The following is a 72,089-nucleotide window of genomic DNA, read 5'->3' on the forward strand; positions in this document are numbered from 1 at the left end:
TACCATAAAAAGCATTTAATCAATTAACATGATATAGAATTATAAATGGATTATCCAGTTTTTTAGATGGGAAAATACATTTATTTTCTATTATAATTTGAGGTATTGGAATGTCTCTTAACAGAATATGATTATTTTATTTGCTTCAAAAAGTTAATGTCCTCAACTTCCAGATGGTGATTGTCCATCCTACGCTTTTGCATAGCCACCCAGAGCTGGAGGTGAGAGTAAGAAGGTTACAAAGCAAAGAAACCTTTTAGTCTGAGACCTAGGGAGGGCAGCAAGAAAGGGATTGTTTTACATTAAAACAATGTAAAGTACAATGCATGAAGACAGAAAACAGAAATAAAGGATTAGAAACAGAGACTCACAAGAAAGATGATGATTCGGTTGATAGAGCTGGGATATACTCCTAGATGCAAAGGAAACCTGCAAGTCAGAGTATGGTGGGATACACCAAGCAAGTCCTTGGTCAGGAAAGGATTTGTAAGGGGAATGGTTGAGTTGACAATAGCTCTCTGATTGCTGTTGGGTTGATATTACCTTCCTACCTTCCCACCTTCCCTCCTTCCTCTCTTTCCTTCCTCCCTCCATCCCTCCTCTCCCTTCCAGCCCTCCCTTCTCCTTCCTTCTTTCTTACCTTTGTTTTTCTTCTTTTCTTTAGAGACAAATTAGAACTTACACACTCCTCTTTTTCTTGGTAACTGGACTTTCCATTTTCATCCTGCTACCACCATTACTTTTCATGCATACAGAGGGCTGGACTTACAAGGAAGGATTATATTTTGCATTCATTTCCTTAAGTACCATTGGTTTTGGTGACTATGTAATAGGTAAGTCAACTGATATTAATCTTAGAATTGTATTAACACTCACAGCCACAGAATCAATAGGATTTGAAGTAAACATATAACCAGAAAGATAGCATTTATCATATAGTAGTTAGGGTAGAGGACAAAAAAATTTTTTTAACTTCCATCACCTGACAATACACAAAAGAATCCAAAATAATTCCTTTCCAACAAGCTATTTGACCCACAGAACTCAATTCAATCTAATATAAAATAGCTGGAGTAAGTGAAACTTGAACTAGTTGATTTTTTTCTGTCAGTCAACTAGTCACTCAACCAACCTAGCAATCAGTATTTCTTGAGCCTTTCTTACTATAAGAAAGTCTTAAGTGATGTGTGCTGGGGAATCAACCATGGCTAAAACTTGGCCCTGTCTCTAAGGAGCACACATTGAAGTGGGGAAGATTTAGACATATAAATAGATAATTATAATCCAGGCCACAAAAAGCCATAATTGAGTTAAATATACATAGTGTTATGATGGCTCCAAGGAAGAAGAAAATGTTCTTGACCATGAGGATCTACTAAGGCTTACCAGATGCATCAGGTATGGCTAAATGTGAGTCTTCAAAAAGAGGTATAAATTTAGCAATCAGGGAGTGAAAAATAACTAATACTTCAGGAAGAATACTTATAAAACTTTTCAGCTCTAATGTTTACCCATATCTAATTAAGTTACCAAAAAGGACATGTGTAGACATATGGGGGTTTGTTTTTTAATCACGAGGTCACAGAAATGGAATAATCTGTATTAGTCCCTTTATTTAGAAAGGTAATACTGAAAAGAGAACATGGTATATGTGGTATATATGCTATTGGGTTGGCAATAAAGGCAATCACACTGAAGAATGCCTTGTGCTAGCCCTCCACCAATGCCAATATTTCGGCAAAATTTGGAATGGTGGGGAGTGGGAGAATTATTTGGCTGAATGATCTTTTTTGAGGGGTTGGCACATCTGAATTCCAATCCATCCTGTAAGTCCACGCTGTCATTTAAGGAATGAATAATTTTACTTTGTGTTTACAATTCCCCACAATCTCTGGCAGGTCTGCTTTGTCCATACACACCCAGCTCAGGTATGGAAGCTGCCACATCTCTTCTGCTTATTTATGAAGAACTCATTCCTCTCTAAAATTTAGCTAATCAAGGTTTCTTGCATCCATTGCTTTTTTCTGGGACCACTAAAAATGATTTTCATTTTGTCTGTTTTCTCTTTTGCTTTCTTTTACTATGGAATAGAAAACCTTTTTATCCTCTTATTATCTAGCTAGAACTGGATGTTTTATTATAAATTTGGAGGAATTTTATTTATGTTTTATTATAAATTTGGAGGAACCTGGTTAAGGAACTCCAATTAACATGTCATTTGAAACTGAAAAACAAAGCCTTTTCAACTTTCATCTCAGTGAAATTATGCTGTCTTTCATAAAGTTAAGCTTGCTAAGATATGCCACAGACTGACATTTTATTCTCCTTCCCCTTGTCCTAAAATAATTTTAAATGCAGTTAAAATGTGTAATTTTGCTCAACAGCCATATTTTATCCTGTGCTCCTTGGCAATCTTTATTGAAGGACATGCTCTCTTTATTAGCAAAACCCAGAATGCCAGCAAAGTTCATATGATTATTTACATTTTGAAATAAAGTATTAGTTTCAAGGATATTTGAGGCAAAAAAATAGCATAGAGATTGGGGGAATAGGGCTAATGTTTATTGAGGCTCAATAAAGTGTGAGATGGTTGTTGGGATTGTGCATATTCTTTGTGTTTCTAATTATTAGTTCAAATTGATTTTTACAAAAGTTATAAAATATCTGGCATGTTTGTAGCCATACAGAATGAACCAATGGCAGAGAAGGAATATATATTTGTGGATGATCACATTACTTTTTAAACAAAATTTGAGTTTCTTCTAAAAGTTTTTTTTTATTAGTTTCTGCTTTATAACAAAGTGAATCAGTCATACATATACATCTGTTCCCACATCCCTTCCCTCATGCATCTCCCTCCCTCTCACCCTCCCCATCCCACCCCTCCAGGTGGTCACAAAGCACCAACCTGATCTCCCTGTGCTCTGCGGCTGCTTCCCACTATCTATCTACCTTACGTTTGGTAGTGTACATATGTCTATGCCTCTCTTTTGCTTTGTCACAGCTTACCCTTCCCCCTCGCCATATCCTCAAGTCCATTCTCAAGTAGGTCTGTGTCTTTATTCCTGTTTTACCCCTAGGTTCTTCATGACATTTTTTTTAAATTCCATATATATGTGTTAGCATACGGTATTTGTCTTTCTCTTTCTGACTTACTTCACTCTGTATGACAGACTCTAGGTCTATCCACCTCATTACAAATAGCTCAGTTTTGTTTCTTTTTATGGCTGAGTAATATTCCATTGTATATATGTGCCACATCTTCTTTATCCATTCATCCGATGATGGACACTTAGGTTGTTTCCAGCTCCGGGCTATTGTGAATAGAGCTGCAATGAACATTTTGGCACATGTCTCTTTTTGAATTATGGTTTTCTCAGGGTATATGCCCAGTAGTGGGATTGCTGGGTCATATGGTAGTTCTATTTTTAGTTTTTTAAGGAACCTCCATACTGTTCTCCATAGTGGCTGTACCAATTCACATTCCCACCAGCAGTGCAAGAGTGTTCCCTTTTCTCCCCACCCTCTCCAGCATTTATTGTTTCTAGATTTCTTGATGATGGCCATTCTGACTGGTGTGAGATGATATCTCATTGTAGTTTTGATTTGCATTTCTCTAATGATTAATGATGTTGAGCATTCTTTCATGTGTTTGTTGGCAGTCTGTATATCTTCTTTGGAGAAATGCCTATTTAAGTCTTCTGCCCATTTTTGGATTAGGTTGTTTGTTTTTTTGCTATTGAGCTGCATGAGCTGTTTATAAATTTTGGAGATTAATCCTTTGTCAGTTGCTTCATTTGCAAATATTTTCTCCCATTGTGAGGGTTGTCTTTTGGTCTTGTTTATGATTTCCTTTGCTGTGCAAAAGCTTTGAAGTTTCATTAGGTCCCATTTGTTTATCTTTGTTTTTATTTCCATTTCTCTAGGAGGTGGGTCCAAAAGGATCTTGCTGTGATTTATGTCATAGAGTGTTCTGCCTATGTTTTCCTCTAAGAGTTTGATAGTGTCTGGCCTTACATTTAGGTCTTTAATCCATTTTGAGCTTATTTTTGTGTATGGTGTTAGGGAATGATCTAATCTCATACTTTTACATGTCCCTGTCCAGTTTTCCCAGCACCACTTATTGAAGAGGCTGTCCTTTCTCCACTGTACATTCCTGCCTCCTTTATCAAAGATAAGGTGACCATATGTCCGTGGGTTTATCTCTGGGCTTTCTATCCTGTTCCATTGATCTATATTTCTGTTTTTGTGCCAGTACCACACTGTCTTGATTACTGTAGCTTTGTAGTATAGTCTGAAGTCAGGGAGCCTGATTCCTCCAGCTCTGTTTTTCGTTCTCAAGATTGCTTTGGCTATGCGGGGTCTTTTGTTTTTCCAAAGAAATTTTGAAATTTTTTGTTCTAGTTCTGTGAAAAATGCCAGTGGTAGTTTGATAGGGATTGCACTGAATCTGTAGATTGCTTTAGGTAGTAGAGTCATTTTCACAATATTGATTCTTCCAATCAGGAGCATGGTATATCTCTCCATCTATTTGTATCATCTTTAATTTCTTTCATCAGTGTCTTATAATTTTCTGCATACAGGTCTTTTGTCTCCTTAGGTAGGTTTATTCCTAGATATTTTATTCTTTTTGTTGCAAAGGTAAATGGGAGTTTTTCATGATTTCATTTTCAGAATTTTCATCATTAGTGTACAGGAATGCCAGAGATTTCTGTGCATTAATTTTGTATCCTGCTACTTTACCAAATTCATTGATTAGCTCTAGTAGTTTTCTGGTAGCATCTTTAGGATCCTCTATGTATAGTATCATGTCATCTGAAAACAGTGACAGCTTTACTTCTTCTTTTCCAATTTGGATTCCTTTTATTTCCTTTTCTTCTCTGATTGATGTGGCTAAAACTTCCAAAACTATGTTGAATAATAGTGGTGAGAGTGGGCAACCTTGTCTTGTTCCTGATCTTAGTGGAAATGGTTTCAGTTTTTCACCATTGAGGACAATGTTGGCTGTGGGTTTGTCATATATGGTCTTTATTATGTTGAGGAAAGTTCCCTCTATACCTACTTTCTGCAGGGTTTTTATCATAAATGGGTGTTGAATTTTGTCGAAAGCTTTCTCTGCATCTATTGAGATGATCATATGGTTTTTCTCCTTCAACTTGTTAATATGGTGTATCACATTGATTGATTTGCGTATATTGAAGAATCCTTGCATTCCTGGAATAAACCCCACTTGATCATGGTGTATGATCCTTTTAATGTGCTGTTGGATTCTGTTTGCTAGTATTTTGTTGAGGATTTTTGCATCTATGTTCATCAGTGATATTGGCCTGTAGTTTTCTTTGTGACATCCTTGCCTGGTTTTGGTATCAAGGTGATGGTGGCCTCATAGAATGAGTTTGGGAGTGTTCCTTCCTCTGAAATTGTTTGGAAGAGTTTGAGAAGGATGGGTGTTAGCTCTTCTCTAAATGTTTGATAGAATTCGCCTGTGAAGTCATCTGGTCCTGGGCTTTTGTTTGTCGGAAGATTTTTAATCACAGTTTCAATTTCAGTGCTTGTGATTGGTCTGTTCATATTTTCTATTTCTTCCTGATTCAGTCTTGGCAGGTTGTGCCTTTCTAAGAATTTGTCCATTTCTTCCAGGTTGTCCATTTTATTGGCATAGAGTTGCTTGTAGTAATCTCTCATGATCTTTTGTATTTCTGCAATGTCAGTTGTTACTTCTCCTTTTTCATTTCCAATTCTATTGAGTCTTCTCCCTTTTTTTGTTGATGAGTTTGGCTAATGGTTTGTCAATTTTGTTTATCTTCTCAAAGAACCAGCTTTTAGTTTTACTGATCTTTGCTATCGTTTCCTTCATTTCTTTTTCATTTAGTTCTGATCTGATCTTTATGATTTCTTTCCTTCTGCTAGCTTTGGGGGTTTTTTGTTCTTCTTTCTCTAATTGCTTTAGGTGCAGGGTCAGGTTGTTTACTCGAGATGTTTCCTGTTTCTTAAGGTGGGATTGTATTGCTATAAACTTCCCCCTCAGAACTGCTTTTGCTGCATCCCATAGGTTTTGGGTCGTCGTGTCTCCATTGTCATTTGTTTCTAGGTATTTTTTAATTTCCTCTTTGATTTCTTCAGTGATCACTTCGTTATTGAGTAGTGTATTGTTTAGCTTCCATGTGCTTGTATTTTTTACAGATCTTTTCCTGTAATTGATGTCTAGTCTCATAGATTGTGGTCGGAAAAGATACTTGATACCATTTCAATTTTCTTAAATTTACCAAGGCTTGATTTGTGACCCAAGATATGATCTATCCTGGAGAATGTTCCATGAGCACTTGAGAAAAATGTGTATTCTGTTGTTTTTGGATGGAATGTCCTATAAATATCAATTAAGTCCATCTTGTTTAATGTATCATTTAAAGCTTGTGTTTCCTTATTTATTTTCATTTTGGATGATCTGTCCATTAGTGAAAGTGGGGTGTTAAAGTCCCCTACTATGAGTGTGTTACTGTCGATTTCTCCTTTTATGGCTGTTAGTATTTGCCTTATGTATTGAGGTGCTCCTATGTTGGGTGCATAAATATTTACAATTGTTATATCTTCTTCTTGGATCGATCCCTTGATCATTATGTAGTGTCCTTCTTTGTCTCTTCTAATAGTCTTTATTTTACTAAAAGTATTTTTTAAATCTTATGTTTATTTTAAGAAATTTCCAACAGCCATGAAAGAAAAGAAATGATCAAATTAACATATGTCCCAAAGTTTTATGGCACATCTGTATTCTAATCCATCCTGTGAGGTGTTCAGAATTCAGCTCAATATATTTGCGTAGATACTTTTCAAACCATACATAGAAGTAGAGCTTTTTTACCTTCATGTAATAGATATGTTACAAAAATATTTAATGTAAATTAAAATGTGTAACTATAATTCCATATTCTTATTGAATATGATATTCATTTCAGAAGTGCTACTTTTTAGTTTCCATTCTAATCACTGGTCTTTAATAACCAGTGATTAGAATTTAAAAGTCAACTTTTTATGGGTTTACACTAATGTGATATAGTTTACAAGGAGAAGAGAAGATCAGAAGCAAAAGTCATCTTCCAATAATTTAAATTCGATTTACTTTGTTTCCTTTAGGTATAAATCCTTCTTAGAATTATTCACTAATTTACATGGAAATAATAATACTTTGGTGTACATTTGGTCTTACTTGGATTGCTCTTCTGTTTGATTTATCTTCAAAAAAATTGGAAAAAACTAAAATAAAGCTTACTTGCAATATGTTATGTCAAACAGAAAGAAAGTCGCCTGGGTAAAGTTCTTGGTATTTCTGGCCTTCTTTGCATGAATAACCAAAAAGAGTATCTCAAACTTTTTTTTTTTTTGAAATAGTGGGACAAAGTGATGCAAAAGAGAATAAACATTTTTTTTCAGTAACCTGCCATATGGGTGACATCCACAGTGAAGTTTTGTAATTCATATTTTATTTTGAATTATATTAAATAACTAATTGAAAATACAAAATCTTAACTGTCCATATTGAACCTTTCATTTTCAAAGGCTTCCATAATGTAACATTTGATATATACAAAATGACTTATGCAATCATGTAACTTAAAAAGTGTAATAAATTCCCATGAATCCACCATACAACTTGTGAAGTAGAATTAATGACAATACAATTGAAGCTACCTGTGTGAAACTCCCCAATACCATCCTGCTGGCTCCCCAGAGGCAACAATTATTTCAACCCATGTTAGTTCATAGTTACCAAGTTATTTTTTAAAGTAGTCACTCAATTTAGGCTCACACCAGAAGTGCATTTGAGTTTTCATTATTAATGAATAATAATTCATTATTAATAATTATTATAATTATAAAAATAATTCATTGTTCCATATTTTCACTTTAATTTGATATTGTCAGATTTAAATTTTTTACCCATATAATGCATATAGAATGCGATCCTGTAGTTTTGATTTGCTTATTCATAATTACTACAGAGGGTGAGTACTTTGTATTTCTGGCCATTGTTGTTTTTTCTTTTGTGAATTGCCTCTTCATGAATTTAGCTCACTTTTTCTACTGGGTTGTTTGTCTTCTAATTAGTAATTTGTAGGAGTTATTTTCTTTTTAATAAATTCTGAATACTAATCTATTTTCAGTTATATTTATTGTAGATATATTCAGTTTGTGATTCATCTTTCCACTCTTTATGGTATATTTTGATAACCAGAAGCTCTTAATTATAATGTAGTTTATCTTTTCTTTTATAATCACTGTTTTTCCCATCTTGTTTGAAGATATTTTCTGATTAATGTATTTAATCATATTAGTTGAGAACCTAACCAATGTAAATGACTGCCCTAAGCACTGTGAAGAATATGAAATAAATAAATATATGTTTTAATGATAATTAAATATCATCTAAGGTACAGAATAATGAATGCCTGTTGTGTGCCATTCACTGTGGTAAATATTTTGAATAACTAAAACATATTGAGAGTTTATATGCAAAATGTTTTGCATTCATCATTTTATCTAACCCTAATAAAAACCTTAGACATGGGTAAGTAATACCATTTTACAGATGAAGCAATAGATCTATGAGAATTTACCAAAGTCACTCAGCAAGTAAGATGCTGAACGTTGAAGTCATCTTTCATATATTGTAAGAAAAACATAAAATAATCCAAATTTAGCATTTACATTTTGAAGACTTGTTAAGTACAGAGCATTGATTTATGTCTTCTGATGTTCACACATTACTTATATAGATAAATGAGTACCATAATTAGGGTCAAAATACTTTGAGATCAAAGAGAGAAAAGACTAGGTTATGACTGAAAAGAATCAGAACCAGCATCCACAAGAAGGTAGCAGTGACCTGAGGCTGGATGGTCAAAGACTCTAGCAGGTGGAGCAGGCTGGGAAGGTTGGAGTAAAGGCACAGGACTTGACAGTGCCCAGAAAATGGCAAACTGAAAAGAGACTAGTAGGGCAAGAGATGAAGTTGAGGACACAAGGAATTTTGATGTCTACAGAATGGAGCTGCATTGTGGGTGGAAGGAAGATACATGTGGGACTTAAGAGTGTGGATGGGTAAGACTGAACTGAAAGAGATTAGGAGAGAAGAGAAACTCTGAAGGTTTTGTGATGCTCAGAGTCTGTTAATCACAAGGACAAAGTTTCTCGGTGTTGGCCAATGGATGGATGTGGTAATAATGGGGAGCAGGAACTCATCATTTAGACAGGATCAAAATGTCTACTCAGGTATGAAAGTCTTAAAAGATGAATGAGTCACTGCCCAGTATTGTGCTAGAGAAGAAGCCAAGGCCTTAATTTTCTGGTATAACTGCTTGAGTGAGGGATCTGGCCAGAAAAGATTTACCATGGTTTTGGGGCTTCTCCTCCTTGGGTAGGGGGCAGCTTTGGCATGGTATCATAAATACTTTAGGAAGTCCTCACACAGTCTGTGAAGATTGGGAGTAGTGGCTGTCTTGTCTAACGCGCAGATACCAACACAAAGAGTCAAGGAAAGTAAAAAAAAACAAAAAAAACAAAAACAGGGAAATATTTCCCAAACAAAATTACAAGATCAATATCCAGAAACTGACTCTAATGAAATGAAGATACATGATTTACCTGACAAAGAATTCAAAATAACTATTACAAAGATGTTCTACAAGATCAGGAGAACAAATCAACAAAGTGAAAGCTTCATCAGAAACAGAAATATAAACAAGTACCAAACAGAAATAATGGAACTCAATAGAATAACAGAAATGAAAAATTCACTAGAGGAGTTCAAAACAGACTAAAACAAGCAGAATTAAGGATCAGAAAATTTGAAGACCACTCATTGGAACTTATCCAGTCAAGGAACAAAAAGAAAAAGGAATGAAAAATACTGTAGAAAGCTTAAGGAGAATATGGGACACTACCAAGCAGATCAATATATACACGATGGGAGTTTTGGAGACAGAAGAGAGAAAAAGAGGCAGAAATCTTAATCAAAGAAATAATGGCTGAAAACTTCCTAAGACTGGAGAAGGAAATGGACATCCAGATCCATGAAGCCGAAAAGAATCTATATACAATGAAATCAAAGAAATCCACACCTAGACACATTATAAAAGAATTGTCAAAATTCAAAGACAAAAAATTCTTTTTTTTTTGAGGCAATTATTTAATAAAGACATTGCCACTGACGTACATCTTAGAAATGTGTGAAAGAAATTGATGAATGCTGTTTGGAAGGATGGGCAAGAGAGATTCAAGAACAGGACTCTATATAAAGAAAAGTGTATTCCAATTTATTCTATTCTTTTGAATTTAGAAAAAGTCATCCTTAATAGGTACATTATCATTTTTTGTGTGTGTAATGAGAATGCCTAAGACCTACCCTTAAAGAGAGAATTTTAGAAGCAGCAAGAGAAAAGCAACTTGTCACATACAAGGGAGCCCCCATGAGATCATCAGCAGATTTCTCCACAGAAACATTACAGGCCAGAAGGGAGTGAGATGATATATTCAAAGTGCTGAAAGAGAACTGTCAATCAAGAATACTATACCAGGGCAAAGCTGTCCTTCAAGAATGAAAGAGAGAAAAAATCTTTCCCAGACAAACAAAAGCTGAGGGAGTTCATCCACACTAGATCTGCTTCAACTCAATAACAGTTTAAAAACACCCTATTTTTAAAAATGGGCAAAGGACTTGAATAGATATTTCTCCAAAGAAGAAATACAAATTGCCAACAGGTATATGAAATGATGCCCAAAATTACTAAACACAAATCAAAAATCCACAATGAGATACCACCTCACACCTGTTAGGATGGTTATTATAAAAAAATAATAATGTTAGCAAGGACGTGGAGAAATTGGAACCTCTCTACACTATTGGTGGGAAAGTGAAATATTGTAGCCTCTATAAAAAATAGTATAAAGTTTCCTCAAAAAATTGAAAATATAAACACCATATGATTCAGCAATTCTACTTCCGGATATTTATCCATAAGAATTGAAATCAGGATCTCAAAGAAATATTTTTACTCCAAAGTTCACTGCAGCATTATTCACAGCAGCCAAGCTTTGGAAATAACCTAAATGTCAATGATGGATGAATAGATAAAGAAAATGTGATATGTATAATAGAATATTTTTCAGCCTTAAAAAAGAAGGAAATTCTGCCATATGTAACAACATGGACAAACCTTGAGGACATCATGCTAAGTGAAATAAGCCAGTTACAGGAGGACAAATACTACATGATTCCACTTATATGAGATATCTAAAGTAGTCAAAGACATGGAAGCAGAGTAGAATGGTGGTTGCCCGAGGCTGGAGGGAACCCATTGAGTTGCTATTCAATGGGTATGTAAAGTTTCAGTTATACAACACGATTAAATTCTAGAGATCTGCTGGACAACATTGTGCCTTTTGTTAACAATACTGTATTTCACACTTAAACTTCTGTTGAGAGTAGGTCTCTTATTACGTATTTTTACCACTATAAAAGATATTCCTCATAGGTTTTTATTGATAGTATATAATTTAATCCCAACAGAGTAATACAGTGATTCCCTAACTAAACTAGATATATCATTAGATGCATTTATTTGGGAACCAGAAACTACATAAAGCAGCAAAGTATAGTTAAAAATCAAGCAAAGTGGGCTTCCCTGGTGGCACAGTGGTTGAGAGTCCACCTGCCGATGCAGGGGACACGGGTTCGTGCCCCGGTCCAGGAAGATCCCACATGCCACAGAGCGGCTAGGTCTGTGAGCCATGGCCGCTGAGCCTGCGCGTCCGGAGCCTGTGCTCCGCGACAGGAGAGGCCACAGCAGTGACAGGCCCGTGCACCACACACACACACAAAAAAAAATCAAGCAAACTTTCCAGAATTAAAAAATGGAATAATTAAAATGCAGAATAAATGAAAGCCAGCAAGGTTGAAGGAGACAATATCAATAAATAAAAATCAGTTGTATTTCTATACACCAGCAATGAAAAATCTCAAAATGAAATTAAGAAAACAATTCCCTTTACAAATGCAGCAACAAGAATAAAATACTTAGGGCTAAATTTAACCAAGAAAGTTCAAGATTTGCACACTGAAAGCTACGAAACATTTTTGAAAAAAGGAGACCTAAATAAGATTTATGTTTATATATTGGAAGACAATGTTGTAAAATAAGAATATTCTTTTAAGAGTATTTTAAGAGCACTCTTACAGATTCAATGTATGAGTTTTCCTATGAAAATTTCAACTGCTTTTTTTTTTTTTTGCAAAAATTAACCAGCTAATTGTAAATTTTATGTGGAAATTCAAGGAACTCAGCAGTAAAAACAATCTTGAAAAAGACAGAGTTTAAGGACTCACACTTCCTGGATTAAAAAATTACAAAGCTACAGCAATAAAAACAGTGTGGTACTCACACAAGGATAGATACATGGACCAACAGAATAGAAGTGAGAGTGGAGAAATAAGTTGACCATAGATGTATGGGTTTATTTTTTTTAAGTTTTTTTTTTTTTTTTTTTTTGGTGGTACACGGGCCTCTCACCGCTGTGGCCTCTCCCATTGTGGAGCCAGGCTCCGGACGCGCAGGCCCAGCGGCCATGGCTCACGGGCCCAGCCGCTCCGCGGCATGTGGGATCTTCCGGGACCGGGGCACGAACCCGTGTCCCCTGCATCGGCAGGCAGACTCTCAACCACTGCGCCACCAGGGAAGCCCCTATTTTTTTTAAGTTTTAATACACTTTTTTTTTAAACAAGTTTTAGGTTTACAGAAAAATTGGGCAGAGAATACAGAGTACAGAGGGTTTCCAGATACCTCCTATCTCACTGCACAGTTTTCCCTATTATTAACATCTTGCATTAGTGTGGTACAATTGTTATGACTGAGGAATCTATATTGATATTTATTATTAACTAAAGTCCATGGTGTACAATAGGGTTCATTCTTTGTGTTGGACACTCTGTGGTGGCCAATTTTAAGTGATATGATACTTTCTATATATCCTAAACATTTTACTTTATTATTTTTATAGTCTAATACCAAAGACGATTTCCAAGTTAGTATAAAACGATTTAGGATATCTAAAGTATATATTCCAAAGTGGTGACTTTGAAAAACTATGACCACCAAATTAAGTTTGCAAACAAAAATTTTGAGCAGTTTCTAGTGAATTATCTCGCTCACACCCAGGCAGATTCCTTAATTAATATACAAAGTCAAACTCTTTCAATTGGTTTTATAACTTCTTCACCTCTTTCAATAAACAGGCAAAAATTAATGTTCTACATGTGTTTCTTCTGACATAAGATCTAATAAATTATAATGCCTAGAAACATTAATTCATTTGAAATTGCTCATTAACTATAAATATTTCAGAATATTTTACACAATTTACTGTAGCTTCTAGCTTGGTTTCTGTATTAGAGTTCTCCAGAGAAACAGAATACATATAGAGAATATATATATATGTATATGTATATCTATATCTATATATATATATATAAAGAGGTTGTTATTATTATAAGGAATTGGCTTACATGACTATGGAGCCTGACAAGTCCCATGATCTGCTGTCTGCAAGCTGGAGACCTAGAAGAGCCAGCGGTATAGTTCCAGTCTGAGTCAGAAGGTCTGAGAAACTGGAGAGCCAATGTCCCAGTTCAAAAACAGTCAGAGAGAGAATAAACTCTTCCTCACCCTGCCTTTTGTTCTATTCGGGTCTCCAACACATTGGATGAGGTCCACCCACATTGGGGAAAGCAGTCTGCTTTACTCAATCTACCCATTCAAATGTTAATTTCATTCAGAAACTCCCTTACAGATACACTTAGAATAATGCTTAGCTAGGAAACATTGATATCTGGGTATCCCATGTCCTAGCCAAGCTGACACAATTACCCATCACAGTTTCCAACCAAAAATGACCTATTAAAAGGTCAGTTCATTTCTATAAACTCTTAACATTTCAATGAAGTTGTATAGAAGCCTCTATTAGCCATTTATGGGAATGTATTCATGTACTTTATGAGGTAAATATAATTATTATCCTCATTTTACTGACATGGAAATTAAGGGTAAATAGCTTGCCCAGCTAGTAGATGATAGGATTGTGGTTCAAACTCCAATCTATTTAACATAAGCGACACCACCCTTAACCAGATCACCCTAACTGTAGTATGGAAGGCACATTTGAGGAGTTGTCTACTAGAGGCAGGAACACAATTACAAGACCGTGACAGTGTGCATGAAGATCTTGGAATTATTCTAGTGTTTTTATGAAGGAGAATCAAAAAGACTAGGTGGCACTTTCTCTCTCTCTCTCTCTCTCTCTCTCTCTCTCTCTTTGGTGGGAGAGGTTGGGGTGGTATGAATAAAGAAAGCAAGGAGTCAAGGATGACTGAGGTTTCCAGCTTGGGTATCTTCCACCCCAACTACCCACACTATCATGTATGATTCTCACTAAATAATAACGATAACAGCAGATGGCATTTGCACAGGATAGGAGACATAAAGGGTTTTGAAGTAAGTGTCTTTTATTGGTTCGCAGAAACTATATAGAGTGCCACTGAGAAGTGGACAGTCTTGGTCCTAAAAGATCTTCCTTTCTCTCCCAAGCTGGTAGACAGATAACTGGCACTTGACAGACTGCTATCATCAACATACTGAGTTGATGAGTTTGTAACAGAGGAAAGTACGGGAGGGATCAGCGTAAGAAGTACTTCCCTGCTTTATGATCTCTGTGCATATGGCTAGGAACGGGAGGAGAGGAAACACTGAGCCTACTGACATTTACCAGTTCTACAATGAATTCTGATTGAAAAATTTATTGACTTTCTCTCTTTTGAGATGTTCATTAATTGTTACCACCTTAATAGAACAAAAAAAAAGTCCTTCTCTTTCTAAAAGAAGCATAACCTCCTTATTGGGAGTATAAAATCACTGAGAGACACTGATGTAAGCTAAGTCCCTTTAGCCAAGTACAAGAACCTCACACTGGCCAAGATGCTCTGGATAAAGTTCATTACTTAATCAACCAGTTTACCAAAGCAAACACCTCCCTCTAGTTTCTTATCTTCAACCACACCTTTAGCTTTTGAGTATTTTGACTTATCAGTGAAGGCCTGCCAATACCTTAGAGAAAGTACTAGAAGGGGAGGCTGAGTTTGGGAAGAGCATCCTTAAATCAAGGTTTAGGACTTTCTTGGCTAAATGTTCCAATGCATTTTAAATTCAGCTGTAGAATTGTATAGCTGTGCATCTAGGGCATTTAAAAGGGCAATAGAGACATGGGCCTCTTCTACCTTTGGAGGCTCTTAATTTATTAAAAATTTTTAAATATCAAAATAGTTATAATACTTGAAGATTAACATGTCTACACTTAATAACAATACTTTTAATACAGAAATACAGTAAAACATAATTATTCTATTTAGAAGATAATTACATTTGCAAAAGTTATATATTCATAATACATGATGGGGTTAGACTGTCATTTAATGGGATACAAGCAGGAAAATGTAGGATGAAAGTCATTGTCTTTCAATGTGTTCAGTGTATCCCATTTGGAGACCGACATTTGAGACCCTTCACAAATGTGGACCTCAAATAAATGGTCTGGGGCTTCCCTGGTGGCGCAGTGGTTGGGAGTCCGCCTGCCGATGCAGGGGATGCGGGTTCGTGCCCTGGTCCGGGAAGATCCCACATGCCGTGGAGTGGCTGGGCCCGTGAGCCACCGCCGCTGAGCCTGCGCGTCCGGAGCCTGTGCTCCGCAACGGGAGAGGCCACAGCAGTGAGAGGCCCGCGTACCACAAAAAAAAATTTAAAAATAAAAAATAAAAATGGTCTGAGATCCCCATTAGGATAGAGCTGGGCTCAACTCACTTGACCCAAGAATGTACTTCACAAGTAGACCTCAGACTTAGTTGGCAAGTGATGATATTATTTCTGAGACACTCCTGTCCCCTCCCATCAATTATCCTCCTAAGAAACATTTTTTAATGGCATATTTTCAGTGTTTATGACTTAGGAAGTTGTATAACTCAGCTCCTTGTGGGAATGCCTCAGAGAGCTTTATTTTTCACAGGAATTTCTTTTGATTCCATAACACAGTCCCAGCTGCAGAACCTCTGCAACAGTGTCAACTGGGTTCTGTAGTCACACAGATGTGGGGACAAGTTCTGCTTCACCATGACTAGTTAAGTGACCTTGAGAAATTGCCAACCTCTCTGAGCCTGTATCTCAACTGTAAAATGGGAATAATAATAGTCCTTATTTCGTAGGGTGGTCTGAAATGAAATGACTTGTTGCAAGTAAAGCACACTGCCTAACATCTAACCGGTACTCAAGAAATGTTAGCCACAGGTACTGTTATTCTTTTCCCAAGTAACAGAGCTCTATGTAGAAGACACGAAAAACATTCAAATCAGACTCTTTTTTCCACTACTTTTTGATATTTTAAATATTTCAGATGTTTTACTTATTTTTTAAATTTTATTTAATATTTTATATCCATTATCACTTTGTGACTGTAAATGTATCTCCAAAATTAATTAATTAATTAATTAACTAATTAATTAAACTTATTTTAAAGAGGGTTAGAGACACTGATGAAATATGTAATGTTGGTACTTCTAGTGTAGTACCAAACCCGGGCTCCAGATGTCAGTATGAACTCAACTGATTGAGGCAGTTGAACCATCTCAAATAAGATGGTTACGTGCTACTCTACTCTTATGCATTAAATAGCACTGCAGATATACAATAACCATTCTTCAATTTTAGAAATGTAATAAACAGATCAGCTTCTTTGAATTCAGAAGACATTGTATTACAAAACTAGTAATGAAAAATATGCATCAAGTGCATGAATCTGGAAGTACCATTACAAGAAATTTGGACACATTTAACCAAAATATGAAAAGAGGGTTATATTTAACACTTGCTTTTGGAAAAAACAATTATTATTTACATGATTGTGGGATGTAGTCTATGGGTCTTCAAAAATTATTCAAGATAATCAGTGGCCACATCTAACATTTTCTACATTCTACTCTTGTGCAGTACACATTTAGGGCCATTCCACTAGAAAGGTAAATCAGGTAAGACATTGTTTCATGCCTATGAAAACCAAGTAAAAGTAAATCAGTTTATAAAGCGATGCAGATTTATTATGGGTGTTGCTACAGAAGCCTCAAAAAGTTTGCTCTTAGGGCCTCCCTGGTGGCGCAGTGGTTAAGAGTCCGCCTGCCGATGCAGGGGATACGAGTTCGTGCCCCGGTCTGGGAGGATCCCATATGCCGCGGAGCGGCTGGGCCCGTGAGCCATGGCCGCTGGGCCTGCGCATCCGGAGCCTGTGCTCCGCAACGGGAGAGGCCACAACAGTGAGAGGCCCGCATACCGCAAAAAGAAAAAAAAAAAAAAAAAAAAAAAAAAAAAAAAAAAGTTTGCTCTTAGAGGGCACTATTACCCATTTTATTCATTCAATAAATATTTATTGAGTACCTACTATGTTTCAAGCAACTTTTTAGATGTTGGGAACAGAGCTGTGAACAAAGCAAACAAAATCCTTGCCCTCATGGGGTTTTAAGTTCAGGAAAGAAAGAAAGATGGGCAATAAATGTAATAAATAAACAACAAAGTGAAATAGTATATTAAAAAATAATAATTTCTACAGATCAAAAAAAAAAGGGAACCATTTAAAATGTAGTGGTTAATGTGGGCCACACTGTAAAAGTGATGTGTAAGCAAAAACTTAAAGAGAGTGGGGGAGCAAGCCAGAGGTATATCTGGGGGAAGAACACACCAGGCAGAGGCACTGCCAAAGGCAAAAGCTCCAGGGAACCTCCATATTGTTCTCCATAGTGGCTGTATCAATTTACATTCCCACCAACAGTGCAAGAGGGTTCCCTTTTCTCCACACCCTCTCCAGCATTTGTTGTTTGTAGATTTTTTGATGATGGTCATTCTGACCAGTGTGAGGTGATATCTCATTGTGGTTTTGATTTGCATTTCTCTAATGGTTAGTGATGTTGAGCATCCTTTCATGTGTTTGTTGGCAATCTGTATATCTTCTTTGGAGAAATGTCTATTTAGGTCTTCTGCCCATTTTTGGATTGGGCTGTTTGTTTTTTTTGATATTGAGATGCATGAGGTTCCTTAAAAAACTAAAAATAGAACTACCATAGAACCCAGCAATTCCACTACTGGGCATATACCCTGAGAAAACTATAATTCAAAAAGAGCCATGTACCACAGTGTTCATTGCAGCACTATTTACAATAGCCAGGACATGGAAGCAACGTAAGTGTCCATCAACAGATGAATGGATAAAGAAGATGTGGCACATATATACAATGGAATATTACTCAGCCATAAAAAGAAACGAAATTGAGTTATTTGTAGTGACTTGGATGGACCTAGAGACTGTCATACAGAGTGAAGTAAGTCAGAAAGAGAAATACCATATGCTAACACACATATATGGAATATAAGAAAAAAAAAAAGTCATGAAGAACCTAGGGGTAAGACGGGAATAAAGACACAGACCTACTAGAGAATGGACTTGAGAGTATGGGGAGGGGGAAGGGTAAGCTGTGACAAAGTGAGAGAGTGGCATGGACATATATACACTACCAAACGTAAAATAGATAGCTAGTGGGAAGCAGCCACATAGCACAGGGAGATCAGCTCGGTGCTTTGTGACCACCTGGATGGGTGGGATAGGGAGGGAGGGAGGGAGGGTGGCAAGAGGGAGGAGATATGGGAACATATGTATATGTGTAACTGATTCACTTTGTTATAAAGCAGAAACTAACATACCATTGTAAAGCAATTATACTCCAGTAAAGATGTAAAAAAAAAAAAAAGAAAAAAAAAGAGCAAGCAAATAAACACAACCTATTTAAAGGTTAAAAAAAAAAAAAAGAATCAAAAAAGCAATTACTTCAGGCCCCTGCCCTGCCCCTCCCAGATTTAGCTAAACCCTTTGACCTTTACATTTATGAGAGAAGTGAAATCACTTTTGGGGTATTAGCTCAAAAACTGGGACCCCTTACTCAGTTGGTTGCTTATTTCTCTAAACAATTAGATCAAATCACTAAGGAATGGCCTCCTTGCCTACAGGCAGTAGCAGCTACTACAACCCTAAAGGAAGCTGAAAAGTTAATGTTTGGTCAGCCAGTCCCTATATGGACTTCACACCAGGTTCAGGTTTTAGTAAGTTTTAAGGGAACAGAATGGCTATCCCCTGGAATCAAGCCATTCCCCTGATTCAAGTTCAAGCTATGCTTTTAGATAACCCAGTGGCTACCAAAAAAACCTGTCATATACTAAATCCTGCCACAGTGCTACCTACAGAAATGGGGTCCCTGGTGCATGATGGTACAGAAACCATAGACATGAGCTATTCCAGTCACCTTGACAAGGGAAGTGAGCTTCTCCTTAATGCCAAAGAGGAATGGATCACAGGCAGAAGCAGTTTTAACAGAGAGGGGGAAAGGCTGGCGGGATACACAGCAACCTCCCAGACCCAAGTCTTAGAAGCAAGAAGCCTACCTCCAGGGATTTCTGCCCAAAGGGCAAAGATGATAGCCTTCACCTGAGCCTCAGAGCTCAGGACAGGGAAGCTCTTAAGTGTTTATACACACTCCCAGTAGGCATATGCCATCCTACATGCACATGGGGCTATTTGGAAGAAAAGAGGTATGCTTATTGCAGAGAATAAACAGATGAAACATGGTTTAAGCATACTGAAGCTCTTAGAAGCAGTACAGCTTCAAAAACAGGTGGCAGTGATTCATTGTAGGAGACACCAAAAGGCGGGTGAAGAGATAAAAAAGGGAAAAACAAGGTGGCTGCAACTGCCAAAAGAACGGCCCTAGAACCAGTAAAATAACTTGGCCACTACCCCTCATAACTCGAAGGCCAGATCCATCCAATTATTCCCCAATCCACACAAGGAAGAATTAGATAAAACCCAAAAATGGGGCTTCAACAGAGATCTAGGAGGCCATGTGTGGCTAGTTAATGAACATGGGCAATACTTCTTTCCCCAACTGCAGCTTGTCAAGCCATCAGGGCGGCTCATCAAGGAACTCATTATGGGAGGGAAGCCTTAAGTAATTGGTTAGTTGAGGTCATGGTAACTCCTGGCATGAAAAGTATAATCAGTCAGATAGTTGAGACCTGTGCCATCTGCACGGTGAACAGCCCCAGCTCCAGATCCCCCCCGCCCAGAGACCCTAGATTAGGCCCATTCAGACCAGAGGGACATATCCCGGGGAAGACTGGCAGACTGATTTCACATGCCGAGAGTACGGGCAACTTCAGTTATCTCTCGGTGCTGGTAGACACATGTTCTGAGTGGATAGAAGCATTCCCTGCTACAACTGAAATGGCAGCTGAAGTGGCTAAGGCATTATTAAGGGAAATACCCCTCAGTTTGGGGCTTCCAGGATCCCTACAAAGCGGTAATGGTCCAGCATTTGTGTCTCAAGTGAAAAGGGGATAGTGAGTGCCCTGGGCTAAAATGGACCTTGCACTCAGCCTGGAGGCCCCCAGTCATCAGGGGAAAGTAGAGAGATCAAATCAGACCTTGAAACAGGCCTTAGCCAAGCAATGTCAGGAGATTCAAGGAAGTTGGATTAAGCTGCTTCCCACTGCCCTGCTCCACACGCAGTTAGCCCCAAGGGATAAGTTTAGTGCATTTGACTCATGTATGGTAGACTCATTCCCCAGTCCCGAGAGGAGGGACACTTTAACCCCCTTGAAATAGAACAACTCAAGTATGCCCTCCAGATAGGAGCAACCACGAAAGCCCTCACGAATATGGTAACCAGGTGCTGCCTGCACCCACCAACCTGGCCCTGCACCCATTCCGGTCAGGAGACTGGGTGAACCTAAAAACCTGGAAAACCGGCAGCCGGCAAAATCAGCTCACTCCTACACAAATGGACCCCACTTGCTGATCCCAACCGCCTGTTCTGCCCTGAAGCTGGAGGGGTCAGTCCAGGGGTACATCACACTCGAGTGAAGAGGCCTCAGAGCTCCAACCTCCAGAAAGACAACCTGGGGCATTGGACCCCCCGACTTCTGGTGTGAACCTCTCTCTCTCACCTGAAGCTTCTCTTTCGAAAAACAAAAGTGTGACCAGTGATATTCAGGCCAGGGCAGTGAGCCTCGACAGCAGGGCACACTTGTGCCTTCAGGCAAAAGAACTAGATACTTTCATGTTTAGGAAAAATTTGACTTGTGACCATTATTCTCTTGCTAGTATATGGGCCAAGCACCTGAAATTTTCTGGTATCCTTTGTCTCCAAAAGGTTAACAAATGCTGGTCGCTCAGGGATAGAACAGTTTGGACTGAGGCCAGGAGACAATCACACACATCTAAAGGCGGCTGGGGAGAAGTTCTGCTCCTCCACCAGGGGTTATGACGATACCCAAACTCAGCAGGAAGCATTAAAGAAGATGAACCCGCGCCCCTCAGCGCCCTCAAGAATGAGGAGGACAAAAGGCAGAGGAGGGATTTGTAACTGACAAAGCCCATTAACAATTCCCAGGAAATAAAGATAGAATCTGGGAAATAAAGTCTAACCTTTTTTTTTTTTCCTTTTCCTTGGTGCCTCTTCTAGTTTCCTTCACTCATGGGGTGCTGTGTGCGGAGGTCTGGCACCCGGCCCTTCAGACCAGTGTTCTTGGTGTGAACCCGCTGTGACACCTCAGCTCGGCGGGCCACGTACACAAGCACTGCGCCCAGCACTGCGAACTGCAGCGTGAGCAGTGCAGCTGCGCATGTCCCGTGTTAACTCCTCCCCCTCCGCATGCGGATGAGACCCCTATGAAGCATCCCCGCCCACAGCCAGGAAGAGCGCGTGCTCTAGGGCGGGAGCTGATACTTCTCCATTCTCTGATCCAAGAATAAAACTTTCCTTTGCTCCTGAACTGAACTGCCCAAAGAGGAATGCTGGGCTGGGCATCACTAAACAGTCACAGATCTGTAAATATAGGTAGGTCTGGGGACTCCTACCCACCACTGCTCTCCATTTTGAGAGGCTGAATATACAGACAATGGCCAGACCACATATGACAACAGAACTCTGACCCACAACCTCTGCAGCAAGCAGCCCAGAGTGGTCAGGCTTTGACCAATGACTGCTAACTTCCCTAGTTTTTTATTTATTTTATTTATTTTAGTTTTGCTACGTACAGGCTTTTCTCTAGTTGCGGCGAGCGGGGGCTTCTCTTTGTTGCGGTGCACGGGCTTCTCATTGCGGTGGCTTCTCTTGTTGCGGAGCACGGGTTCTAGGCGCACGGGCTTCAGTAGTTGTGGCTTGCGGGCTCTAGAGCACAGGCTCAGTAGTTGTGGTGCATGGGCTTAGTTACTCTGCGGCATGTGGGATCTTCCCGGGCCAGGGCTCGAACCCGTGTCCCCTGCACTGGCAGGCAGATTCTTAGCCACTGCACCAGCAGGGAAGCCCCTTTCCCTAGTTTTCCTCCCTGCTTTCATCTCAGGACCAATCAAAGTAAGCCAAACATGTTCCGCCAAAGCTATCACATGAGATGCCTTGCTTCTATTGTAGGCACCTCGCATGCCCACAGTCTTCAATCAGAGCACACCTGAAGTCTTCACCTCTTCACTGTAAAACTTCTCCATTTCCCTTGCCTGCCTTTGAGTTTCTGCCAAACACAAGTAATGGTGGATGAGGCCCTTGCTCTAGTAAACTCTGAATAAACAACTCTTGTTTGTTCTCAGTAGAATGGTGTTCATTTATTTCCACAATTCTTATTGGTTAGGCAAAAGATTCATTTTATTAGTAGAAACAAACAAGTGTGTTTAGATACCAGGCATTCTGGCCTTATATGCAGCCATTTAGGGAGCTGTCTGGGAACCACAGCTGCTTAGTACCTGGAGATGTTGTGGAAAGTTGCAGCCCCTTCTGAAGATGGGGTCGAGGGATAGGAGAGGGAAGCTCTGGTAGAAGGGGAGACCCCCTATTCCCTGTCATCTTAGTATAAGTTCCCAGGGTCACTGTTGGACAAATTTGCTTGTTGTACCATAGTTGCATTCTTGTTATAATGAAGTAGGCAGCCGGAAAAATAGGGCTTTATAAACATTTCTGAAACCAGAAGACAGAAATTTGTCGCTTCTGCTCCCTCTATACCTTACCTGTAAATACCTCCCAAAGCAAAAAGGAGAGGGCTGCAGGGCTCCTTCGTGGTGCATCACCTGATCCTAGGAATCTGCTTGGGCAAAGAGGCCTCCCCGTTGGGATTCTGGTCAGACTTGACAGGTGTGTTTCAGTCCACTCGGCTGCTACAACAAAATATCACAGACTGAGTGGCTTATAAACATCAGAAATTTATTTCTCACATTTCTGGAGGCTGGAAGGCTGAGCTCAGGGTGGCAGCATGGCCAGGTGAGGGCCCTCTTCCTGGTTCATAGCTGGCACCTTCTCGCTGTGTCCTCACAAGGTCGAAGTGTTCCCGACCTTTTCGAGCTGGTCCCTAACAAGGGTTCTCCTGACTTGAGCCATAGAATAAGACCGAATTTTATTCAGAAACAAAGGAAAGCTCTATTCTTGGATCAAAGAATGGAGAGGCGCCAGATCGCTTTAGAGCACACACCCAGAGAGCCCGTGGGCAGGGCTGCTTTATAGGGAGCTCATCAGCGGGGAGGGGGAAAGGATGCGGTTCTGGCGGGGTCCGTGCAGCTGCACTGCTCAGGCTCCAGCCTGAAGTGCTGGGCGCAGCGTCTCTGCACAGGGCCTTCCGAGCCGAGGTGTCAGTGCAGCCATTTCATACTAGGAACTCTGGTCTGAAGGGCCAGGTGCAAGGCCTCTGCATGCAGCACCCTATAGGCAAGTGAAACTAGACTAAGCACAAAAGCAGTGGTTTGACCTTATCATCTAGATTCCATCTTATTTTTCCCAGGGATCCCAGTGGGCTTTGCCTGTGACAGAAGGGGCTGGGGTTCTCTATGAGTTCTCTTTTACAAGAGCACTTGTAAACGAATTGCCCAAACCAATCACATCCCAAAGGCCTCCCCTACTAATAACATCACCTTTGGGGGTTTGAAGTTCACCATATGAAACTGGGGGAGGGCACAAACATTCAGACCACAGCACCATGATTATAAAAGTCATCTTTGAGGGAGGTTATTAAACAAGGCCAACAATTATGGTTGTGCATCTGCACCAAGCCCAGAATAGGAGTAGGCAAAATGCAGGCCAAGAAACCCAAATAAAATTCTACTGGGCTCTGAAGTTTAGAAGGCCAAGGAGTGTTTGGGATGCTCACTGCCTCTTTCAGCATCAGTGATTCCTTTGGGGCAGCAGAGGTGGACTGAACCCGAGCCTAAGTTCTCCTCTGGGCCAAAGGAACCCAGATGCCAGTAGTGGGGCTTCTGAGACCTGTATCAGAACCAGCCTTGCAGGCAGCACAGGAGTCCTTGGGGATTTTCTTTAAGCAATTTTGAAATGTGGTTTCCAATCATTCTCTGAGTTTTTGACTCAGAGGATTTGGAGACGCTGGGCCCTAGGGACTAGATGAATAGCCCTAGTCTCTAAAGATGGTCCTAGTCCCAGGACCTCTTGTCCAATGTCTTTCGGGTGGCTTTCTCTTCCTCTTAGGATGATTTCTAAATGTTTTCTATCCCTAAACTTGCACTGGCACTTCTATCTTTCAAGAATTTTTATAGGTCCAACCCTGATCTTCACATTAAGTGTTTTTATGTCTCTGACTCACAGAGGCACTGGTAGATGTCCTGGAAAATATGGCCCATAGCCAGAAACTCATTTTCCGAGAGTTTCTGTGTTCTTTGCAGAGCAGGCTGTCTGCAAGCAGCTACACTCTCACTATGGTTACCAGCGGGGAGAGGGAAGGGAGGAGGAACCAGGTATGGGTAAGGGATTAGGAGGTACGAATTATTATGTATAAACTAAATAAGCTACAAGGATATATTTTACAACACAGGGAATAGAGCCAATATTTTATAATAGCTATAAATGGAATATAACCTTTAAAATTGTGAATCACTATGTTGTACACCTGAAACTTATATAATACTGTACATCAACTGTACCTCAAAACAAAACAAAGCCTAATGCTGCTCTTTCCTCCACAGACTAAAGACTGGGATCTAGGGCTTCCCTGGTGGCGCAGTGGTTGAGAGTCCGCCTGCCGATGCAGGGGACACGGGTTCGTGCCCCGGTCCGGGAAGATCCCACATGCCGCGGAGCGGCTGGGCCTGTGAGCCATGGCCGCTGAGCCTGCGCGTCCGGAGCCTGTGCTCCGCAGCGGGAGAGGCCACAACAGTGAGAGGCCCGTGTACCGCAAAAAAAAAAAAAAAAAAAAAAAGACTGCGATCTAAGGGATGGTGGTGGCATTTCTCAAAATTATGTGGAAGGATCCACCCACAAATTTTTTGCTTCTCATCTCCATCACCCTGGCTGTACTGGATGCAGATTTTATTACCCAAGGGAGAAACTCTTCCTCTAGAAGACACCTACTTCCCTTAATGTCTTCATTTCTTCCTCTACCTTCTCCTACCATTTTTTAGCCAATTCAAGCATTTTTCCCTTTTTCATGCAGTGCCTGCCATCTATGTATGTTTATATCGATATCTATATTCATATCTATGTCTTTATAGAGATAATTCATACTTTGGTTTTTAAAAAAGGTCATAATAAGCAATATTTTATAATGTCAAAGGCTAAATTTCTTTGATTTCCATAAAAGGATATTGTTATAATATACGGATAATACCTTTGAAAAAAACAAATCTCTCAAGCCATTGTTTTGGGTTAATGTACTTTTGGTTTGATAGGGCTAAAAATGCATAAAATATTAAGAAGCACTGGATTGATAATTAGAAATAATGTATACAAGAATCAGAACCCAATGAAATTAGCTCTATATACATGGACATTTTGTACATCCACACTTCTTTTATTGAAATACATGGTAGAAAAAAAAGGGAAACACAGCTTTCAGAATAAGCTTCTACTGTATACAAATGCCAGCATGAAACCAAACAGGGGATGAGAGACTGGTGTGGGGAAGGATAAGTGAAGTTGAGATTTGCATTATATTTTAAAATTATTTTTTAATGACAATACAAAATTAAAATAAATAAATTTCAATATGGAAATGGAACTCACACAAGAGATTTATGGAGAAACACCTGATTGTTCCTCTTTTCCTCCTTCCTATTCTGACACTTTTAAAAGGGCTCTGTGGAAACTCTCTGCAGTTCAGATGGAGGAAACCTACTAAAAGTATTGCTATACAGAGCTTGACTCCTTTTCTTCTTCAGCTTCTGTTTAAGATGTGTATTTAGTTAGCTTTGATTCCATTTCTTGAAAAAAGCTGGCTATCGAATTAAATAGAAGAGCAAACCAGGCAAGACCATGGAGATTCCAAATTAATAATAAGATTGAGTAAGTGATGTCCTGATTGTCTTTCATAGGATTTGAAACTAAAGACAGGAAGCAAATAACATGCAAATAATTAAATGGTGACTTTTCCCCATAACATATTCTTTCATTCATTAATACCTAGAAAAATGCCTCCTTTTAGAATCTGATCCTGAGAACAAATTAGAAATTAAAATAAAGCATATCTAAAATTATCCCTGCTTTTAAGGAAAGAATATAATTTAAATTATAAATATTCAGATTCTATTCACTTTTAGAGCACATCTGGAGGTTGAAAAATTCTCTTCCCCTTTGAATATTATCCTTTTTTAATATCACAGTAAGTATAATATTTTGCAATGAGGTAATATTTATCATTGCTACAGCTAGGAAACCTTTAAAACAAGAGAAGAAAAAGATAAATATATAACACAAAATCATTTAAGATGGGATTCAGATTTTGTTAACAAAATACAATGTGTTTCATTGTATCAGGTCTCTATTTCTATGTTTAAAATTCTATGAATTCATTACCTTTGTCTTTAGAAATCTTGAGAGAACTCTTTGCAGAAGGAAAAGAAAATCAAATCATCCTAATACTGTAAAACTATAACTTTTACACTTCCTTCAGGTCTTGTCATTTATATTTCATGACTGTAGTCTACTTGTATAAGGAAGTGTAGCTGAAAGTGCATGAACTTTGAAGTCAAAGAGAAGTAACCGGAGACAAATAACACAATAAATATGTTGTGATTTATCACAAGAATACAATTTAACTGTGCTTATTAGAGCATGAAATAACAAGAAATATTTAAAATTATCAGACACGAAATGATTTGATATTTATCTATAATTTAATAAATTAGCCAACTTTTATGAAGCATAATGATCAGAGAATAAATTGAGTAAGTATAACTGGAGGGCTACACTCACTTTGGATTTAAGATGACACTTGGTTAACTGTCTCTGATGCAGCTTCTTCCAAACACTGCCTCTCAAAACACGTGTGCACACACACACATACACACACACACCAATAAAAGCAAAATCCTAAGCTGAGATTCTATTGACACAATCTGAGTGTGTATTTTACTAACTAAAAAGCAAAGTACGGACCTTCTGTTTTAGTATGTAAAAAAACACAAGAGATGGTCATACCCACACTAACACAGAGAAAAAACTGGATACACCACAAAATCATAGTTTTATCACAAAACAAAGAGAGTGGAGGACATGAAAAAGGATCCTAAATGAACTAAATTTTAGAAAGTGACAAGTCCTTCCTAGGAGAGACAATGTTCATGGCTGCTTGCTTACCTAGAGAATGATACCCACTGTGGGTATCCCAAGTGCAAGCGAGGTTGTCCACTGAAGTCTGGAGGCGGGGCAGGGCAACTGAATGAATCTGCCTACCACACACTGGGTCTTCACTGTGTGAAGGCAGCAGCTGGCAAAGGGGAGAAGCTGGGGGCTGGAGAGCAAAGAGAATACCCAGGAACCCAAATAGCTATAACCAGGCTGTAAACTAGAGATCTCCCATGATTGTTGAGATCCTCACTGGTACTCAGCTCCCAAACCTTGCTGAAGGGTATATCTGACCTCAAAATAGTCCAAGCCAGTGATGGACCGAATCTAACTAAAGCTGCAACAAAGCCGAGACCCAGATCATCTAAAGAGTCAATAGCTTCACCCCACCCCTGACACTACCAGCCCATACTAGTAGCCTGGAAAACTCAAACTATTTCATATCCAGTTGTTTCAATACTAGCTCAAATAAGCAGAGTTTTAGCCATTTAGAGCCTGCCTGCTTTGCACATCCTATGAAATTGTGTCTAACATCTGGGAGCCATAGATAAGATAAACACTATAGCTGTAAAAGACTCCAAGCCACTGCTGCTCTTTGGAGCTCTGTGACCCAGAGACTCCCTGTCAGGTTGCTGAGTGATACTACCTAGACCCATAAGCCCCTCTGATTGTCCTCTGCCTCCCAAAGTTCCCCAACCCTCCTCTCCTTCTGGTAGTTTCCCCCATGCTATAACCTCTGGATGGCCTCATGCTATGAGGGATTTACCCCACATGCAAACCTGTCCAAGTGTAACCCAAATAAAGCTCGTGCATGCTATTGCAACCTCATGGTTGTATCCTTTTCCTTGATCAGCTCGGAGATCTCCTGAACTCACTACGGGAATTGACTGTAAAGGATCATAAGGGTACTTTTGAGGTGGTGGCATGTAATAAAGTCTGAGTTGATTTTTGGTATTTGACTGCTGACAGTTTCCAAGCCTCATCCCTCCTTCTTTCCTTCATTTGGGCAAACAAGCTCACACACTCCCTCAGTGACTGTGAGAAATTCAACCACGCAAGCTCTGGTTCAAACATGGGAGCTCTCATGCCTTTCCCACACTCTAATCACATAAAAGGCAAAGCCAGTCACTGCTCTTGCTCTCTCAAGAAATTTTCAGACCTGCTTGAAAGTCACCCTGCTCTGCTCAGAAAGCCTCATTATGTGAGTAATAAATCTCTTTTTACCACTACTACACAAAACTCTACATACCATACTACACCACTACTACACACATACATTCTTGGTGTGTGTGTGTGTGTGTGTGTGTGTTTGTGTATGTGACCATCTCAACATCCAAACCAATTTTGGTTGCAAGGTCTATCCTGCCTCTGTAGAATGATCACAACATGGACATATTCTGTTTTCTCAGTGCTTTCCCTGAGGCATGTTAATCAAATCTCATCAAACTGAATACTTATAATCTGTGTATTTCACTCTAAGTAAATCTCAGTTTCAAAAGAGAGCATATTTTAAAAATCCCATTTATGGTATTGGCAGTCAAGGATATTTGGACAAGTTATCCTTGCAGAAAACAGATAAGTATATGTGATTACATGTTTGAAAATTATGTTAAAGTCATCAGAAAACATAAATGCTTGGGAAAATACGAGACCACATTATAAGCACAAGAGTACCTAAGCCACTTTTTCCTTAAAGGCATTTTCCTATTCTAAAACACTAGGGCATTGGCTTTGGTAGCCTCCTGTGGTGCGGTGAAAGCAACATAAATCAGTCTCCAATATGAAACACCCCTCACATTAAGCTGGGATCCCAATGGGCTATAACTTTGGGGAATATTTGAATCAGAAATAGTCTCACCAGGCATTCAAAGAAATTTTAGAAAGCATGGCTAGGTGTAAATAAACAGGAGAAAAATTATAATATGATCTTAGTAGTTTCTGTTATCATGTTAACTGAATTCTATGCCTTTTAAAAAATGTTCACCTACTTGACATCATTAGTATATATTATTTTGTATCCTTTAATGTAGCTTTATATTAACAGGCTTCCCCTAAGTCATTAAAAGCTCTTCATAAATTGAAATGTCACGCTTTCTAAAATTTCTTCAGTGAGCACTGGAAATGTTTATTTCTTTAAAAATATTTTCATTTTAAATTATCATTCTTTTTACTAATAAGAGAATGTAATTTTTAAAGAGATGAGTAGGGAGTTCATAATATAAGATGAAATTTTCTGTTGTAAAATTAGAAGCAGATTTCTATGAGAAGGCCAAGGAAGTACTATCTCTACTCTGGGAATCCAGAAAAATGTAACAGAGACTCTTCTGAGTGATATTTAAAAATAGTTCTTAGATTTTTAGGTATGTATCCTCAAAATATGTTTATTTATATAAAATTATCAATCTATACATTAAATATTAATTATTTAATTATTAGTCCTATTTAGACTAAAAATAAATATAATAGGGGCACTTTCATTTCTGGATAGGATGCAGTGGTTTGTGATGGAACAATGTTCCAGCTGAGAACAACAAGAAAAGTCAGATTAATTAAAAGCAAAATAAAACACAATCATGTTTAAAGGCACTAGAGAGCTACTAAAGCAATCAAGACTAGAAGGCTAATATTCCAGATAGGAGAGATAGGCAGAAAGTCTGAAACTGCTTTTCCCCTTGGGTTTTTTTTTTTTTTTTTTTCAGAGTCGGGGCATAGGCAAAAGTCTGTTGATCTGGGCTAAGCAGAAGAGCACTATAAGGAACAGAGAAAGTGGCAGAGCTTCTGGTAGTCCTTCCGGGTTGTACTGACACATTGGAGATCTGCAGGATTTCAAACCTATAGCTTGTTTTCTCCTCCAATACATTGCCAAATTCTGAAGACACATGAGGTTGAAGGCTAAAAAAGATAAGCTAAAAACCTTTTAAAAAGCAGAGCAGAGTTTCCAGTAGATTCAAGTGCAAGAAAACAAAGAATTGACTTCAAGAACAAACCAGGAGAGTGGTTTTGTGAACATACCAGGCTTTCATCATTTGAAGTTTGTAAAGAACTATGATTTAGGAACAGGAAGAACCAAAGGGAAACTAAGGCTTTACCAAATCTGCAATCTAGTCTCAAATCATATCATGCCCTGACCGGATTAGGTGTTCAGTTACCCTCTGTACTCCTGTATCTCTATTTGCCTAGCAGAGGAAAGAGTAAAACCTCTCTGGATGAAGATAACATTACCTGAAGCATCTATAATTTTTAAAATATACAATATCCAGCATGCAACCCAAAATTATCAGGTATGTCAAGAGCCAGAACTATGTGACCAAAAATCAAAAGGAAGAAAAAGACTATAAAATAGACCCACAGGTGTTCCAGATATGGAAATAAGTAAATAAGAACTTTAAAATAACTATGAATATTATGTTTTTTTTTTTTTTTTTTTGTGGTACGCGGGCCTCTCACTGTTGTGGCCTCTCCCGTTGCGGAGCGCAGGCTCCGGACGCGCAGGCTCAGCGGCCATGGCTCACAGGCCCAGCCGCTCCGCGGCATGTGGGATCCTCCCAGACCGGGGCACGAACCCGCGTCCCCTGCATCGGCAGGCGGACTCTCAACCACTGCGCCACCAGGGAAGCCCTATTATGTTTTAAAAAATATAATATGGAAAAAGAGATGAAAAGATGAAGGCTTTCACCAGAGAACTGGAATTTACAAAACAAAGCGGGGGGGATTAAATGGACATTTTATAATTTAAGAAATATGATATTAACATTAAAAACTCATTAAATGAATCTGGAAGCACATTACATACAGCAGAAGTTACAATTAGTAAACTAGAAGACAGGTTAATAGAAAATGTCCTAAGTGAAGTCAGAGAAAAAACATGGAAAATACAGAAAGTCATTAGAACATGCGAAACCCAGTGAGGAAGTCTGACATTAGAAGTAGGAGAGAGGAAACAAGGAATAATCTGTATTAGAAGAGAGAGTAGCTGAAAATTTTTCAAACACATGAAAGATTTCAGTTCCTCACTTCAATAATTTCTGTGGTCTCCAAGCAGAATCAATACAAAGCAAACCACACTGAAGTAGGTAATAGTTAAATTGCTGAAAACCAAAGACAAAGATAAAAGTTTAAAAGCAGGTGGAGTGGGGATTGGGGGGAATGCAAGGGGTAGGCTCCTTACCTCAAAGGATCAACAATGAAACTAACAGCTGACTTGTCATCAGAAATGAAGGAAGCCAGAGACAATGGAATGGCATCTTTAAAATACTGTAAGAAAATAGCTTCCAATTTAGAATTCTATACCCTCAATAATTTAGGAATTATTTTAACTTGATTCACAAGTGTTTATGAAAAAAAAAACCTAATGTCTATGATTCTATCCCTCTCCTTTCTCCATCTTTATTTTAGGGAGGAATTTGAAACACATTTGGAAAAGTTATATATAAGGTATGGGATATAGGGTTCAACACTTAAATCTAGTGTTTTGATTGCATATGCCTTTTGCTTACCATGTGTGATCAAGCAGAGATATTTAGTTTAAGAGGAATTACTCTGTATCTTATTCCCATAGTCAGTGATCACTGTGGGGTGAGGAGAGAGGGAGGTGATGGTGTTGGGTTTATTTATACAGTGAGTTTTTATTTAAAAGGGCTTGAACTTTATCTTATCTCCCAAAGAAATCTGTTAACATTTCTATTTGATTATTTATTTATTTATTTACTTATTTATTTTGCGGTATGCGGGCCTCTCACTGTTGCAGTCTCTCCCGTTGAGGAGCACAGGCTCCGGATGCACAGGCTCAGCGGTCATGGCTCATGGGCCCAGCCGCTCCGTGGCATGTGGGATCTTCCCGGACTGGGGCACGAACACGTGTCCCCTGCATCGGCAGACGGACTCTCAACCACTGCGCCACCAGGGAAGCCCTGATTCTTTATTTTATATCCTGTTTCAATCTGTTGCTCTGATAGTGAATCTTATTTCAGGATTATTAAGACTCACCTACTGTATAGTCTCCAAAACCAATAGCACTTATGGTGTTGAATGAATAATAAATTCCTTCAATATAACTCCAATTCTCTAATGACATGAAAATAAATGGTGGTAATACCAGAAAAAAAAGTGATACAATTATGACGAAAAATAAGTTCTTCCAGAGGTAAACATTTTTCTAAAATATATTAGAATATATTAGAAAAAGAGATATAATATTAGCAGTTATATCATAAACGAGCAACATTAAAAAATACTATTTGTTTGCTCCACTAGTTCAGTGTTCTTATCTACTTCTTCATTGCTCAAAGGCTTGAAGCCCTATAAAGGGATCCTTCTTATGAATAATCCTGCCCCTGGGAGTATGTCCAGGCTCTACAGCTCTACCTCCTGTTGTCCTTTGTCCTGCCATCTTCAGTTTTCTCTCCTGTTCATTCTTTCCTATTATCTGCATCTAGACCTTGATTTAAGATTAATTTCCATGTGACACTTTACCCCCAATGCCTTCTAAGATTACCCTTACCAAGATATCAGGCTACAGTTCCTCATTGTTTTGGGCTCTGCCCACATATCCCAGGCTTAGCTTGGACTCCCGATATGGACACAGCCCCAAACCTTCTGGCCTGCTTACATAATAAGGTAAGTTAGATAACTGCTACTGGAAGATCAGAGCACTACTTGGCCTCGAAAAAATACCATTTACTGTATAGAGAGCCCCACAGAACAAAATCAAGACATATTTATATTTATAAAAATAGTTTCAAACAAAATTAAGACATTCATCTTTTAATTTAATTTATTTATCAATTTCTTTTTATCATATAATTCAAGTCTCTACTCATTTATTATAAAGTCATCATTTATCATTTATCCAGCATCATTTGCCCTTACTACTGGCCAGCACTATATGAGATATAAAGCAAAGGGAAAAGACGTATTTTATGCCTGCATCAAGCTTTGATAAGTAAATAAACATTTAGAAAATCTGTTTATTATTTATATATGTAAGTATTATTTACTTATATTTACATATAATTTACTTCACAACACCAGGGACTGTGAATTCTAAGTACCACAATATCAGAGCTGAATTTTTAAAAATGCTATTGCATAAGGACATTTATATTTTGATGGTAATTTGTTGTAGTGGTCACATTAGAGCCTGGAATGTACAGTATTTTCTTTTGTGGCAGCAGAATATTCTAATCTAACCTTGTACATTACCCTGAATACTGAAAAGGGGGACACATGAGGAACCTGACTTTGGAATCAATCAATATTGGAGGGGGCCTGACTTGGAATCCCCCAAAAAACCCTCCTGGATGAGATTGAGAAAAATTAAAAGAAAAGGGCAGTGACAGACATTTGGTATACTTTTTGTGAATTTTATTTTCTGTGGAATCAAGGAAAAATTGTGTTAAAGCATTCATTTCTCTGTGAGCGTAATGAGAATATTCTGATTTTATTAAACAAAATCACATTCAGACAGAAGCTGAGCATTTAAAATGGTTGGGAATGTCTGGGCTCTCTATTCTATTTTGTTGATCTATGTGTCTGTTTTTGTGCCAGTACCATACTGTTTTGATGACTGTAGCTTTGTACTATAGTCTGAAGTCTGGGAGTGTGATTCCTCCAACTCTGTTCTTCTTTCTCAAAATTGTTTTGGCTATTTGGGGTCTTTTGTGTTTCCATACAAGTTTAAAGATTATTCATTCTAGTTCTGTGAAAAATGCCATTGGTATTTTGATAGAGATTGCACTGAGTCTGTAGATTTCCTTGGGTAGTATGGCCATTTTAATAATACTAATTCTGCCAATCCAAGAACATGGTAAATCTTTCCATCTGTTTGTGTTGTCTTCAATTTCTTTCATCAGTGTCTTACAGTTTTCGGAGTACAGGCCTTTTACCTCCTTAGATAGGTTTATTCCTAGGTATTTTACTCTTTTTGATGTGATGGTAAATGGGATTCTTTCCTTAATTTCTCTTTCTGACAGTTTGTTGTTAGTGTATAGAAATGCAACGGATTTCTGTATATTAATTTTGTATCCTGCAACTTTACCAGATTCATTGATGAGCTCTAGTAGTTTTCTGGTAGCATCTTTAGGATTTTCTATGTATAGTATCATGTCATCTGCAAGCAGTGACAGTTTTACTTCTCCCTTTCCAATTTGGATTCTTTTTATTTCTTTTTGTTTTCTGATTGCTGTGGCTAGAGCTTCCAGTACTATGTTGAATAAGAGTGGCAAGAGTGGGGCATCTTTGTCTTGTTCCTGATCTTAGATGAAATGCTTTCAGCTTTTCACCGTTGAGTATGATGTTAGCTGTGGGTTTGTCATAGATGCTTTATAATGTTAAACTATGTTGCCTTTATGCCTAATTTCTGGAGAGTGTTTTTTATCATAAATGGGTGTTGAATTTTGTCAAAAGCTTCTCCTGTATCTACTAAGATAATCATATGGGTTTATTCTTTAACTTCTTAATGTGGTATATCACATTGAATGATTTTCAGATATCAAAAAATGTTTGCATCCCTGGGATAAATCCCACTTGATCATGGTATAAGATCGTTTTAATATATTGTTTGATTTGGTTTGCTAATATTTTATTAAGGATTTTTGCATCTATATTCATCACTGATATTGGCCTGTAATTTTCTTTTTTTGTGGTATCTTTGTCTGGTTTTGGCATCAGGGTGATGCAGGGTGAAAAGAGAACACAGAAATAGACCCCCACACACTTATGGCCAATTAATCTATGACAAAGGAGACAAGAATATACAATGAAGAAAAGACAGTCTCTTCAATAAGTGGTTCTGGGAAAACTGGACAGCTACAGGTAAAAGAGTGAAATCAGATCATTCTCCAACAGCATTTACAAAAATAAATTCAAAATGGATTATAGAAGAAAGCTCCTAGAGGAAAACATAAGTGGAACACTCTTTGACATAAATCATAACTATATTTTTTGGATCTGTTTTGTAAAGCAAAGGAAATAAAAGCAAAAATAAATAGGACATAATTAAACTCAAAAAATTTGTACAGCAAAGGAAACCATCAACAAAATGAAAAGACAACCTATGGATGAGGGAAAATATTTGCAAATGATATGATCGATAAGGGATTAATATCCAAAATATATAAACAGCTCATACAACTCAACATCAAGAAAACAAACAACCCTATGAAAAAATGGGAAGAAGACCTGAATAGATATATTTCCAAAGAGGACATGCAGATGGTCAACAGGCACATGAAAAGATGCTCAACATCGCTAATCATCAGAAAAATGCAAATCAAACCCACAATGAGATATCACCTCACACCTGTCAGAATGGCTATCATCAAAAAGACCACAAATAGGGCCTCCCTGGTGGCGCAGTGGTTGAGAGTCCGCCTGCCGATGCAGGGGATACGGGTTCGTGCCCCGGTCTGGGAGGATCCCATATGCCGCGGAGCGGCTGGGCCCGTGAGCCATGGCCGCTGGGCCTGCGCGTCCGGAGCCTGTGCTCCGCAACGGGAGAGGCCACAACAGTGAGAGGCCCGCATACCGCAAAAAGAAAAAAAAAAAAAAAAAAAAAAAAAGACCACAAATAACAAATGTTGGTGAAGATATGGAGAAAAGGGAACTCTCATACACTGTTGGTGGGAATGTAAATTGGTGCAACCACTGTGGAAAACAGTATGGAGGTTTCTCATAATAAATAAAAATAGAACTACCATATGACCCAGCAATTCCACTCCTAGGTATATATATCCCCCAAAACCCAAAAACACTAATTCAAAAAGATACATGCACCCCAGTGTTCAGAGCAGCATTATTTAAAATTGCCAAGATACAGAAGCAACCTAGATGTCTATCAACAGATGAATGGACAAAGAAAATGTGGTATATATATACAATGGAATACTACTCAGCCATAAAGAGAAATTTTGCTGTTTGCAGCAACATGGATGGACTTGGAGGGCATTATGCTAAGTGAAATAAGTCAGACAGAGAAAGACAAGTACTGTATGATATCACATATGTGGAATCTAAAAAATACAACAAACTAGTGAATATGACAAAAAAGAAGCAGACTCACAGATACAGAAAACAAACTAGTGGTTACCAGTGGGGAGAGGGAAGGGGGAGAGTCAATATAACGTAGGAGATTAAGAGGTACAAACTATTATGTGTAAAATAAGCTACAAGGATATATTGTACAGCACAGGGAATATAGCCAATATTTTACAATAACTATAAATGGAGTATAATATTGTGAATTACTATATTGTACACCTGTAACATATAATATTATATATCAATTATACTTAAATTAAAAAATGATGAAGGGGCTTCCCTGGTGGCACAGTGGTTGAGAGTCCACCTGCCGATGCAGGGGACATGGGTTCGTGCCCCGGTCCGGGAGGATCCCACATGCCATGGAGAGGCTGGGTCCATGAGCCATGGCTGCTGGGCCTGCGCATCCGGAGCCTCTGCTCCACAACGGGAGAGGCCACAACAGTGAGAGGCCCGCATATAGCAAAAAAAAAAAAAAAAAAAAAAAAAAGATGAAATAAAATTCTAAAATACATTTAACTGTAATAAAATAAAATAAGATAATAAAATGGTTGGGAATGTCTTATTTGAATTCTGCTAGTACCTACTATAGATTTAAAAAAATTTTTATTTATGTTTTATTTTTTAAAATTTTTTGGCTGCATTGGGTCTTCGTTGTTGTGCACAGGCTTTCTCTAGTTGTGGCAAGCAGGGGCTATTCTTCATTGTGGTGTGCAGACTTCTCACTGCAGTGGCTTCTCTTGTTGCAGAGCACAGGATCTAGGTGTACAGGCTTCAGTAGTTGTGACGTGTGGGCTCAGTAATTGTGGCTTGCAGGCTCTAGAGCACAGACTCAGTAGTTGTGGCACACGGGCTTAGATGCTCCACAGCATGTGGGATCTTCCCGGGCCAGGGATCGAAGCTGTGTCTCCTGTATTGGCAGGCAGATTCTTAACCACTGCACCACCAGCGAAGTCCTCTAGTATAGCTTTTATAAGCTTTTCTTGAATGGGCAAGATTGCTGAGCTTTACTTCAGAGGGGAAATAGAATGAGTTGAATTTGACCCTGTTGTGATGTAGTTTTGTCATTGATTATTGACCTTGATCTGTTTCCAAGGACCACACCATTGAGGCTTCGAGCATTTGCCCATCTCTGTTACAACATGGATTTGTAGGAGAAGGGAGCAAGGTTGGTGAAGAGGTCCCTTAAAGGCATGGGTAGATTTCCCTGATAGGCACAGCAGCATCCCCACTTGACCACAACCTCTGCCTTTGTGTCCTTGGGTTAACAAAAGAAACAAAAAGGCTGAGAAAATCTGGCTCCTAGTGAGGGCTAGGTGCTCTTCCCACTCCACTTCTTCTCTACCACTGAGTCAAGTTCAGGAATATTCCTGGGCCAAGCACTAGGTGTGTGGTCAGTGTTTTTACCTCTCAGGAGTTTCTCTCTCTTTGGACTCCATTATGGACTGAATTGTGTCCCCTCAAAATCCATGTGTTGAAGCCCTAACCCCCAGTACCTCAGATACTTTAAAGTATCTGAATTCTTTAAAGATGGGGCCTTTTCTAGGTAATTAAGTTAAAGTGAGGCTGATAGTGTGGGCCCTAATCCAATAACACTGGTTCCTTATAAGAAGAGGAGATTTGGACACTCAGTGAGACCCCAGGGGCCCACACGCCCAGCAGAATAACCATGTGAAAAGGCAGCAAGAGGGCAGCCATCTGCAAACCAAGGAGAGAGGCCTCAGGAGAAACCAAACCTGCTGACACCTTGATCTTGGACTCCCAACATCCAGCACTGTAAGAAAATGAATTTCTGTTGTTTAAGTCACCAAGTCTGTGGTATATTGTTATGGCAGCCTGAGCAAACTAATGCAGAGTCTTTTCTTCCACAAGTTGAAAGATTTTGTATCAACCTGAAGGCTACCTTGCTTCAAGGAGTCTTAACTCTCTACTCATATTTGGGCAAACACTCTTCTTTTGGGGGACTTGTTATTCCCTAATAGACATTCGTCTATACTTGCCTTTCTCTTTCATCAGAGTTATACATGGATATGGGTGCAAGGGAGAGGAGAAGAAAGAAGTCATTTAAGTTTGACTAAAGTTCTTTTTATGGTCCAACCTGAGTCACCATAGGACCATATCCGTTTAGTCCAAATACCTCAAAGTATATAAAGCACACACATTCCTGCTCTTTCACCATCTGCATAAATCCTATCAGAGCCATCATGGAGTGGTGGTTTTAGCAAAAATGGATAAGATTCTGCAGGCCTGCTTATTTTATCCAAAATTTTAATTGTGTATCTTGCCCTAAGCTCAACTCAGTTTATATAGCAGTTTTTCATTCTATAGACATGAGAAATATTACTGTATCTGAAAGTCTTAAACAGTCTACTGTACAGAGTAGTGGGATGGATAGAACCATGTGATTTGGATTTAGATTCTAATGTTAGAAATCCCAGCTACGTCACAGTCCCTTTCTATTGAGTTTTAGTTAGTAATAGCTTCTCTACCTTCTTTGTGGGTTTGTCATGAGGACCAAATGATAATGTTGTAAAACTAAACTATATATTATAAATCCCCAAACTAATATTTATTCATATATATGACTTTTAAAAGAAACTATTCAGATACACTCTTCACTAAAATAAAGACAAAGTCCTATAGTTTTCTGCTGAGAGCTTATCACTTGACCCCAAGTGTTTCAAGATTTTTAGACTTAGTTTCTTGATCTCATTGCCTCCCTACTTTTCCATTTATGAAAGAAGATTACAGTAAATCAGCTTTTACATGTTTGACTTTTACAATGAATAAAGTAGTGTTCTGTAGGCCAGGGAGTTATTATAATTGGGGATGGGGCAGTAAACAAAATGTATATGACAAAAATCTCCAGTCTCTTGCTGGGAAATAAAACTCCTTTATACAATAATATATAAGTAGAATTAAAAGACCACAGACTGGGCTTCCCTGGTGGTGCAGTGGTTGAGAGTCCGCCTGCCGATGCAGGGGACACGGGTTTGTGCCCCGGTCTGGGAAGATCCCACATGCCGTGGAGTGGCTGGGCCTGTGAGCCATGGCCGCTGAGCCTGCGCGTCCAGAGCCTGTGCTCCAGAACGGGAGAGGCCACAATAGTGAGAGGCCCGCATAACGCAAAAAAAAAAAAAACCACCACAAACTGTTAAAAGCTATAGACAATAAATATTCACATGCATCCCTAATAACATTAAAGATTTGCTAGATGTTTAAAAGGGATAAAATGATTAGAAGTTATATGTAATATATACAGTCTTTTTCTTTTCAAAATGTTTCATTATCAACAAATCCATTTTTTTAAAATTTATTTTTGGCTGCGTTGGGCCCTCGCTGTTGCGCGCGTGCCTTCTCCAGTTGCGGAGAGTGTGGGCCACTCTTCGTTGCGGTGCGCATGCCTACCACCGTGGCTTCCCTTGTTGCAGAGCATGGGCTCCAGGCTCACGGGCCCCAGTAGCCATGGCACGCAGGCCCAGCAGTCGTGGCACACGGGCTCAGTAGCTCCGCGGCACACAGGATCCCCCCGGACTAGGGCTCGAACCCACGTCCCCTGCACTGGCAGGCAGACCCTCAACCACTGCGCCACCAGGGAAGCCTCAACAAATCCATTTTAACCACTATTAAAGTTCTGCTTAAAAGTTTGTAAATTGTTTATTTAAATTATTAATATAAATATAAATTAATATGATATATATGAGAATGTATCACAATAATTTAAACATAAGTAAATTGTGAAAAATATAATGGAATACAACTGTCATTAGATTTAATTAGGCAACTCTTCACAATACTATCACAGAGAAGTGTCCATGATAATTTGGAAGCTAAAGAGATAATATGATCTAATTTTTATTTTAAAAAATCCTGTGTAGGGAGTGAAGTCAGCATTATGGTAGCATAAGACATCCCTCAATTTTTTCACTCCCAACAACAAAATGTTGGCATCCATCTTGGACACAAGTGCTTTTGAGGAAGCTGTAGGAACTGGCACCATATGCCAAGGGACCTGAGAGGAGTCTCCCCCAACCCTGTGTCCGGTGATAGACAGACAGACCTTGGTCCCAGCTGTTGACCCTGCAGTGGCCTATGAAACATCACTGGCCTCTCTTGGCTGTGGTCCAGGAGTCTTTAAAGAACATTGACTCAGACAATCACTCACAGACAGAGAGCCTTTGTGGAAGTCTAGGTTTCCAGAGGAGAAGTTTCAGCACTCCATTGAAAGAAAAAAACAAAACAAAACAAAAAAAACCAAACAAGTTTGGAGACATTGGAGAGGGAAAGAGGAGTTTTGACTTTGGCTTCATCAGCCCTTCCCCAGGGTGGCACAACTTCACAACCTGAGGCCAAGAAAGATCTTCCTCGGCCTGTGATTTATCCCACGGGGGAAAGGGAGCCCGTGTGAATGAGCGCTCAGGATCCCCAGTTGTGTGGGATGCTCTAAAGGGGCTCATTTCTCTCTCTCCTCATTCAGAGTACTGAATTGGGAGCTACATGACTGAGGGATGTGGGTAGAGGCAGGAAGAGTGGCGGATAGAATTCTTAAAGAACATTAAAGGGACGTAGATCCTATCTATGCCACAGATGCCATCAAGAAGACCACCGATGAGCCACTGGGAACACCTCACCGTTAGGTCACCCCAACTGGTCCACTGTCACTTCCAGCACTACGTGTGACTCACCCACACACCCGCTTCCCTGTGGCCAGCTCTCCTGCTGCACTGCTGACAGCAGCTGATAGGCTGGCTACTGATCAAGTGTAGAAAGTTGTCCAAATCTGCGGGGCCAGAGAGAGACCACAAACTCACACTTTGGTGCCACCTTTGGGAAAACAAAAGAGACCCGTCACACTCAGCCTGCTGCGTTGAAAATCAAGAGAAGGCATAGAGTACAAGCTTAAGAGTTCTGTCACAAGAGCAGACAAGAAGCATGGAACAGGTCTGAGATAGCCTTAGAATCTCTAGAAGGGCTGACAGACTAACTCTATCATGAAGACAGTAAAGATTAGAGGGAGGTGACTGCTACTTCAAATGTGAAGACAGAATGCAAAGTATCAAAGAACATGAAAAATTAAGGTAACATGACACTACTAAAGGATCACAATAATTTCCTGCTAACCAAAGACAAAGAGAACTATATTTCACCAGATTAAAAAAAAAAAAAAGACAAGAGAAAACAAATGCTGGCAAGGATGTGGAGGAAAAGATCACTTGTGCACTGTTGGTGGGAATGTAAACTGGTCCAGCCACTATGGAAAACAGTATGGAGGTTCCTCAAAAAACTAAATATACTGTTCTCCATAGTGGCTGTACCAATTCACATTCCCACCAGCAGTGCAAGAGTGTTCCCTTTTCTCCACACCCTCTCCAGCATTTATTGTTTCTAGATTTCTTGATGAGAACAGTATGGAGGTTCCTTAAAAAACTAAAAATAGAACTACCATATGACCCAGCAATCCCACTACTAGGCATATACCCTGAGAAAACCATAATTCAAAAAGAGGCATGTACCAAAATGTTCATTGCAGCTCTATTCACAATAGCCCGGAGCTGGAAACAACCTAAGTGTCCATCATCGGATGAATGGGTAAAGAAGATGTGGCACATATATACAATGGAATATTACTCAGCCATAAAAAGAAACGAAACTGAGCTATTTGTAATGAGGTGGATAGACCTAGAGTCTGTCATACAGAGTGAAGTAAGTCAGAAAGAGAAAGACAAATACCGTATGCTAACACATATATACGGAATTAAAAAAAAATGTCATGAAGAACCTAGGGGTAAAACGGGAATAAAGACACAGACCTACTTGAGAATGGACTTGAGGGTATGGGGAGGGGGAAGGGTAAGCTGTGACAAAGCGAAAGAGAGGCATGGACATATATACACTACCAAACGTAAGGTAGATAGATAGTGGGAAGCAGCCGCAGAGCACAGGGAGATCAGCTCGGTGCTTTGTGACCGCCTGGAGGGGTGGGATGGGGAGGGTGGGAGGGAGGGAGATGCATGAGGGAAGGGATGTGGGAACAGATGTATATGTATGACTGATTCACTTTGTTATAAAGCAGAAACTAATAAAAATAAATAAATAAATAAATAAATAAATAAATAAATAAACTAAATATAGAACTACCACATGAGCCAGCAATCCCACTTTTGGGTATATAGCCAAAGGAAATTAAAACAGAATCTTGAAGTCATATCTGTACTCCCATGTTCATTGCAGCATTATTCACAGTAGCCAAGGCATGAAACAACCTAAGTGTCTATTGACAGGTAAATGGATAAAGATGTGATATACGTATACAATGGGATATTTTTCTGCTATGAGAAAGAAGGAAATCCTGCCATTTGCAACAGTATGGATGGACCTTGAGGGTATTATGCTAAGTGAAATAAGTCGGACAGATAAGACAAATACTGTATGATAAAACTTATATGTGGAATCTAAAAAAGCTAGACTCATAGACACAGAGAGTAGAATAGTGGTTACCAGGGACTGGGGGTGGGGGAAATGGGGAGATGTTATTCAAAGGGTATAAACTTCTAGTTATAAAATGAGTAAGTTCTGGGAATTGAATGTACAGCATGGTTATTGTGACTAATAATACTGTATTATATACTTGAAATTGCTAAGAGAGTAAATCTTAAATGATCTCACCACAAAAAAGGAGATGGTAACTATTGACATGGTGGAGGTGTCGGCTAATGCTGTGGTGGTAATCACTTTGCAATTTTGCATGGTGGTATCAAATCAACATGGTGTACACCTTCAAAATCCACAATATTGCATGCCAATTATATCTCAATAAAGCTGGGAAAGAATCCTGTATACATATATGTTTGTATGTATATAGAGAAAATTTTGGAAGGATATATAATGAACTTTTTTGGCTTAGCAATTTATTATAAGGTATTAATATAAGCCAGAATCACATGAATATGTCCCATTCCTTCCTTTTCCCAAAAGTAACCACTACCCTGCTTTACATAAAGATCATTTTCTTGAATTTCTTTATGGCACTCTTTTCTGAATTTATTTTATTGAAGTATAGTTGATTTACAATGTTGTGTTAATTCTGCTGTACAGCAAAGTGATTCAGTTATACATATACATATATATACAATCTTTTTTTATATTCTTTTCCATTATGGTTTATCACAGGATATTGAGTATAGTTTCCTGTGCTATACAGTAGGACCTTGTTGTTTATCCATTCTGTGTATAATAGTTTGCATCTGCTAATCCCGAACTCCCAATCCATCCCTCCCCCACTCCCCTCCTCCTTGGCAACCACAAGTTTGTTCTCTATGTCTGTGAGTCTGTTTCACAGATAGGTTCATTTGTGTCATATTTTATATTCCACATGTAAGTGATATCGTATGGTATTTGTCTTTCTCTTTCTAATTTACTTCACTTAGTAGGTAATCTCTAGGTCCATCCATGTTGCTTCAAATGGCATTACTTCATTCTTTTTATGGCTGAGTAGTATTCCATTGTATATATACCACATTTCCTTTATCCATTCATCTGTCGATGGACATTTAGGTTGTTTCCATGTCTTAGCTATTGTGAATAGTGCTGCTGTAAACATAGGGGTGCATGTATCTTTTTGAATTTTAGTTTTGTCTGGATATATGCCCAGGAGTGGGATTGTTGGATCATATGGCAACTCTATTTTTAGTTTTTTGAGGAACCTCCATACTGTTTTTCATAGTGGCTGCACCACTTTACATTTCCACCAACAGTGTAGGAGGGTTCCTTTTTATTCACACTTTCTCCAGCATTTGTTATTTGTAGATTTTTTTAATGATGGACACTCTGACTGGTGTGAGATGGTACCTCATTGTAGTTTTGATTTGCATTTGTCTAATAATTAGCGATGTTGAGCATTTTACATACTCCTGTTGGCCATCTGTCTGCCTTCTTTGGAGAAATGTCTATTTAGGTCTTCTGTCCATTTTTTGATTGGGTTGTTTTTTTTTTCCTCTTTGTTTTTGTTATTGAGTTGTATGAGCTGTTTGTATGTTTTGGAAATTAAGCCCTTTTTGGTCACATCATTTGCAAATCTCCCAATCTGTAGGCTGTCTTTTTGCTTTGTTTATGGTTTTCTTTGCTGTACAAAAGCTTGAAAGTTGATTAGGTCTCATTTGTTTATTTTTGCTTTTATTTCTATTGCCTTGGGAGACTGACCTAAGAAAGCATTGGTATGACTTATGCCTGAGAATGTTTTGCTTATGTTCTCTTCTAGGAGTTTTGTGGTGTCAGATCTTATATTTAAGTCTTTAAGCCATTTTGAGTTTATTTTTGTGTATGGTGTGAGGGTATGTTCTAGCTTCATTGATTTATATGTGGCTGTCCAACTTTCCCAGAACCACTTGCTGAGGAGATTGTCTTTTTTCCATTGTATATTCTTGTCTCCTTTGTTGAAGATTAATTGATCATAGGTGTATGTGTTTATTTCTGGGCTCTCTATTCTGTTCCACTGAGCCATATGTCTGTTCCATGCTGTTTTGATTACTGTAGCTTTGTAGTATTGTCCAAAGTCTGGGAGGGTTATGCCTCCTGCTTTGCTCTTTTTCTCAGAATTGCTTTGGCAATTCTGGGTCTTTTATGGTTCCATATAAATTTTAGGATTATTTGTTCTAGTTCTGTGAAAAAATGTCATGGGTAATTTGATAGGGACCACATTAAATCTGTAGATTGCTCTGGGTAGTATTGCCATTTTAACAATATTAATTCTTCCAATCCAAGAGCATGGGATATTTTTCCACTTTTTTGAATCATCTTCAGTTTCATGTATTACTGTTTTATAGTTCTCAGCATATAAGTCTGTCAACTCCTTGGTCAGGTTTATTCCTAGTATTTTATTTTATTTTACTTTTTGATGTGATTTTAAAAGAGATTATTTTTTGGTGGGGGTTACATTTCCTTTCTGATATTTCATTGTTAGTGTAAAGAAATGCAACAGATGTATGTTAATCCTGTGTCGTATGGCAGTGGTTCTTATACTGTGGTCTGCAACTCCCAGACCCCCAAGACCTTTCTGGTCATCTACAAGGTCAAATCTATTCTCATAATAATACTAAGACATAATTTGCCTTTTTTACTGCGTTGACATTTGCATTGACAAATGCAAAAGATATAGTGGGCACAACTGCTGGCACATTTACAAGAATCAAGGCAGTAGCAGCTGACTGTACTACAGATATTACATTCTTGAACACCATGCACTCAGTTAAAAAGAAAAAGGCAACTTCACTTAAGAATGTCTTAAGGGCTTCCCTGGTGGTGCAGTGGTTGAGAGTCCGCCTGCCGATGCAGGGGACATGGGTTCGTGCCCTGGTCCAGGAGGATCCCACATGCTGCAGAGCGGCTGGACTCATGAGCCATGGCCACTGAGCCTGCACGTCCAGAGCCTGTGCTCCGCAACGGGAGAGGCCACAACAGTGAGAGGCCCGTGTACCACAAAAAAAAAAAAAAAGTCTTAAGTAGTTTAAAAAATAACTACATTAAATCTTGAGCCTTGAGTACATGAATTTTTAGTATTCTACAAAATTAATTAATTAATTTAACTTTTCTATATATTAATTTAATGTTCTGAAAAAAATGGGAAAGTATGCTTAAAGCATTTCTGCTGATTACTGAGGAATTGTGGTTTTCTTAAAGAAGAGTAAATAAACAAAAGCCCTTTGGGGTTCTCAACAATTTTTAAGAGTGGAAAGAGGTCCCAAGGCCAAAAAGTTTGAGAACCACTGCCTTATGATTTTACTACCATATATGGATCCCCGGACACTTTAGTCCTTTCCATTTATTTTAACTTGTTATGCTTTTTAAGCTTCTGTTCTCCACTTTAAAAAGAGGTACAACTGACACAAATAAACCAGACAACTTCATAAGTTTTTACAACTGTGAAACCATTATCAAAAGATAGTGAATTTATCCATCAACATTAAAAGTTTCCTCATGCCCCTGATGACCCCTCTTACCCAGCCCTCCACACGTTATTCTCATCTCAGACCTCAGGCGCTAACAGGTCTGCTTTCTGTCACTATCCATTAATTGCATTTCCTTAAATTTTTTATAAATGCAATCAGGCAGTATATGTTCTTTTTCTTGGGCTTCTTTCAGTCAGAATAATTATTTTGAGCTTCACCCATGTTGTGAAGTATATCAACAGTTCATTCCTATTATTGATAAGCAATATTTCAATACTATATAAATATATCACAGCTATTTATTCATTCACCTGTTGATAGACATTTGGTTTGTTCCCAGTTTTGAGCTATTCCAAATAAAGCTGCAATAAACATTCATGTACTAGTCTTTGTAAGAACATATGCTTTCATTTCTTTTGAGTAAATACCTAACAGTGAAATAACTGAATCATAAATTTGATGTATGTTTAGTTTTTTAAGAAATTGCCAAAAATTGTTTCTCAAGGTGACTGCACCATTTTAAATTCTCATTGGCAGTGAATGAGAGTTCCAGCTCCTCCATATTCTCACCAACAGTTGGTGTGCTCAGTCTTTTTATTTTGAGCCATTATGTTAGGTTTATTAGTTTCTCATTATGGTATTACCTTGCATCCTCCTAATAACTAATACCTAGTAAATTTTAATCTTCTTGTTTGCTTTGTTTATATCTTTATTGGTAAAGGGTGTGCTTAAACTTTTGCCCATTAAAAATATTGGGTTATTTTTGAGTTTTAAGAGTTCTTCAGTATTCTGGATGCAAGTCCTTTTAGAGGGTATATAATTAGCACATATTTTCTCGCAATCTGTAGCTCATCTTTACACTCTTTTAACAGTTTCTTTTCAAGAGCAGAACTTTAGATTTTTCTTGGTGAAGTATTAATTAGGCTGTAGGTCAGTGTTTCTCAAACTTCAGCATACATCATAATCTCTTGCAGGGCTTGTTAAAATAGATTGATGGGTCCCATCCCCAGAGTTCCTGATTCAGTACTCAGGGATTCGGGCTGAGAACTTGTATTCCTAACAATTCCCAGGTGACAGTGATGCTGCTATTCCTGGAACCATACTTTGAGAACTACTGGCCTAGATCAGTTTCTCAACCTTCATACTAACATTCTGGACCCAGTAATTCTTTGTTATAAGTGCCTGTCTTATGCATTGTAGGATGTTTAGGAGCATCCCTGGCCTCTACCCACTAGATGCCCGTAACGCTTTCCTCCTGAGATGTGTACAACCTAATACACTTCTAGACATTGCCAAGTGTCCCCTTCAAAGGCAAAATCACTCCAGTTGAGAAACACTGGTCTAGATCCATGGTTCTCAAAGTTTTTGCATATTGGAATCACTTAGGGAGTTTTAAAAACCATTGAGAGGGACTTCCCTCGTGGTCCAGTGGTAAAGAATCCACCTTACAATGCAGGGGACGCGGGTTTGATCCCTGGTCAGGGAACTAAGATCCCACATGCCGTGGGGCAACTAAGCTTATGTGCCACAACTACTGAGCTCTTGTGCGCCTCATCTAGAGCCCAAGTGCCACAAACTACAGAGCCCACAAGCTCTGAAACCCATGTGCCACAACTACAGAGCCCACGTGCCCTGGAGCCTGTGCGCCACAACTAGAGAAGAGAAAAAGCCCACACGCAACAACTACAGAGAAGCCCGTGCACCACAACGAAGAGCCCCCGTGCCTCAATGAAAGATCCCGCATGCCTCAAGGAAGATCCCAAGTGCCGCAACTAAGATCCGATGCAGCCGAAAATAAATAAATAAATAATAAATAAGTCTAAAAACAAAACAAAACAAAACAAAACATTGAGAGTTCCATCTTCAAAGATTTGGATCAAATTGATCTAGAGTGGGGTCTAGGCACCAGGATTTTGAAAAGCTTCTCCAAGTCGTTCTAATGTGCACCTGAGGTTGATAATCACCAGACTAAACTCTAATTAGAACAGAAGATCAGATCTTACCATAACAATAGACCTCCAAAAAGGACACAAAGAAATAACAAAGAATGTGGTGCCAATTGTGACAGGCTCTGCCCCAGAGCAAGGACTTTGGTTACATCAACCACTAATGGCATTCTCTCTCGCCTGGCCCACCTGCTCTCATGGGCTTCCTGAAGGAACCCCTTCTTTATATTCCTTTATAGAAAAGAAAAATAGCTTCTTGGAGAATGTCTACAATTCAATTTAGGAATAATTTTGCGATCATTTAAATAAAGAACTGTCTTTTTAATTTTTAAAAAAAGGTAAAACCTGTGTTAATTACTCAAACGACCACACATGATTCAACATGATATTTGGACAAAGCCTTGGTCCAAATGCCTCTGGGGGTAGTGGCAGCACTGCTACTAATTCTCTGGGTAATCTTGGGCAAGTCACATACCCTTTAAGAAATATCTTCCTGTTCTGTAAAATAAGGTTTTGGTCAACTTACATAACAGAACACAGACCTATGAGAATTGTTTAAACACAATTCACCACTGCTCATCTTTTTGTTTGTTTGTTTTAACATCTTTACTGGAGTATAATTGCTTTACAATGGTGTGTTACTTCTGCTGTATAACAAAGTGAATCAGCTATACATACACATATATCCCCATATCTCCTCCCTCTTGCTTCTCCCTCCCATCCTCCTATCGCACCCCTCTAGGTGGTCACAAAGCACGGAGCTGATACCCCTGTGCTAGGCAGCTGCTTCCCACTAGCTATCTATTTTACATTTGGTAGTGTATATAAGTCCATGCCATTCCTTCACTTCGTCCCAGCTTACCCTTCCCCCTCCCCATGTCAAGGCCATTCTCTACATTGGCATCTTTATTACTCTCTTGCCCCTAGGTTCTTCAGAACCTTTTTTTTTTTTTTTTAGATTCCATATATATGTGTTAGCATACAGTATTTGTTTTTCTTTTTCTGACTTACTTCACTCTGTATGACAGTCTCTAGGTCCATCCACCTCACTACAAATAACTCAATTTCGTTTCCTTTTATGGCTGAGTAATATTCCATTGTATATATGTGCCACATCTTCTTTATCTATTCATCTGTTGATGGACAATTAGGTTGCTTCCATGTCCTGGCTATTGTAAATAGAGCTGCAATGAACACTGTGCTACATGACTCTTTTTGAATCATGGTTTTCTCAGAGTATATGCCCAGTAGTGGGATTGCTGGGTCAAATGGTATTTCCATTTTTAGTTTTCTGGGGAACCTCCATACTGTTCTCCATAGTGGTTGTATCAATTTACATTTACAATTTACATTCCAACCAACAGTGCAAGAGGGTTCACTTTTCTCCACACCCTCTCCAGCAGTTATTGTTTGTAGATTTTTTGTTTGTAGATTTTTTGTTTGTACATTTTTTGATGATGGCCATTATGACTGGTGTGAGGTGATACCTCATTGTAGTTTTGATTTTCATTTCTCTAATGATTAGTGATGTTGAGATCCTTTCATGTGTTTGTTGACAATCTGTATATCTTCTTGTGAGAAATGTCTATTTAGGCCTTCTGCCCATTTTTGGATTGGGTTGTTTGATTTTTGATAATGAGCTGCATGAGCTGCTTGTATATTTTGGTGAGTAATCCTTTGTCAGTTGTTTTGTTTGCAAATATTTTCTCCCATTCTGAGGGTTGTCTTTTCGTCTTGTTTATTTTGCTGTGCAGAAGATTTTAAGTTTCATTAGGTCCCATTTGTTTATTTCTGCTTTTATTTCCATTTCTCTAGGAGGTGGGTCAAAAAGGATCTTGCTCTGATTTATGTCAGAGGGTTCTGCCTGTTTTCCTCTAAGAGTTTTTTTTTTTTTTTTGCGGTACGTGGGCCTCTCACTTTTGTGGCCTCTGCCGTTGAGGAGAACAGGCTCCAGACGTGCAGGCTCAGCGGCCGTGGCTCATGGGTCCAGCCTCTCTGCGGCATGTGGGATCCTCCCGGACTGGGGCACGAACCTGTGTCCCCTGCATCAGCAGGCAGACTCGCAACCACTGCACCACCAGGGAAGCCCTCCTCTAAGAGTTTTATAGTGTCAGGCCTTATATTTAGGCCTTTAATCCATTTTGAGTTTATTTTTGTGTATGGTGGTAGGGAGTGTTCTAATTTCATTCTTTTACATGTAGCTGTCCAGTTTTCCCAGCACCACTTATTGAACAGGCTATCTTTCCTCCATTGTTTATTCATGCCTCCTTTATCAAAGATAAGTGACCATATGTGCGTGGGTTTATCTCTGGGCTTTCTATCCTGTTCCATTGATCTATATTTCTGTTTTTGTGCCAGTACCAAACTGTCTTGATTACTGTAACTTTGTAGAATAGTCTGAAGCCAGGGAGCCTGATTCCTCCAGCTCCGTTTTTTTTCCCCAAGATTGCTTTGGCTATTAAGGGTCTTTTGTGTTTCCATAAAAATTGTGAAATTTTTTATTCTAGATCTGTGAAAAATGCCATTGGTACTTTGCTAGGGATTGCACTGAATCTGTAGATTGCTTTGGGTAGGATAGTCATTTTCACAATGTTGATTCTTCCAATCCAAGAACATGGTATATCTCTCCATCTGTTTTTATCATTTTAATTTCTTTCATCGAGGTCTTATACTCTTCTGCATAGAGGTCTTTTGTCCCCTTAGGTAGGTTTATTCCTAGATATTTTATTCTTTTTGTTGCAATGGTAAATGGGAGTGTTTCCTTACTTTCACTTTCAGATTTTTCATCATTAGTGTATAGGAATGCAAGAGATTTCTGTACATTAATTTTGTATCCTGCTACTTTCCCAAATTCATTGATTAGCTCTAGTAGTTTTCTGGTAGATCTTTAGGATTCTCTATGTATAGTATCATGTCATCTGCACACAATGACAGTTTTACTTTTTCTTTTCCAATTTGGATTCCTTTTATTTCTTTTTCTTCTCTGATTGCTGTGGCTAAAACTTCCAAAACTATGTTGAATAACAGTGGTGAGAGTGGGCAACCTTAACTTGTTCCTGATCTTATAGGAAATGGTTTCAGTTTTGCACCACTGGGAATGATGTTGGCTGTGGGTTTGTCATATATGGCCTTTATTATGCTGAGGTAGGTTCCCTCTATGCCTACTTTATGGAGAGTTTTTATGATAAATCGGTGTTGAATTCTGTTGAAAGCTTTTTCTGCATCTATTGAGATGATCATATGGTTTTTCTCCTTCAGTTTGTTAAAAGGGTTTATCACATTCACTGATTTGCATATATTGAAGAATCCTTGCATTCCTGGGATAAACCCTACTTGATCATGGTGTATGATCCTTTTAATGTGCTGTTGGATTCTGTTTGCTAGTATTTTGTTGAGGATTTTTTTAATCTATGTTCACCAGTGATATTGGCCTATAGTTTTCTTTCTTTGTGACATCTTTGTCTGGTTTTGGTATCAGGGTGATGGTGGCCTCATAGAATGAGTTTGGGAGCGTTCCTCCCTCTGCTATATTTTGGAAGAGTTTGAGAAGGATAGGTGTTAGCTCTTCTTTAAATGTTTGATAGCATTCGCCTGTGAAGCCATCTGGTCCTGGGCTTTTGTTTGTTGGAAGATTTTTAATCACAGTTTCAATTTCAGTGCTTGTCATTAGTCTCTTTATATTTTCCATTTCTTCCTGGTTCAGTCTCAGAAGGTAGTGCTTTTCTAAGTATTTGTCCATTTCTTCCAGGTTGTCTGTTTTATTGGCATATAGTTGCTTGTTGTGATTTCTCATATCTTTTGCATTTCTGCAGTGTCAGTTGTTACTTCTCTTTTTTCATTTCTAATTCTATTGATTTGAGTCTTCTCCCTTTTTTTATTGATGAGTCTGGCTAATGGTTTATCAATTTTGTTTATCTTCTCAAAGAATCAGCTTTTAGTTTTATTGATTTTTGCTATTGTTTCCTTCATTTATTTTTCACTTATTTCTGATCTGATTTTTTATGATTTCTTTCCTTCTGCTAACTTTGGGATGTTTTTGTTCTTCTTTCTCTAATTGCTTTAGGTGTAAGTTTAGGTTGTTTATTTGAGATGTTTCTTCTTTCTTGAGATAGGATTGTATTGCTAAAACCTTCTGTCTTAGAACTGCTTTTGCTGCATCCCATAGGTTTTGGGTCATTGTGTTTTCATTGTCATTTGTTTCTAGGTTTTTTTTATTTCCTCTTTGATTTCTTCAGTGATCTCTTGGTTATTTAGTAATGTATTGTTTAGTCTCCATGTGTTTATATTTTGTACTGATTTTTTCCTGTATTTGATATCTAGTCTCATAGCATTGTGGTTGGAAAAGATACTTGATACCATTTCAATATTCTTAAATTTACCAAGGCTTGATTTGTGACCCAAGATATGATCTATCCTTCTCAAGTACCATGAACACTTGAGAAGAAAGTGTATTTTGCTGTTTTTGGATGGAATGTCCTATAAATATCAATTAAGTCCATCTCGTTTAATGTATCATTTAAAGCTTGTGTTTCCTTATTTAGTTTCATTTTGGATGATCTGTCCATTGGTGAAAGTGGGGTGTTAAAGTCCCCTACTATGAATGTGTTACTGTCGATTTCCCCTTTTATGGCTGTTAGCATTTGCCTTATGTATTGAGGTGCTCCTATGTTGGGTGCCTACGTATTTACAGTTGTTATATATCCTTCTTGGATTGATCCATTGATAATTATGTAGGGTCCTTCTTTGTCTCTTCTAATAATCTTTATTTTAAAGTCTATTTTGTCTGATATGAGAATTGCTCCTCCAGCTTTCTTTTGATTTCCATTTTCATGGAATATCATTTTCCATCCCCTCATTTTCAGTCTGTATGTGTCCCTAGGTCTGAAGTGGGTCTCTTGTAGACAGCATATATATGGATCTTGTTTTTGTATCCATTCAGCCAGTCTATGTCTTTTGGTTGGAGCATTTAATCCATTTACATTTAAGGTAGTTATTGATATGTATGTTCCTATTACCATTTTCTTAATTGTTTTGAGTTTGTTATTGTATGCCTTTTCCTTCTCGTGTTTCCTGCCTAGAGAAGTTCCTTTAGCATTTGTTGTAAAGCTGGTTTGATGGTAAATTCTCTTCATTTTTGTTTCTCTGTAAAGGTTTCAATTTCTCTGTCGAATCTGAATGTGATCCTTGCTGAGTAATCTTTGCCGTAGGTTTTTCCCTTTCATCACTTTAAATATGTCCTGCCACTCCCTTCTTGCTTGCAGTGTTTCTGCTGAAAGATCTGCTGTTAACCTTATGGGGATTCCATTTTATGTTAATTTTTGCTTTTCCCTTCCTGCTTTTAATATGTTTTCTTTGTATTTAATTTTTCATAGGTTTCTTAATATATGTCTTGGCCTGTTTCTCTTTGGATTTATCCTGTATGGGAGTCTCTGCACTTCCTGGACTTGATTGACTACTTCCTTACCGATATTAGGCAAGTTTTCAACTATAATCTCTACAAATATTTTCTCAGTCCCTTTTTTTTTCTCTTTTTCTTCTGGGACCACTATAATTCGAATATTAGTGTGCTTAGTATTGTCCCAGAGGTCTCTGAGACTGACTGTCCTCAAATCTTTTCATTCTTTTTTCTTTATTCTGCGCTGTAGTAGTTATTTCCACTATTTTATCTTCCAGGTCACTTATCCATTCTTCTGCCTCAGTTATCCTGCTATTGATTCCTTCTAGAGTATTTTAAATTTCATTTATTGTGTTGTTCATCATTGTTTGTTTGCTCTTTAGTTCTTCTAGGTCCTTGTAAAATGTTTCTTGTATTTTCTCCATTCAATTTCCAAGATTTTTGATCATCTTTATTATCATTACTCTGAATTATTTTTCAGGTAGACTATTTCCTCTTCATTTGTTTGGCCTGGTGGGTTTTTACCTTGCTCCTTCATCTGCTGTGTATTTCTTTGTCTTCTCATTTTGCTTATTATGTTTGGGGTCTCCTTGTTGCACGCTGCACGTTCATAGTTCCCGCTGTTTTTGGTGTCTGCCCCCAATGGGTAAGGTTGGTTCAGTGGGTTTTGTAGGCTTTCTGATGGAGGGACTGGTGCCTGTGTTCTGGTGCATGAGCCTGGATCTTGCCTTTCTGGTGGGCAGGACCACATTCGGTGGTGTGTTTGGGGTGTCTATGAACTTATTATGATTTTAGGCAGCCTCTCTGCTAATGGGCGGGCTTGTGTTCCTGTCTTGCTAGTTGTTTGGCATAGGGTGCCCAGCACTGTAGCTTGCTTGTCATTGAGTGGAGCTGGGTCTTAGCATTGAGATGAAGACCTCTGGGAGACCTTTTGCCATTTGATATTACATGGGGCTGGGAGGTCTCTGGTTGTCCAATGCCCTGAACTCGGCTTTCCCACCCCAGAGGCTCAGGCCTGACACCCAGCCAGAGCACCAAGACCCTGTGAGCCACACAGCTCAGAAGAAAAGGGAAAAAATAAAAGAAACAAAGAAAGAAAAATAAAATAAAGTTATTAAAATAAAAAAAGTAATTAAAAAGGAAAGAAAGAAGAGAGCAACCAAACCAGAAAAAAAAAATCCACCCATGATACCAAGTGTTAAAAACTATACTAAAAAAAAAAAAAAAAAAAAAAAGGACAGAGAGAACGCTAGGACAAATGGTAAAAGGAAAGTTATACAGAGAAATCACACAAAGAAGCATATACGTACACACTCACAAAAAAGAAGGAAACATACATTTTTTAAAAAGGATGAGAGCAACCAAATCAATAAAGAAATCTACCAATGATAATAAGCTCTAAATAGTAAACTAAGATAAACATAAAACCAGAAACAAATTAGATGCAGAAAGGAAACCCCAGGTCTACAGTTGCTCCCAAAGTCCACAGCCTCAATTTTGGGATGATACATTGTCTATTCAGGTATTCCAGAGATGCAGCATACAACAAGTTGATTGCAGAGATTTAATCTGCTGCTCCTGAGGCGGCTGGGAGAAATTTCCCTTTCTCTTCTTTGTTCACACAGCTCCCGGGGTTCAGCTTCGGATGTGGACCCACCTCTGCGTGTAGGTCACCTGAGGGCGTCTGTTCTTCGCTCAGACAGGACGGGGTTAAAGGAGCAGCTGATTTGGGGGCTCTGGCTCACTCAGGCCGGGAGGAGGGAGGGGTACGGATGTGAGGCGAGCCTGCAGTGGCAGAGGCCAGCGTGACGTTGCACCAGCCTGAGGCACGCTGTGCATTCTCCTGGGGAAGTTGTCCCTGGATCAGGGGACCCTGGCAGTGACAGGCTGCACAGGCTCCCGGGAGGGGACGTGTGGATAGTTACCTATGCTTGCACACAGGCTTCCTGGTGCCTGCAGCAGCAGCCTTAACATTTCATGCCCGTCTCTGGGGTCCGCACTGATAGCCGCAGCTCACGCCCCTCTCTGGAGCTCATTTAGGAAGTACTCTGAATCCCCTCTCCTCGCGCAACCTGAAACAACGGTCTCTTGCCTCTTAGGCAGTTCCAGCCTTTTTCCCGGACTCCCTCCCAGCTAGCTGTGGCACAGTAGCCCCCTTCAGCCTGTGTTCACGCCACCAACCCCAGTCCTCTCCCTTAGCTCTGACCTCCAAAGCCAGAGCCTCAGCTCCCAGCCCCCACCTGCCCCGGCGGGTGAGCAGACAACCCTCTCAGGCTGGTGAGTGCAGGTTGGCACCAATTCTCTGTGTGGGAATCTCTCCACTTTGCCCTCTGCACCCCTGTTGCTGTGCTCTCCTCCGTGGCTCTGAAGCTCCCCCACTGCCCACCCCCCGTTTCCACCAGTGAAGGGGCTTCCTAGTGTGTGGAAACTTTTCCTCCTTCACAGCTCCCTCCCAGAGGTGCATGTCCAGTCCCTATTCTTTTGTCTCTGTTTTTTCTTTTTTTCTTTTGCTCTACCCAGGTACGCTGGGAGTTTCCTGCCTTTTGGGAAGGCTGAGGTCTTCTGTAGGAGTTGTTCCACATGTAGATGTATTTTTGATGTGTTTGTGGGGAGGAAGGTGATCTCCATGTCTCACTCCTCCACCATCTTGAAGATCCCCCCCACTGCTCATTGTCTGAATTAAATGATTAGAGGCAAATACCTAAGAGGAAATAGACGGTCTCTCGAACAATGGATTTTCCCACGTCTGCATTATAACACAGACGATTTGCTTGATCTACTCATACAAATTTCATTCAACATGAATTCAGTAAGTATTTATAAAGTGTTGTATGTCTAGTCAACCTAAGGTTGTGAATCCACATAATTAAAAAAAATCAAAACAGAACGTCTCTACCAAATGTGTGTGTTTGTGTGTGTGTGTGTGTGAGACTGTGTGGAGAGACAGAGAGAGAGAATTTAACTCATTTATTCCCTTATGTTGAAGGTATCCTCCAAATATTTCAAATGGCAGATAAACTAATGTACCAACATATTTAAATAATATAATAGTTAGAGGTATTCCAATTGCAGCAAAGACAACACAGAACATCTGTCCACTAGAAGTTTTAGGAAAAATTGTTCCATAACCTGATAAGAGGAAAAAAAAGAAAATTGCAATGCCCTTCAATACAGCAACTTGGTACAATTTTCACATTTGACATTGGTCTTTGAGGGCAAATTTTCAGTCATTGGTTTTCTAAGAGCCCTAGCACACATAGTACCTACTAAAAAACAAAAATACAATGAGCTAGCTGATCTTATCCTAAAAAAAATGATCAAGAAATGTAAGTTAAAAAGGGTTTTTCACAGTATCACTATTTCAAATTTTGAAAAATTGGAAACAGCTTAGATGTTCAATTAAGGAGATTGGTCATGAACAATATGGTATATAATGTAATGAAATACTGTGATATCATGAAGAATTACAGTGAAGTATGTATGACATAGAAAATAATAATGACATATTACCCTGACAAAGCAGCCTAGAACTATATACTGATATGTATATATATATGTATATATATATATCAAGAACTTTCTATGACTAAAAGTTAAACAGTTATTGTGGGTGGAGCAGTGAGATGTTAATTGTTTAAAAATCATATTTTTCAAGTTTTCTATATTTAGCACCTTCTACTCCTGCAATTAAACAAGTTAAGAGCATTTACTTTGGAATCAACTAATTTTAAGAAAGCATGCTGTAATTTATGCTTGTGGGCCCTCATGCAGATTCCCTTGACCCTTCTGGTAACCCACCTCCAGGCGCCATGAGTATTAGCTGTTAAGGCAGTTGCCTCCTTCTCTTGAGAACTGCTCTTAGCCCAGGGGAGCTACCACACCTGGGAGGTTTGCCCACACCTCAGCTTGGAAGGTGCTAGTACCAACAGCTGACTAACACAGGAATATAAAAGGCCAGACTCCAAATCCAGGGTGAGACCAATTTTGTGGTAGAATTTCTACTTCAGAGCTACACTGTTGGATTAGACTGATGTATGTGGTTATATATTCATTTGTTGACTTATCAATTTTAGATCATATTTTGGCTATGAAAGATAGGGATTCAACTCCTATAAACACCTTCTTCCTCCTCTTCTCCATATTTGACATTTATATTGCTACTTTTTATTCTCCTATATTTGCCTTTGTACTTTTAAACAATATTCTTAAACCTCTGTTTAAATGTTTATAAATTCTTGTTTCTTGATACTGTATGGTAAGAGTGTTATACCCCTTATTATTTTCTTCCTCTGTCCTGTGCCTCTTCATCATTCTACATTTTGGTTTCTTTTTTATATCATCTATATGATAACATTTACACTCTGTTCTGCAACTACAAGCTACCCCTTTTTTTTTTTTTTTTTTTTTGCGGTATGCGGGCCTCTCACTGTTGTGGCCTCCCCCGTTGCGGAGCACAGGCTCCGGACGCGCAGGCTCCGGACGCGCAGGCTCAGCGGCCATGGCTCACGGGCCCAGCCGCTCCGCGGCATATGGGATCCTCCCAGACCGGGGCACGAACCCGTATCCCCTGCATCGGCAGGCGGACTCTCAACCACTTGCGCCACCAGGGAGGCCCCAAGCTACCCCTTTTGAGAGCTTCTTATTCTAAGAAATTTTTTTCTTCACTCACAGACTCTCTATTGCCCAATTGCTGGTAATGCAGATTTTCGGGAAGTGGGAGAAGAGAATAAGTCTCATTTGACTTATTTGGGAACATTTTTCTATATTTGGAACACTTTTGTTGAAATGGAGTAGTGGGGGACAGCTTTTCTTATGCTCCATACTTCCTAGTTTACAGACAACAGTCTCAAGCCAAGATTTTAATGGATCCAAAGTGTAGGGAAAAAGAAAAATTGTCCTTTTCACAGAGAGCCAAGAATATTGCCAGCTTCCTTCCCTTATCTTAGTAGACCTTGTTATGGATGGGCTACTGCACCTTAAGCTAATCACTTTATTTCATTAAATCTAAGATATCATATAAAGGTGTGGACAGTACCTCATGCAAATATTTATAAAATATTTAGCATCCTAAGTGGAAAAAAAAAGCACAAACCTACCTATTGTGGATAAGATGATTATACAAGTTATAAAAGAGTTTGTAAAAGTCCAAAAGAAAACATTAGTCTTATTTCCTGTGGGAGGTATTCCTGATAATATGAGAGAAGTCATCATCTACAAATTAAAACAAGAGAAAAAAAACAAAAACAAAATTTGGGCTGTAAAATTTATATTTCTATTTCTTCAAGTAAAACACTAAATAAAATTAGTTCCATTTAGTTGGATTAAAACCAAACCTATATCTAATTGGGTCAAATTGGAAATTTTCCTTAGGATCAAGTGAAATAGAAATGCTTATGATAATAACTTATAATGGAGAACCTTATTTGTTTTAGTGGTGTCAACCCCTTTGGAAGTTGTATATGGGTTGGATACGTGACTACAACAATATTTTGTTAAGGAAATTTGTGACAGTAATGTGTATAGATTTAGCACAATGATTAAAACATTAAGCAAGCTCAATCATTTTCAAATAATTAGCAAATAGGAGCTGAAGATAGCTGCAGAGAGACTTCTCATTTAGGCAAATGGAAATCATGAGAGATAAGAGGAAAAAGATGTAAGAACACAGTAATTTTATCACATCATTATAACATAAGAAAGAAGTTAATGAGAGGGGCTTCAATTTCTGGAAAGTCTAAAATACATAGAATTCTTCTGATGAAAGAACCTCGGCCAAAAACTTCACCATCTACACAGCAATAGTAATGATCTGCTCAAGATATTGATGTCTTTATTCCCTAAACAACCCCTTCCCCGAAGAAACTTCAAATACTGAGTCAGAAGGAAAGGAAGATGGGAGTAGAAAGTAGCACAATGAGCAGAATAATTAAAAGACTTTTTTCTATGCTTCTTGATTCTTTATAGAATTCTGGAATTAATCTGATACTAATATATCAAAACCAGACATGAATAGCACAGGGTTAAGGAAGGAAGGAAGAAAGGAAAGAAGGGAGGGAGGGCTGGAGGGAGGGAATTATAGAATGCCTATAAATACAGAATCCCCCATTATAAATAAAATATTAATCAAATCTAGCAGAGTTATAAAAGAATACATTATGACTAAAGGAATGCATTGTTAATAAGAAATCACAAAAAAATAATAAAGATGAAAACTCATATATATATATATATATATATATTTTTTTTTCGGTACACGGGCCTCTCACTGTTGTGGCCTCTCCCGTTGTGGAGCACAGGCTCCAGACGCGCAGGCTCAGCGGCCATGGCTCACGGGCCCAGCCGCTCCGCGGCATGTGGGATCTTCCCGGACCGGGGCACGAACCCATGACCCCTGCATCGGCAGGCGGACTCTCAACCACTGCGCCACCAGGGAAGCCTGAAAACTCATATATTGATCACTTCAATAAGTACAAAAATAGATAAAATGAAATAATTTTAGGGAAATATTTTGTAAGTTAGAAATAGGAAAAAAATGTTTTAATTTGATATAGAGTAATCATAATAAACCCCAGCAGCTTCAAGCTTAATAGTGAAACATTAGAGGCATTCTAATTAAAGTCAAAAGCAAGACAGGAATGTCACTATGAGAGTCACAGAAAAATCTTATAGCAGAATTAAAATCCTAAAGACTTCAAATATTGAGTAATTGGACACAGAATATAAAATATGTTTAAAATGTTCATGAACCACACACATTTTAAAAGGATAAAGAGAAATTTTAAAGGATAAGGAAAGGATAAGAGATAGAAAGGATAAAGGATAAGGGAAAGAAAAAATAAAACTTTCAAAATTAAAAATTCAAAACTCAGATAAAATGGGGCCAAAGAGAAAATAAGTAAATGAAAGCTATGTCTTAATGTATTACTCAAAATACACCAAAAAGGGTAAAATAGTGGAGAATACAAAAAAGAAGTGTTAAGAGATACAGAAGATAGAAATAATAGGTCAACCATATTGGTCATTTTTAAGGAATTAATAACCCAGAATTTCCTAGAATTGATATGAGAAACAAATACAAAGATTCAGGAAGAAAACCCCAAGCAAAATATAAACAAAAATCACATCTAGACTGTTGAATTAAATAGTAAAACAACAGAGACGAAGAGAAGATCATAGAATCAGAGAAGGCCTCAGATGCCAGAAAGAAAAGATAAATTATTTACAGAGGAGAGGCAATTAGATTGACAGAAAAGTTCTTAGAAGCAGCTGAAGGAAGCCACAAAACAGTGGAATAATGTCTCTCATGTTCTAAAAGAAAACAATTCTCAACCTAGCATTGCATACTCTGCTAACATATCTTTCAAGAAAGAGGATGAACATATTTTTGGATTAAAACAAAACACAACAAAGAAGGGAGAGTGTTTTCAGAAGCAGACTGTCATGAGATAAATTTATTACAGATGTTTTGCAAGAAGGAAAATTATCTCTGAGAGAAACTCTGAGATGAAGAAAGAAAGAATAAAGAAGTCAATAAAATGTGGATAGATAAAAACAAAAGCCAAACACACAATAATATATTTGGAAGTTTTAAAAATGAGATTGAACAGAAACACTCTTGAATGACATGTTAAATGAGGACAGGGGTGATGGTAATTAAAAGTAAAATATTTCAAGAGACAGACTGCTGCTTCCAGTCGTGATGGAGTAACACAGTCCAAAATTATCCTCCCACAGTAAACAACTAGAAAACTGGACAAAATATGAGAAACAACTGTTTCTAGACAGCAGACAAGAGAAAATGCAGAACTGTAATTACCGAGAGAAGGAAAGCAAATGAGGTGAGTACTACCATTGCCCAGACTGGCAATTTCTGGCAATTTCTAGACTGTTGCATAGGAAGAGGGACCCCCAAAGAGAGCATGGTGATTTTGCTGAGCTGAGGAAACAGAGATTGGATTTCAGTAAAGCTGAGGTGGCTACAAATTGTGGGCAGAGTTCTACAGAGGACAAAGCTACCCAGAGAAAGAACTATAGAAATCTACATAGAGGTATCTTTGAATCTTTGGCTCAATGACATTCTGCACATGAAAAGAATAAAACTTTATAAGACTAGTCAAAAACAATTTCCTGAGCATGGCAGACAGTCTCTCAAAGTGGCCCCTATGGTCTGGAGTTCATGCCCTTGTGTGACTCCCTCTCTCTCTGAGTGTGGGTGGGGCCTGTGACTTACCTCTAGCAACATATGTGGCGATGAATATATCAAAGGTGATAGGATGTACATGACTCCATGTATGTGATTAGGCTAAATAAGACTGTAGTGGTGACCTTGCTAGAGTCACTTTCTCCGTTGCTGGCTTTGAAGAAGGAGGCTACCATGTTATGATATGCCTATGGAAAGGGCCATGTGGCAGGAACCTGAATGTAGTCTCTGGGCAACAGCCAGTGTGAAACTGGGGTCCTTGGTCTGACAGCCTTAAGGAACCAAATGCTGCTAAAAGCCACATGAGTTTGCAGGCAGATTTTCCCTCAGTTGAGCCTCAGGTGAGACCACAGCCCTGTTTGACACCTTGATTGCAGTCTTGCAGAAGACCCACCTAAGCTGTGCTCAGACTCCTAACCTACAGAAACTGAGATAATAAATGTTTTAAGCTACTAAGTTTGTGGAATGTTGTTATGTAGCAACAACTAACTAATATATTGGGAGAAAAATAATAACTATGGCCTGTAAGATGAACGATTCCTACAGCTCACACCAGTTTAAAAACCATTTGAGTTTCTAGCTAGAGTGCAGAAGCCCTATTATATGTTCATGACATTCAGTGGAGAATGACCATAACTGAGAAGTGCAGCAAAATTAACCCTAGAAAAAAAGGCTACTTTAAGCCTGTAAGGAGTTTAAAACAAATATCGAAATGGTTAAAGTAATGTTTAAGTAACTTACTTAATTGCCTGTCAGAGAAGGTCCAAGCATCCCCAAATAATTCCTAATGTCCATTATCCAATTTAAAAAAATCAACAGACATACAAAGAACCAAGAAAATGTAACCCATTACCAGGAGACAAATCAGTCAAAAGAAACAAACTCATAAATAACAATTCCATTAAAATGATGGAGTTAGCAGAAAATGATCTTAAAAGGGCTATTATAAATATGCTCAAAGAGGTAAGGAAGCATTAACATAATGAGGAGAGAAATGGAATATGTAAGATACAAGCAAGTGGAAATTCTAGAAATGAAAAATGTAATATCCAAAAAGGAATAGACAAGATTATCAACAGAAGAAAAGAATAAACTTAAAGATACAGTAGTAGATTATATCCAAACTGAAGCCCACAGAGGAAAAAAATTGAAAAAAAAATCAGATATCAAGTATGTGTGTTGGGAGAAAGAAGCCAAAGGAGGGGGAGAATAATGACTGAAAATGTTCAAATTTGATGAAAATGAGACACACAGAGTTACAAGAAGCTCAGTGAATCATAAGCAGGATAAACACATATACACATGAAACATATACATCATAATCACATTACTAAAAACTAGTGATCTAAAGTGTAACCAGAGGGAAAAAAAGACATAGTATGTAAAGAGCAACAAATCTAAGAATAATATCAGGCTTCCTATCATAAGCAATGCAAACCAGAAGCCTGTGGAACAACGTTTTTAAAATGCCAGACTAGAATTATATATCCAATGAAAATGTCCTTTTTAAAAAAGGCAAAACAAACTTTTTCAGACAAAATCTGAGAGGATTCATCATCAGATTTTTGTGGTTCTTCATATGCTGAGTGCTTTTGGACTGTATCCTCTACATTTTGAATACTAACTGATCTACTCATCTATTTAAATCCCATGGATAATGTTATTTTCAGTTTAGCAGGCAATTTGTCTATTTGCATTCAGACTGCAAGTTCCAGCTCACATTCTGTGGGATGGGGTTCTGGTGTTGGTTCAGCTCTTACAGCCTCTGCAGTATCATCTGGACCTGTTCCACATGTCCATCACTCAGAGGTCAGTCTGGGACCTAGATTCAGGTCTACCCACTAGTTCAGTTCTCAAAGTCTTTGTTGTGAAAATTAGGATCAGATGCATACATCTGCAAGTCAGCGGTGAACCCAGGAGATTTTAAGCAATTTTACAGGGTGACTTCCCAAACAGCTCCCTCTCTGTGATCTCCTCATTACTTTCTTCTTCCTGGGGGCTCCCCTTTTTAGTCTTTTAGCCAGAAAATAACCACTACTTCCGTGATTGTGCCATATCTAGGGCTAAGTAGTAAGAGGAGAGAAAGAAGGAAAAAAAGTATAAGGGTTTGGCCCTAGCTTTGAAACTACTGCTTCAGGAAACAGAGGATGAGTTCCTTCTCCCTTAGAATTGTGTGGGTTCCTATTGCTTCCTACTGTTGAGGCTGACACTGCTGCTACGACCACAGGATTGCTTGGGAACTGAGGTGCAAGACAACAAAGAAGAGGAATAAAAGGAAGGATTTCCACACTCTCCCGGAGCATTATAAGTTCCCTTTCCTACTCCTAGAGCCATAACTAGAGGATGTCTCCAAGGGCTCTCTAACTGTGTTATGTCTGAGTTTCCAGCTACATTAAGATCAGGCTGGGAGGGCTTCCCTGGTGGCGCAGTGGTTAAGAATCCACCTGCCAATGCAGGGGACATGGGTTCGAGCCCTGGTCTGGGAAGATCCCACATGCCGCGGAGCAACTAGGCCCGTGAGCCACAACTACTGAGCCTGTGTATCTGGAGCCTGTGCTCCACAACAAGAGAGGCCGCAATAGTGAGAGGCCCGCGCACCGCGATGAAGAGTGGTCCCCGCTTGCCACAACTAGAGAAAGCCCTCGCACAGAAACGAAGACCCAACACAGCCCTAAATAAATAAATAAATGATAAATAAAAAGAAGAGAAAATCCTATTTAAAAAAAAAAAAAAGAGTACAATGTTAACGTTTTAACCAGAGGATAAAATGGATTAATTAGACCATTTACACTCTCCAGTTACTAGCAGTGTGAATTTAGGCCAGTCGGGTATCTGGCTGTGTTTCAGATTCTTCATCTACATTTTATAAAATGAAGTTAATAATAGCTACTTGATAAGGTTGTTGTAAAGATTAAATGAATTATATATTTAAATTCTTAGGAAGAGGCCTAGCAAATAGAAAATACCCAACAAATCCTAGCCAGTAGTCAAAGAAGCAGTAGGGTTTGTAGTAGCAGTAGTAACAGCAGTAGTAGTATAGGTGCAGGAGGTGGAACAGCTCTCTCTCTCTCAATTTCTCTACGCCTCCGTCCTGCAAGCGTGGGGCAGAAACAAACAGCATGGCTGCTGACACCATGAAAGAGACTTATCTTGATGAGGTCAGATTCTGATACTAAGAAAGGTGAAGCCCTGCGTGTTCCACAGGACTCTGGGATGACGCTTTGAGGAAGGCATTTAACTGAAGTAGCAGTGCTCTCCACTGGAATCTGCCCCCTCACAGCCTCTTCCACTTTAGGGAACAGGGCAAATCTCAGTAGCAGTGATGCTCATCACTTGGGTGAACTTTCCCAATGGGATTTTAAAAATGAAAGAACACGGGGCTTCCCTGGTGGCGCAGTGGTTGGGAATCTGCCTGCTAGTGCAGGGGACGCGGGTTCGAGCCCTGGTCTGGGAGGATCCCACATGCCGCGGAGCAGCTGGGCACGTGAGCCACAAGTGCTGAGCCTGTGCGTCTGGAGCCTGTGCCCCTCAACGGGAGAGACCGCGGTGGTGGGAGGCCCGCGCACCATGGTGAGGAGTGCCCCCGCTTGCCACAACTAGAGAAGGCCCTCGCACGGAAACGAAGACCCAGCACAGCAAAAATAAATAAATTAATTAATAAACTCCTACCCCAACATCTAAAAAAAAAAAAAAAAAAGAAAAATGAAAGAACATGGTTATAGGTATTATATGTAACATTCAAAACTGCAAGAAATAGTTGCCTAAGAACAAACATGTTTTATAGCCAATAGGGTTAAAGTATCTAAAATCCACCTTAATAAAACATTACACAATTAAATGTGTCATACTCACAGTTATTAATGTACATTTCCAGTGTTAAATAATAAATTTAATCATACTACATGTAAATAATTCAGAATAGTAATAAAACAGTACAGTCTCACCTAAGGAGCCCTTTTACTTTGAATTTCTACCAGGATAATAATATACTTTTATTATCTTCTATTTCTATGTTTAAACTAACAATAAATACTAACTAAATAAAAAAAGATATCTGAGTTAAACCTCCATAGAATCTTTCTTAGGTTTCCCTGGCTTCAGTAAAACCCTGAATAGGGAGCAATCAAATCATTATGTTGTATACCTAAAAATAATACAATGTTCTATGTCAATTATATATTAATTAAGAAGAAAAAGAAAAAAATACTTTCAGGAGCCATTCGTTAGTTGAGCATTAAAAACAAATGCATCTGATTTAGCCACACTTTGCGAAAGGGTCTTCATTGATATGTTGGGGTAAGACGTTACTCTAGGAAGATTTTAAATTTTTTCACTAACACTTCAGCATTTGGGGGTACATTCTCCAGCCATACCACTAAGCCAAGACTGTTCCTCACCAGCACGGTCACCAAAGACCATACCCCACTCTACTGAAGCCTTTTCAAAGTAATCTTACCTCTTAAACATAAGTTTTGGAAATCAAAACTATAGGATAGTTGGCTGGAAAGGGACATTTTGAAGCTGTCTAAATGATCTTATTACCACTCCAAGTACCATCTGGAACGTTGGGGATGGCTAGTTCTACACACAGTCATCTCCGCATTATTACCACATCCCTTCAGCATGTATGATTCAGTCATTCTGCACCCAAACCCCTCCAACCTGCTACATTTTTGCTGTGATCTCCTTCAGCTCCACCTTTCTGTCCTGTCAGTCCCCCACTGATGCCGGCAATGATGTGACTCCCAGTCTGTAGTCAGCAAACCTCTTTGTGTTTGCCCTTTAAGCTACTTGCTGCTTCAGCTCTTGTCCCTTTAGACTCATGCTCAATGCTACGTGAGGCCTCTGAAACTTAGCTATGTTCTTCACATTGCCTCTCCACTGACTCGATACCTGACATCAACTGTGATCCCCTCTCTGATCCTCTCTAATCAGAAATACAGCTGACAGCAAAGAATTTTTCTAACCAAATCTTAAAGAAAGAGGAGTCTCTGATGTTAATTCAATTATAGCGTTTATTTGTACTATATTCGAGCACAATCCCCTAGGGAAGATATAGATAGACTCTATCTTATCCAAGTTGTTATACCTTCCTTGAACACCTAACAGGGCTTTACATTCTCAATAAATGCTTCTTGGATGCAACTAATTTCCGTAAAACTTGTATTATTGACAAACTTTATATTTTCCACTCTAGATTATAATAACCAGAGATAAAATATACTCTTGCAAAAATCATAGGTTTCAGAGTTCTGTGGCACTGGGCTTGAGTCCTGGATAAGTCACTATCTAGTTTGTGACCTTGGATAGCTAATATCGGTGAATTTGTTTTTTTATTTGTAATGTAAATTTCATCATCTCCTTGCACTGTTATCATTTTGTTGTTCTTGTTTTGTTTTTTTGTGGTACGCGGGCCTCTCACTGTTGTGGCCTCTCCTGTTGTGGAGCACAGGCTCCGGACACGCAGGCTCAGCAGCCATGGGTCATGGGCCCAGCCGCTCCGCGGCATGTGGGATCTTCCCAGACCGGGGCAGGAACCCGTGTCCTCTGCATCAGCAGGCGGACTCTCAACCACTGTGCCACCAGGGAAGCCCTATCATTTTGGATTTGAGTTCCTGTGTAGATTGCCTGACACCAGATAAATTCGCAATAAACAGCTATTATGACTTTTATAGCTAATTGTAATAATTGTCTTTAGGCTGAATGAATCTTCATGGCACATTTTATGGTGGCTTCCCTCTAGTGTTTATTTTTTTTTAATGTTTGTTGCATGAATGGAAAACATGGCAATGAACGAACAGAGTCTTAGCCAGAAGAAGTTCCTGGGAGTTAGTCTGTGAGAAGTATGAATGAGTCATTTCCTCTTCTCTTGAATCCCAAGGAACCATATGGGATTCTTCCTTCACTCTAATGTAATCCTTGGCCACTATGAACTAAGAATGATATAGCTGTTTTGAGTATGAACCAAGAGTATGGCTCCCAAATACTGAGGGAAACATTGTAGCTGTTCCAGATTCCAGGTTTTTGTGAACATGAGTGACTCTACACTTGGACCACTCCCTAGGGCTGTCCCAAACAGTGTAGAAGTAGGCTACAATGTCTCTGTATTCAAACAATTGCCCTAGTGCCTCAGGACCCTGGTAGAGCAAAGCAGTGCAGTGCTGGTTGAGTTGGAGTGTAACCTGCACTGTAATGCTAGGATACATGGGCTGCTGAGTCAGCTTGCTGCACATGGAGGCTCCAGGATGCTTTGTGTGCTAACCAGCAAGTTGGAACGCTAAGAAAGAAAAATAACAAGCTATGCTTTTTACTTCAAAATAGCAATAAGAGAAAAGAAAGAAATGGAGGAAGGGGAGGGGGAGGGGAGGAGGGAAGAAAAGGAAGCTTTATTAAGTGCTTCTTATGTACCAGGTACTGTTCTAAACACTTGACCATGATAGAACCTCTCTGAGTCATAACACCCTACAAAGCAATTACTTTTTTAATTAAAAAAATTATTTTTAACATCTTTGAGTATAATTGCTTTACAATGGTGTGTTAGTTTCTGCTTTATAACAAAGTGAATAAGCTATACATATACATATATCCCCATATCTCCTCCCTCTTGCGTCTCCTTACCCCACCCCTCTAGGTGGTCACAAAGCACCGAGCTTATCTCCCTGTGCTATGAGGCTGCTTCCCGCTAGCTATTTTACATTTCGTAGTATTTATAAGTCCATGCCACTCTCTCACTTCATCCCAGCTTACCCTTCCCCCTCCCTGTGTCCTCAAGTCCATTCTCTACATCTGCACCTTTTTCCTGTCCTGCACCTAGGTTCTTCTTTTTTTTTTTCTAGATTACAAGAAACTTTTTTAATCTAGATTCCATATATATGTTAGTATACGGTATTTATTTTTCTCTTTCTGACTTACTTCACTCTGTATGACAATCTCTAGGTCCATTCACCTCACTACAAATAACTCAATTTCGTTTCTTTTTATGGCTGAGTAATATTCCATTCTATATATGTGCCACATCTTCTTTATCCATTCGTCTGTCGATGGACACTTAGGCTGCTTCCATGTCCTGGCTATTGTAAATAGTGCTGCAATGAACATTGTGGTACATGACTCTTTTTGAATTATGGCTTTCTCAGGGTATATGGTCAGTAGTGGGATTGCTGGGTCGTATGGTAGTTCTATTTTTAGTTTTTTAAGGAACTTCCATACTGTTCTCCATAGTGGTTGTATCAATTTACATTCCAACCAACTGTGCAAGAGGGTTCCCTTTTCTCCACACCCTCTCCAGCATTTATTGTTTGTAGATTTTTTAATGATGGCCATTCTGACCGGTGTGAGGTGATACCTCATTGTAGTTCTGATTTGCATTTCTCTAGTGGTTAGTGACGTTGAGCATTCTTTCATGTGTTTGTTGGAAGTCTGTATATCTTCTTTGGAGAAATGTCTGTTTAGGTCTTCTGCCCATTTTTGGATTGGGTTGTTTTTTTAATACTGAGCTGCATGAGCTGCTTGTAAATTCTGAAGATTAATCCTTTGTCAGTTGCTTCACTGGCAAATATTTTCTCCCATTCTGAGGGTTGTCTTTTGGTCTTGTTTATGGTTTATTTTGCTGTGCAAAAGCTTTTAAGTTTCATTAGGTCCCATTTGTTTACTTTTGTTTTTATTTCCATTTCTCTAGGAGATGGTTCAAAAAGGATCTTGCTGTGATTTATGTCATAGAGTGTCCTGCCTATGTTTTCCTCTAAGAGTTTTATAGTGTCTGGCCTTACATTTAGGTCTTTAATCCATTTTGAGTTTATTTTTGTGTATGGTGTTAGGGAGTGTTCTAATTTCATTCTTTTACATGTAGCTGTCCAGTTTTCCCAGCACCACTTACTGAAGAGGCAGTCTTTTTTCCATTGTATATTCTTGCCTCCTTTATCAAAAATAAGGTGACCATATGTGCATGAGTTTATCTCTGGGCTTTCTATCCTGTTCCATTGAAAGCAATTACTTTTAATTCCTCTCTTCTACAGATGAAGAAACTCAAGCCTAGATAAATTTTAAAAATTGTCCAAGATCACACAGCTATTGTGACCTTAATAAGCTGAGATTCAAACTAGTGTCTAATTAGCTCCAAACTTATTTGTGCCCTTCACTGCTGTTCATTAATTTATTAAATAAAGATTAATTGAGCACTTATTTATTATATGTTAACTGATCTAGCACTGAGGACATAACAGTGGACAAAACAGACAAAAATTCCTGCTCTCATGGAGCTTACATCCTAGTGGGGGATTCAAATAATAAACAAATGGGTGAGATGTAGAATGTCAGGTGGCAGAGAGTGCCCTGGAAGAGAGCAGAACCAAGAAGGGAGATGGGACTGGGGGCTGCCATTTTAAATGGAGTGATTAGGGAATATCTCACTGAGAAGATAAAAGTTGGGCCAAGACCTAAAGGATTAAGGGAGGGAGCTACGAGAATCCAGGGATAAGCCTTCCAGGCAGAGGCAATGGCAAGTGCAAAGGCCCTGAAGCTGGAACTTTTTTTTTTTTTTCCCCGGTACGCGGGCCTCTCACTGTTGTGGCCTCTCCCGTTGCGGAGCACAGGCTCCGGACGCGCAGGCTCAACGGCCATGGCTCACGGGCCCAGCCGCTCCGCGGCATGTGGGATCTTCCCGGACCAGGGCACGAACCCGTGTCCCCTGCATCGGCAGGTGGACTCTCAACCACTGCGCCACCAGGGAAGCCCTGGAACATTTTTAATTCATTTTAACCTGTGTGAGGAACAACAGAGAAGCCAGAGTAGCTGGAGCAGATTTAGTGGTGGAAGAGTGGGACGCCTAAAAATCAGGGTGTGGTTGCAAAGGAGAGACAGCATGAATGCTATGGATCAAAAACATCATGTGGTGCATGTAGGATCTGCGGAGGAAATTCATAAGAGAAATAAATGCACAGGGAATGTGTGCTATTTACCTCCAAAGAATTGAAGTGGGGGTAGAAAGAAAGGATAGGATGGAACTTACACTTTTCATTTAATACACTTCTCTACTTATTTTTAAACAAAGCATGCATTTCAATTTTAAAATCTAATTAAAGGAATTAATGTTCTTTAAATGTGCCTAAGTACATGCACAAGAATGTTTATTGCTTTACTGTTCATAATAACAACCAGTAGGGACCTGCTTTTAAATATTGGACTATCTATACAAGGAAATATAAAGATACTCAAAAAGCAGATCTACATATTGACTTAGAAAGAGGTCTATGATCTAGGACTCAAAACACTGGAGTATGAAGTGTACCTTATGGATATAACTGAATACATGTGCACATTTATTTATGTGCTATTATACAAAGTTCCTGCAGCAGTTTATACAATAACAGCAAAAAACAATAGAAACTATCTGTTTACAATTATGAAAAAAAGTATGCAGCATTCAAATGCTAAACTATTAGTCATTTAAAATTACTGCATATATCTATATTTAGCATGAAAATATATATTTTAAATTGTATATTTAAAATTGTATAATGTATATTTAAAATTGGATAAATGTACATTTAAAATTGATAAAAAGCAGTCTTTTAAATTACAGGTGTGGAATGATCTCTTTTTTTGGTAAAAGATACTAGAACATGGGCTTCCCTGGTGGTGCAGTGGTTGAGAGTCCGCCTGCCGATGCAGAAGGCACGGGTTCGTGCCCCAGTACGGGAGGATCCCACATGCCGCGGAGCGGCTGAGCCCGTGAGCCATGGCCGCTGAGCCTGTGCATCCGGAGCCTGTGCTCCGCAACGGGAGAGGCCACAACAGTGAGAGGCCCGATTACTGCAAAAAAAAAAAAAAAAAA

The sequence above is a fragment of the Mesoplodon densirostris genome, chromosome 4, assembly GCF_025265405.1.
Source record: "Mesoplodon densirostris isolate mMesDen1 chromosome 4, mMesDen1 primary haplotype, whole genome shotgun sequence".
NCBI lineage: Eukaryota > Metazoa > Chordata > Mammalia > Artiodactyla > Ziphiidae > Mesoplodon > Mesoplodon densirostris.